General features: G+C 43.2%; 1 protein-coding gene across 2 annotated transcripts; it reads left to right on the top strand.

Moving 5' to 3' along the window:
* Positions 1-4,854: 4,854 nt before the first annotated feature.
* ITK (IL2 inducible T cell kinase) lies at positions 4,855-60,490 on the top strand. 2 transcript variants are annotated; one of them, XR_011471496.1, is made up of 19 exons: positions 4,855-5,092; positions 21,463-21,567; positions 23,243-23,324; positions 25,360-25,488; positions 29,141-29,181; positions 32,332-32,483; positions 35,104-35,169; positions 36,764-36,818; positions 42,499-42,581; positions 44,478-44,611; positions 45,031-45,105; positions 45,478-45,649; positions 46,032-46,248; positions 47,198-47,262; positions 47,353-47,471; positions 49,350-49,507; positions 52,309-54,446; positions 57,021-57,152; positions 60,389-60,490. XR_011471496.1 is itself a non-coding variant. In XM_070414520.1 (17 exons), exons 1-17 carry the CDS (start codon positions 4,946-4,948, stop codon positions 52,378-52,380), a joined length of 1,872 nt encoding a protein of 623 aa, XP_070270621.1. In that variant the 5' UTR covers positions 4,855-4,945; the 3' UTR covers positions 52,381-55,285. The 2 variants fall into 2 exon arrangements, 1 of the variants encoding a protein (XP_070270621.1); XM_070414520.1 differs by lacking the exons at positions 57,021-57,152; positions 60,389-60,490 and having other exon boundaries at positions 52,309-55,285.
* The last annotated feature ends 1,244 nt before the right edge of the window (positions 60,491-61,734 follow it).

Genomic DNA, 61,734 nt, shown 5'->3' with positions numbered 1-61,734 from the left:
GACAGTCGTATGGGTACTCCCTTGTAGGTAACTGATTTTCTTTCTCTTGCTGCTTTTAGGATTCTCTCTTTGTCTTTTGCTCTTGGCATTTTAATTATGATGTGTCTTGGTGTGGTCCTCTTTGGATTCCTTTTGTTTGGGGTTCTCTGCGCTTTCTGGACTTGGAAGTCTATTTCTTTCACCAGGTAGGGGAAGTTTTCTGTCATTATGTCTTCAAATAGGTTTTCAATATCTTGCTATTTCTCTTCTTTTGGCACCCCTATAATTCGGATGTTGGTACGCTTGAAGCTGTCCCAGAGGCTCCTTACACTATCTTCGTATTTTTGGATTCTTTTTTCATTTTGCTTTTCCGGTTGGGTGTTTTTTGCTTCTTCATATTTCAAATCTTTGACTTGAATCTTGCAATCCTCTGGTCTGCTGTTGGGAGTCTGTATAATATTCTTTATTTCAGTCAGTGTATGCTTAATTTCTAGTTGGTCCTTTATCACAACCTCGAGGGTCTCACTAGATTTCTTGAGTATCTCACTACATTTATCGGCTGTTTCTAGAAAATTCTTGAAAAACCTAAAAAGTGTGGTTTTGAACTCTATATCCAGTAGTTTGCTTTCCTCCATTTCTGTCATTTGTGTCCTGTTTCTTTGTCTCGGCATTTTTTATGCTTCACTGTGTCGATAGAGTGGCTTTCTGTGCTAAGTGTCCCAATTACCTGAAGTAGACACTCTTGGTGCACCCCCTTGTGGGCTTTGTGCACAGTCTTGTTGTAGTTAAGCCTTGATTGTTGTAGGTAACACTGGGAGGATTTGACCTCCAGGCCAATTGGCTGTGAGAATTAGCTGTGTCTACGGTGGGAGAACTTCTGTGCTGAAGACACCCTTATGGGGCAAGACTTGCTTCAGTGGGGTTTTGGTGCTCACTGAGTCTGCCCCATGAGTGTGTCCCTTATAGATCTGAGGAGTTGTAATTGGAAAGTCCCACTCTGACCACTGGGTACACTGGTTCTTGGATCTAAGGAGGTGCTAATCTAGCCTCTGCCTGCGGCTACCCAGCAGAAGCCAGCTGTAACGCAATGCAAGTTGCCCTAGGGTCTTGGGGCAGCTGCAGTTTGTTAAGTTATTTTCAGATTACAAAGGGCCGGGCCTTTCACATGCAAAAGCCTCTGTGCCAGGCTTGGGGGGGGGGGGGGGGGGTCCCAGGGAATCAACAGGGCGGGCAAAGCGAGCAGTATGGCTGCTCTCAGTCCTGCCTTCAGAGGTCCTGGCTATCGCTGTGAGTGCCTCCGAGAGAAAGCTGCCCTCGAGGTCTGACCAATGCCAGACAGTCCCATTTCTCCCGTCTGAGTCTGGGTCCCCAAAGACTCGCCCGGAACTGGAGCTCAGAGCCTGAGACTCCCTTCCGCTTGAAAAAGACAATCGTGTCCTCAGCCGCCAGCCCTCTCCGCATGCACCTCCTCACCTTTGTATTTTGCTTCCGCACCGCACCTCCTCTGAGTCTCGGTATGCTTTTCTCTTTCCTTCTAGTTGTAGAAATTCCACTCAGCCAGCCTTCCTGTGGTTCTGGATGATGTCCGTTATGTCTTTTAGTTGTATTTTTGAAGTGGTTGTGCGAGGCAGCAATCTCCGGTGTTTACCTATGCTGCCATCTTGGTTCGGTCCCAAGGACATTTCTTAAAAGTCATGCTCATCACTTAGGCTATGTCCCATTAGCTAGAAACCAGTTACATGACTGAAAAATGTAATCTTTTTTTTTAATAATCCTCACCCGAGGATATTTTCCATTGACTTTTAGAGAGAGAATATTGATGTGAGAGAAACACTTCAATTGGTTGCCTCCTGCATGTGCCCTGACTTGGGCCCAGGCCAGGGAGGAGCCTGCAACTTAGGTACATGCCCTTGATCAGAATCGAACCGGGGACCCTTAGGTTTGCAGACTGACACTCTATCCACTAAGCCAAACAGACTAGGTCTGAAAAATGTAATCTTTATTCTGGCTAGCCAGAGGTCCAGGTAACCTTTAGAGAATCAGTTACCTGGGAAGAAAGGGAGAGTAGATACTTGTAGAAAATAGAAATCACTGTCTCAAACATATTTCAAAAGATATATATATATATATATATATATATATATATATATATATATATTCATTTCTTCTTCTGAGAATATGTCTTAAAACCTCAGAATGGGGGAGGAGGGGTCATTTAAAGTGCCCCCTTCCCCACCATTCTGAGTGCCTTGATTATGCAGAGCAGCCAATGTATGAAACAACATTAAGCTGTAATCTTATAATTTACATTTTAAAATGAATTTAGATAATTGCATTTCTATACAGCAATAATAATCATCTTGTTTCATTATTTATCTCTGTACAGTATATGCCATCTCTGTCTACATTGAGATTTCTTGTCTATTCATGCTAGACAAGGGCTCACGTATTATACTTCAAATATGTACTAATTCTAAGGTAAGATACATAGAATCCACCATTCACAGATTCAGTTCTCAAAAGGCCCCTCACAAGGAAACTAAAGAGCAGACAAGTTAAGGGGCTCACTGAGATATAATCAGCTTAGTAAGTGACAGAACTGGGATTCCAACACACCTTTGTCTACCTTCAGAGCCAATGCAGGCCTTGTTTATTATGCCATATTGAGAGATTTACTTATTTTCTGTTTTTCCACTAACTTTTGGAACAGAAAAGTAATTATCTACCTGCAGTGTAGAAAGATTTCTACGGGTTTTTATTTAAATTATTTAAAATAAAAAATTTCAATATGTTTTTCTTAAGTGTTTTATGCTCCATGTCTCTTTTAATTGTCTGACCCAGTTTGGTGATTATTCACTCAACACATCCTTTTTTATGTGCTAAGCACTGTGATGGTTGCTGAGTATATAATGATGAGCAAAACTACACATAATCCTGACCATAATGGACCTTCTAGACTAGTGGAGAACACAGGCATTAACCCAAAAATCACCCTCCAAAATGTACAATTGCAACTGTCACAAAAAGGTAAAAGAGAAATGTATAAGGTGTCATCTGGGTATAATTGGTGGATTTGAGTTAGGAAAGCCAGGAAGACTTCTCTGAGGAGGTGACATGCAGGCTGAGACTTGAAGTATAATTTAGAGTTAACCAGGCAAAGTAGGGAGAGAAGATGTTTTCAGGTAAGATGAACAGATGTTCAGAGCAGCATAAGGAGCATGCATGAGGGCTGGAGTGAGAATGTGTGAGCGAGGTGTGAGATGAGACTGGCAAGGAAGCCGGAGGGGAGCCCTGCAGTACCTTATGTAGGGGCACTGTTATTCTCTTTTACAGATTAGAAAAAATGAGACTCAGAGCTCTTGAGTAATTTGTCTCATCTCACAGCTAGTTAAGTGGTGGAGCCAGATTGCAAGCTGTGGTAGGTAGAATAATGGCTCCCCTACAGATACTCAGGTCCCGGGAACCTGTGAATATGTAAGGTTACATGACAATGGGGAATTAAGATATGAAATGAAATTAAGATTACTAATATCTGACCTTAAAATAGGGGGGTTATTTTATTTTATTTTTTATTGATTTCAGAGAGGAAGGGAGAGGGAGAGACAGGAACATGAATGATGAAAGAGAATCATTGATCGCCTGCCTCCTGCACAACCCCTATTAGAGATCGAGCCCACAACCCAGGCATGTGCCCTGACCTGGAATCTAACTGGTAACCTCCTGGTTCATGGGTTGATGCAACCACTGAGCTACACCGGTCAGGCAGAAGGGTTATTTTAGATGATTCAGGCAGTACCAAGGCAATCTCAAGGGTACTTAAGTATGGAAGAGGGAGGCAGAAGAAGGGTTTTCAGTTGTGAAACAGGAGTTTTTAGGGGTGAAAAAAGACAGGTTTTAGGGAATTTTAGAAATTAAGGGGACCATGGAAGAAACACAGGGCTGCAGAGCAGCAGAAGGTATATTTCCATAGAATAGGGGAGCTGGGAACAGCAAAAGGTCTATATTTACAAAATAAAGAGAAGGAAGCCCTTCATCCAGAAGGAGAAGAAGAAAGCCCAAAGGGAATAGGAAAACAATAATGTGAGGTTCCACCTTTGAGCCCAGGAGTTACTCTAGTAACCAGTGAGGGACTAGTGACCAATCAGAGGGGATATCAAGGCGCAAGGATCTGCAGCCTTTATAAGCCATAGGGAAAAGGAACTCAGTGGGACCCTTTCCCCCTACCCAGGTGGGACTCCGTTCTGTGAGACTCTTCCCACTCCCTACATGGGAGTCTGTACTTATTCTTTAACAAATTTCCACCTTTGCTATACCATCTTCTGTCCGTGGATTCATTCTTCGACTCCAGCGGACAAAGAATCTGGGTTCCAGTCCAAAAATTCTGCATCACTAGAAGCTGGAAAGGGCAAAGAAACAGATTCTACCCTAGAGATCCTTCCTGGCTGAAATCTTGATTTTAGCCCAGTGAGACCCATTTTGGACTTCTGAAGAACAGAATGCTAAAACAATAAATTTGTGAGTCGCTGAGTTTGTGAAAATTTGTTACAGCAGCAATAGTAAACTAATACACAAACTATGTTCCTACCCTTTGTGCTACATGCCTTAACTGTTGGATAGGCTAAACCAAGAACTCTAAAGATTAAACTCTAATCTTTCATGTCATTGAGTCTAAAGTTTTTCAGATATCATTTTCAAACCATACAGCAAAGAGTGTGAGTATTTTATTTACATATGCCTCTTAGTTTTGTGAATTTCGAAAGGATGTGGTTATGGCCTTTGACATCAGAGGGGAAGCTCAGCGATGTTGACTGAACACTGATAGAAAGATAACGCTGGAGGCAAGTTGCCTCTGAACAACTCTCTCAAGATCAACTGCCTCCCCATTGCATTCCTTGCCCTGAAGCTGTTTCCTCTGGTTGTGCTGAGGGCTGATGCCCAAGGTGCATCACTTTTCAAGAACTGGATCATGAACAACTCAAACAACTCTATCCTCCTAGAAGAACAGCTCATCAAGAAATCCCAACAAAAGAGAAGAACTTCTCCCTCGAACTTTAAAGTCCGCTTCTTTGTTTTAACCAAAACCAGCTTGGCGTATTTTGAGGACCGTCATGGGGTATGTGAGAACTTTGTGTTTTTTGTCTTTTTTAAAACAGTATTTTCTATTTAGACTGGGCTGAATGAAGATATACATGGAATAAAATAAGGACACAGGGGACACGCTCGTTATAACAGCCTAAAAATGTACAATAAGAGTAATCAGAAGAAAATGTGGAAAAAAGTCAAGAGATGGGGTGGTTGTATTAGGTGATTTTAGTCCTAAAATCTATACAAGAGTAAATTTAACATTCATTAGCTTCCCCCCCCCCCTTCAAGTTAGAGTTCAGTGTTTAAATTCTAATATTTCATGTGGCAAATGTTATGATTGGGTAGAATTTAAACTTCATTTGAAATAATTACTTTTTATGGAATGTAGATTAATAAAGTATTAGCAGTCACTGTGACCTAAGTGATGATCTTGCTCAGTTTCCTCAACGTATACTGGATGAAATTAGTACTTGGAATGGCTAAGTGATGGGATCAGCGTCAACATTTTTATGAATTCAAATCAATTTTGTTTCAATGGTCATCGCTCATCTGATATCTTGGAAAAATATTCTCTGGGCATTTAATTGTCTCAAATTTGCAAGGCACAATGGTAAACCTTTTTATCCCTTATAAACTTTTAGGAGACTAGGATTACCATGCAGTGTTAAGTGTTAAGCAGTACAGACCAGCGATTCTTATCCAGAAGATTACAGCTGCTTAGCTAAGTTAGTCTTTTCATATCTAAAGACATTCTTATATTCCATAACAACAACAATAATAAGAGCAACATAAATTATCAAAACGATGTAGTTTGCCATCTTTAGCAAATTGCAGTATGTTATAAGCTTGGCACTAGAGTTATGACATCCTGTGAAAAATATTCCTGCTACCTCTTCAGGAACAAATTCTATAATTCTGCAAATTAAATATGTTTTTATAACTTTAAATATCCATTATCATTATAATGCTGGTTGAGCCTTTTATTTTAACATGCATTTAGCTCATGGATTCCTGTCTGTTTCCCTTATTGAGATGTGCAGATGTTTTCAGCAGAACTCTGTCTCCCTGCTGGAGCAGTAGGCCAGAAAGAAGCATAGAGTTGGCTCACGGGTAGACATGATTTCAGATGCTCCCCTGTGCTTGCCGAATTTCTTTGCTAAGTGGTCACTGATGCCTGACATTTACTGAGCACTTACCACATATCAGATGCTGTGCTTAACAGAAGACAATGAAAGATTAGGGGGCCTGGTGGTATGCTGGTAAATGTTTAACAGCCATTGTAGTGGTAGTGACAGTAGAGTATTGGGGAGCTCTGCTTCCGAGTGTTTGCTGCTTCCTCTGGTATAAATACTCCCATTGTGGCCAATTTCAAACTACTGATGTAATGTCTACTAGCTCACAAAATTCCTGAAAATCTAACAGTCAGGCCCTAGCCGGTTTGGCTCAGTGATTAGAGCATTAGCCAGTGGACTGAAGGGTTAAGGGTTCAATTCCAGTCAAGGGCATATAGCTCGGTTGCAGGCTCAATTCCTGGCCTCCTTTGGGGCACGTGTGGGAGGCAACCAATCGATGTGTTTCTCTTTCTGGCTCTCCCCCTCCCTTCTACTCTCTCTAAAAATCAATGGAAAAATATCTGGTGAGGATTAACAACAACAACAACAACAATAAATTTAACAGTCAGCTTTCATGGGCCAGTATAAGCCATTTCTAGCACACTGGCAGCTACATACAAATAATCTCTGGAGAGGTAGACATCCACTAAGCAAAATGCTTAGTTGCACGTGACTGACATCAGATCCTGTTCAGGAGTGAAAGAGAGGGCCTCGGGGACTGTGTATAAGCATGGGCTGGAAGGGGCAGCATAGACGGAACAAGCCTCACAGCTTGGGGAGGCCAGGGTAGCCAACTAGAGTTGAATTCATATCCTCCCTCTATCACTTTCTTGATGTGGGTGAAATATTTACCCACAATACTACCTACCTCAAGGGATATAGAGCCCCAATACTACCTACCTCAAGGGATATAGAATATTTCATGAGAAAAGTATGTTATAAGCTTGGCATGATAATAGTACCATCTCAATCTTCTGAAAGGCCCTCAGGGGAAATGGAAAGGTTTCCCTATTTTCATGACTCTGCACCTTAGGAATCAAGCTTACTGTGCTCACCATGGCATGGAAGCCATTACCATTTACGTGGGATGGGATGAGTCCTCAAGTTCATCATTCTAGTCACTTTCTGGAAAGGGTCACCACTCCTCATGGATGCTTCCCTTTAGCCTACAGCTGATCTAGCAACAGAGCCAGCTCTTGTAACATGCGTCCATCCTAAATGAAAAATGGCAGGTGGGGAGGTGGTCCCCTTTTCTTGCTTTTATGGCTTTGACCACTGCATAGTGGTCAAAACCACTTCTGGTGCTAGACAGATCTGTGTCAAAGACCAGCTCCCCACTCAAGAGCTGTGTTGTCTTTATGTAAATTGTTTAATGCTGTATGACCCTCTAGAAAGCTATTTATGTCTTTTAAAATGATTAAACAGTTCTTCTTGATCTTGTTCTCTTTTAATGAAATGGAGGTCACAATTCTTTTAATAATAGTAGTAACTAATATTTACTGAGCACTTACCACGTGTCAGTCACCGTGCTAAATGTGGGTTGTTTCACCTAATCCTTACAATCACCCTGTGAATTAGTACCTATTATTACCCCAGTTTACAGATCAGGAAACTGAGGCAAAGAGAGTTTAAGTAACCTGCCTGAGGTTTCCTATGTCTCCGGAGCCTACACAGACTCCCTGATTAATGGAGCTGATACTATTAGCAGTTGTTATCGTAGGTAGTTTGGGACTCCACTGGGTTATTACAAAGTGCAATGCCTTCTTGTTCTGAAGTCCTCCAAGTAAGGGCAGTCCTGGAAATCAGAAACCCATGCCAAATGGTTCTTCTGCAACGAAGTGTATTATGAGCGCTATCATTTCCACATAGACTGCAGAACAAGTCCTTGTCTTCACTTACTTCAAGGAGCCCTACTATGTGCCCATAAAGAAATGAGATCCTTGGTAAACGTTGCCTCCTAAGTGCCTCTAGAATCTGTTCACTTCTCTCCATTTCCTAAGGTCACCTTCCTCGTGAAAGCTGCCAGCATCTCTTACCTGGCACTGCTGCCACCTCCTAGCTGTGTCTTTGCACCCACTCTACCTCTCCTAACACACTCCATTCTCCACACAGAAGCCAGTGTGAGCATTTAACATGGTGACAGTGAGCATGTCCTAATGCCTCTCATCAGAAACTGACTTGTCTCTTCAGCGGTTCTCTCCTTTGCCCTGAATGTGGACACCAGAATCCACAACATGGGTTCACTTGTCTCAGCTCGTGTCCCTCTTTCTCCCATCTTTCAAGATTTTCTTCAGCTTTAAGGCCTCCGCTCTAAATGTCACTTATTTGGGACATCCTCCTTGATTTCCCTAGACTAAGTCATCTCCTTTTGTTAGGCTCTGCCACAGCAACACATATGCGTTATTCAGAGCACATGCCAAAGTTGTAGTTGCCCACTTATTAATCTGGTTATTGTACCAATGTCATCCCTCACCCCATCTTCTGTTAGATAATAAGCATCATGAGAGCTGGCACCCAGTTGGCTAAAGATGGCACCACCAATGTCTAGGACAGTGCCTGACACATATTATCTATCCATTAATTATTTGTGGAAGGAAGAAAAGGAAGGAGAGAAGGAGGAAAGGTGTGAGGTATAGATACAGTTGGAGAGGTTAGAGTTACACAGATGAACCCTAACAGAACCAGGCTCAAGGACAAAAGAGTAGAAAACAAAGCAAGTGATATAGGACTTTAAACAGGAAATTCCCGAGTGTCCGAGTAAGTAAACAAGACTCCCTGGGGATAGAGTTTATGGCTTAGCTTTGAACTGAGGAAGAGGAGGGTCAGGAGGTTGGACTTTTAAGAGTTGGGTCAGAGAGACACATGTAAGAACCAAGAGGTGGGCCAGCCTCCCCGACCACAACTCTTTCTAAGAGAACCAAGCAACTCTGCTCTCTTTTTTCCTCCATCTTGTCTCCCCCTTCCCTCCCTTGCTTCCTTCCAGGTAAACCCTTTGCGGATAATATTCTTAAAGCTACCTGAGCATGTTTGCTTGAGACCTTCATCAGTCAAGCTCTCTCTCCACCTCATTCTTCCATGATTGCGTTGCCTTCTAGCTGGGCTCTCGCTGATATTTGATGCTCCATATAATCTATTATCCACGAAAAACCTGGAATAAACGTTTCCAACAATGAAGCAGATATTCTTTCTTCTGTGGCTGTTTTCAACTCTTCATCTTGTAGTCCCTAACTGTCCCTCCGATTTCATTTCACAGCACACTTCCCTGTACCCATCATGCTCCTACCCCAACTGCCTTCTTTCTGAACCTTGAACACCCCAAGGTAACGCTCCCCCTGGGGCCTTTAGACAGGGTCAGAACTGGGGTGAGCAATGGAGAAGCACACTTAACCCCCCCTCCCTTCCCCACACACTCCTGCTCACTCTCAGGGTCCCACAAGTGCAGGGTCTTTGCATTCACTGTTCTCACTGTCAGGAACACCACAGCTTTTTTTTTTTTTTTTTTTTTTGTAAGGTTCTTCATTATTTTCCATCTCTTTAAATATTTCCCCAGGATTCTCTTTCTTTTTTTCTTCTGAAGCAATAGATACTTCAATGCATCAGTATCTGCACTTATGTATTGGGTCCATTGATGTGCCTCCTTGTTTATTTTCTGTCTGTACATCCATCAGAAGGTGTTCCATGAGACCAGAAATCTTGATTGCCTTGCTCATCACTGTAGCATCAACACAAGCTGCTGGGGTGTCAGTAAATAGTGAGTGAATGAAGGTCACATAACTCCAATTGAATTCAGAAGAACAACTGGGAGCTAAAACTGTGGGCCTTGTCTAATCAGGCAAAAAAATAAAATAAATAAAAAATAAATAAAGAATCCAAAGCAGAGTGCTTTGCAATTCAAGCCCCTCAAGCCCAAATATATGCAGTTTCTATGTCTGCCTTAATGGACTTTCTTCGTGAATTGATTTTTGCCTGTGTGTTGATGTTTTGTGAAGATAGCGTCTGGCTACAGCACTTTTGTTTTGGAAGCAAATACTCCCACATTAAAATTAGATGTGATTCCTGCTGCTCAGGGACTGGTGCATCCATTAATGAGTTTCTGCAGGAAAACTAGGTCACAGAGCAATACTACAAATGTGAGGGCTTAGTTACTGACTCAGTCTGGAAGAAAGGTGTAAGTAGAAAGCATAAGAGTCTCTTGTAGTATGAGGTCCATGGAATACAAGACATCTTCATAACTAACGTAGTAATGGACCCCACAGAAAATAATTCTAAAGTTCTTAATTTTTCATTGACCAAAAAGAAAATTCTCCCATTTCCTTAACAACCAGTAATAACCATGAGTTATTACTTCCACTTGTCCATGAGTTATTAGGCCTGCTGAAGAAGGGAGATCTTTCAAGATCTCATTTCCAGCGAGATGTCAGTCTGGGTTTGCCGTCATGACTGGGGACCTCCAGAGGAGGAAACAGAAGCTCTGAAATGGTACCATGCATATAAAATTCCCCTTATAGATCAAATGTCTGCTTGGCTCCTTGAAATTCAGTAAAAATTGTCAGTATGTTAATAGAATAAAAACCTTATCCCAAGTCTTATGTTGTCACATAATCCCCATTAACCTAAAGTATTTATAAGTAGGCTTCTTACTATATATTAATATTTGTAAATTTATAATTTAATATAAACTTATGTATACATTTTATATATTAAAAGTCACAGGAATTATACCTACTTTTTATAAAAAATTCAAATAGTATAGCACTTTTTCCCCTCCAAAATTACATATGTGGTACCAAAGCTGTTTTTTTCTTTATTTATGTATTTTCACTTAACACTGTATCAAGGAAGTTTTTCTGTTTTGGTGGGTTTAGATTTATTTATTTATTTGTTCAGCAAATCTTTCTTGGGCACCTACTATGTTCCAGGCTTTGTGGTAGATGCTAGGATTACAGTGGTTAATAATCAAGACAAGGTATCTGCCCATATAAGCTCACATGCTAGTGGAGGAGACAGACAACACGCAAGCATAAATACATGATATAGACTGTGGTAGGTTCTGTGGAAAAACTAAGCAATAGCTGGGGCTGCTTGGGAAGAGGGTAGTCAGAGAAGGAATTTATATCTGATGTCCGTGGGGATGACAGATTATACAAGGGGCAGGAGTAGAAGCCAGGAAGCCAGCTGACGCACGAAGTGGTCTAGATTGGTGAACTCTTCTGATGTATTGTGTAGTATGTGATGGGCAACTCCGTTTTAACTTTCTTATAGCATCCCTCTCCCTGAGGGTACTTGATACAGAATCATTCTACTCCACATTTTGGTGGAAATGTACCTGGTGTCTAACCTGCTTCATGACCAACACTGAGCTCAGACAGTCTCTAGAAGCAAGGACTGATGAAAAGTTAGAATCAGGTTAAACTCATTGATTAACCTCAAAAGACAGAGCAGCAAGCCTTCATATATTGTTTTTTAAAAATGAACAAAAAACAACGACACAAAATGTTCTCCATAATTCTTTTGTCTGAAGACATCAACTTTAATAATTGAATTGGTTCCTTTCAGAGATATACTTATCTATTTCATGTGTCTAAACAAATTGATGAATTTTTCTGTCATCTATTGTTTGACATTTATTTCAGGTTGTTTCCAGGTAGTCAGTGAAAACACTGAAAAATAATAATATACCTAAAACAGTGCTGTCTCCTTTTTAAAATCAGTCCCTTTAGATAGAGTACCACGTGTGAGATAATAGTGTCACAGGCTGAGAACACTTATGGCCTTCCAAAGAGACTGAAGCAATGCATGGGGCCACCAAATTTACCAGAACTAATAAAAAACAGAAGAATCCACCCTGGCTGTTGTGGCTAAGTGGTTGAGTGTCAACCTATGAACCCAGAGGTCACAGTTTGATTCCCAGTCAGGGCACATGCCCAGGGTTGTGAGCTTGATCCCCAGTGGGGTGTGCAGAAGGCAGCTGATCAGTATTCTCTCTCATCATTGATGTCTCTATCTCTCCCTCTCCCTTCCTCTCTGAAATCGATTAAAAAATATATATGTATATTTTTTAAAAATCCATTGTTGTGGTCATTTTCAAGTACACTGTTTTTATATGTTTTTAATGTTATGGTAAGAAAGCAGGAAAATATATTTAATACATGGGTAAGATGATTTGATTTAAAGTTAGTACATATGTGTATAGATGAACCCACCACCTATATAGTAGGATTTAAGGGATGCCAAAAGACCTCCTACTCTGCAAAATATCAGTCTCCCTACTTGATCACCTTAGAGGATCTGAAAGGTTTGCAGGAATGAGCTCTTTGGGTTAGATCCGTGGTCGGCAAACTGCGGCTCGCGAGCCACATGCGGCTCTTTGGCCCCTTGAGTGTGGCTCTTCCTAAGCCTTAGGAGTACCCTAATTAAGTTAATAACAATGTACCTACCTATATAGTTTAAGTTTAAAAAATTTGGCTCTCAAAAGAAATTTCAATCGTTGTACTGTTGATATTTGGCTCTGTTGACTAATGAGTTTGCCGAACACTGGGTTAGATCATCAAGTGTCTTTATTAAGAAGCAAATGAAGTACACATAAACCATTTTTGACTGCTCCATAGAGGTCAGCTCTAATTTTAGACAGGGCCTAAAGGACTGAAAGCCTCAGACGCACTGCAGTTCTGTAATTCCAGAAAAGGGAAAGGAGATGAGGAAGCAACAACCTGGCAGTTTAATAGGATGAAGATCTGGCACCAATTAGCCTGGGTGACCTTGGTAATTCCTTATTCTACCTGGGATTTCATTTTCTTGTCCATAATACCAAGGGATTGGATTAGATGAGTGGTTTTCAAACTTCTTAAGCATGGAACCCTCTCTCAGTACAAAATTATACATGGCACTCCCACCCCCACATATGAAACAGGTAAAAGTGGAGAGGCTCTGCTGGAACGCCAGGACCCTACTCTCTGGGCTGCCCTTTGACCTGCAATAATCACCAAGCTGCCTTCCAAGTCTATGTCCTCAGTCTGCTCAGAGTGTAAATTGAATAGTAGAAATGGAAAGATAAGAGCCAATTTAGAAAGTTGTTCCACTTTGAGGTTAAATATTTAACATAAACAGTTAGATACTGCCCTAGTTGGTTTGGCTCAGTGGATAGAGCATCGGCCTGCGAACTGAAGGGTCACGGGTTCAATTCCAGTTGGGCACATGCCCGTGTTGTGGGCTCGACCTCCGTGGGGGGGGAGGGGGCGTGCAGAAGGCAGCCAATCAATGATTCTCTCTCATCATTGATGTTTCTCTCTCTCTCTCTCCCTCTCTCTCTCCCCCACCCTCTCTCTCACTCTCTCTCTCCCTTCCTCTCTGAAATCAATAAAGAAATATATCTTAAAAAAGAGATACTGATGGAAAATTAGATATTGATTTCTAAAGACCCTTTAAGCTCAAAAAAGTGGAAACTATGTGATTATAGCTCTCTCCAATGATATCATGAGTTCACAAATAGAGATGGAGATTATCTAAACATGGATATCTTTCCATTTATATTAAGAGTGTTATCTTAGCCCTACAAAGAACATTTTCTGCTGCACACTTGGTCTTATCTGCTGCTCCCTCACTCAACCGATTGACAAATATTAATTGAACATCACCTCTGTGCAAGGAGTTATTTCCTGAAATGCAATGAAGTTGTTATTAATTTTCTATTCTCTGGTTATCAACTTTCCAGTGCTTCAAAAGTACATGTAAAAAATGTACTCTTTCAAACTAATTAAAAATCTCATATCACTATTCTGGAAAGAAGGAGGGAGGGCTTTGAAAGAACGTTCACAGACCAGAGACAACGAGATACAAAAGGTGCAGGACACCGTGATGATCTCCTTTGTACGGCTTATAGCACTTAGTTCTTAGTTTCTGCAGAAGCCCTTTTCTCTCTGCCCAATTTGTAAGCGCATTTAAACAAACACACTTTTTAAAGGCTAGGATCACTAATATCTTTACCAAATATGAATAAGGGTTGGAACTTATTCCTGAATTATTGCTTCGCTTCTAAGATAAATACACATAAAAGTACACAGAGTTGCTTCTTTTGAATCTCTGGAGAAAGTAGCTATCACTCAAGAAGAACATGAGAGGCCCCATCATGAACTTGAACCTACATGGATACAGAGGAGCAGGTGACAGGTGCTGCCTGGCTGCTGTTTACTGCTAATGAGGTCATGAGGTTACAAGGCAGAGCTGCATCACTTTGCTCACCCAGCATTTGATATGCAGCCCTGACCCTTCTCACCTCGTCATATGACAAACCCGTATTACAATATGGTGTTTTGAAATTTTCTGACTGCTTTAAAATATTATTTTAATTTTTCTGCTTAGTAAACTTACATGCTCACTGTAAAAAAAAAACCACACAAAACTTCAGATATTATAGAAGTACTAGAGGCCTGGTGCACAAAATTTGGGCATGGGTGGGGTCCCCTCAGTCCGGCCGCCTGCACCCTCTTGCAAACCGGGACCCCGCAGGGGATGTCCAACTGCCAATTTAGGCCTGATCCCGCAGGTTCGCCTGGCTGCCTGCCTGCCTCATCGCCTCTAACCACTCTGCCTGCCTACCTCATCACCCCTAACCACTCTGCCTGCCTTCTTGATCACCCCTAACTGCTCGCTTGTCTGTCTGATAGTTCCTAACTGCCTCTGCCTCGGGTCCCTGCCACCACGACTTCATCCGGAAGGACATCCAGAATGATGTCCGGAAGGTCGTTCAGCTGTCCAGTCTAATTAGCATATTATGCTTTTATTCTTACAGATATCACTTGCATTGCAAAAGTCTGCCAAACCCCACCCAGAAGGGAGAGCCAGTGTTAGCAGTGTTCCTTCTTATATTATCTCTTTGAATTTTGCATAAACTGATCTACAGGGTATCCCAAAATGAATGCACACTTTGAATAATTATGAATTCCAATGGGTTAAATCTGAAAAGAAAGAAACATCAATTGAGCTATCAGCTGTTAAGTGTGTACACATTTTTCTGTGTCATCCTGTATATTAGATTATTTTTTCCAAAAGTGAGATGAATGCTTCATCTTTTGCTCTAAACCTGCTTTTCACATGTAATATAAATACTTTTGTCCCTCCATATGCACCAATGTTATGGCTACAGAGCAGATACAGAATGAATGGATCATAACTAATTTAACCATTTGTCTTTGGTGGATATTTAAGTTCCTCCAGGTATTTCTTTAGTTTCTATGACTAAAAAGTCTTGTGGAAAAGATGAAAGAAAAGTCAGTGTGGGATGGATCATAGTCTCCAGGCTTTTAAGTCAGCCCAGGAGCCTCGGAACCAACTACCTTGATTCCAGATCTTCCCAGAACTTTACATTTTAGTGGAGGTGGGTTCAGATGAAGCTGGGTGGGAGGGAAGGAACCAGCAACAGCTAATTACAAATTGTACTTGTGGATGCTACTTTTTCTACAGAGACAATAATAATCACATCTGCACTGGGTATCAAGCAGCGTGTTAGGTGCCTTCTTTGAGTGCAGTCATAATAACGCCAAGCTGCAGCCGTCAGCATCCCCTACTCCTAAAAAACTAAAAGAAATAAGAAGTGCTAAGGAAACTAAGCTCAGAGAACCGAGACAACTTGGTCCATGTCACCTGTCATAGGGATTCAAACCTGTCCTTTCTCCCTTCTGAACCTCTGCTTTTCTCCCCTGCGTTACAAGGGTTCCCTTTGTCATAAAAGACAGAAGGCTGAGTGAGTTGGGAGACTGGCAGGGAATTTGTGGATTGCCTCTAGCATATTTTTGCAGAAGGGCTGAAACTAGAATCCGGAAAGACCCCTAAAACTAATTTTAGAACTGATATTGTGCATTCGGCTAGGAGCATGGCAAACAACCCCCACATCAATCACTTAGGTTTCATCTCACACATCAGTTTTTATTTCAATTGTGTCACTGTGGGATTCCAGATTGGTACCATGGCTATGCTACATCCCAGAAGAGGCTATGAGCAAAATATTTGACATGTCTGGTTAAAATCATCATCAGAGCCCGGCTGGGTAACTCAGTTGGTTGGAGCATCATCCTGTACACCAAAAGGTTGAGGGTTCAATTCCCAGTCAGGACACATGGGAGGCAACCAATCAATGTGTCTCTCTCACATCAATGTTTCTCTCTCTCCCTCCCTCTCTCTCTAAAATCAATAAACATATCCTCCGGTGAGAATTTTAAAAATCATCAGAAAGATTTTCTAATCTTAAAGAAACTGATAAAGGCAGTATGTGACTACATTTACCAGTACAGTGTGATCCAGGAAAGTCTTAAATGCATCACTCCCCTTTAAGAAATATTCTCAGCTGATGCCTGGAATTCCATTATCCAAGTTTCCTCTTGGCTTAAGTCCTCTAATACCTGTCCTAATCCAAACTCCTCCGAAACAAGTGAAGCATTAAGTTATAAGTAAGTCAAGCCTCTGGTGAATGTCTATTTGAGGAAGGTTTGGACCAGAGAATTGAGAGGAAATAGAAAGCTAAAGCCCTCACATTGTGACAAAGTTGGGAAGACCAGGAAGCAGGTCGCTTTCATTGTTTTGCTCTATGTTTACAAATAATTGACAAAGTAAAAAAAAATGACTCCAGTTAAAAATTAATGCTATCTTCCCAAATGGTGGTTCTTGGTTACATATTTGCTCAGAAAAAAACATTTTCCAAGGAAAATGTGGACACCTAAAGACGAGAGAAGAGTCTTGTTTTATGGGCAGCATTTGGAGAAGGGAAGGAAGGTAACATTTGAATGATTAGTATATCATTTGAATGATTTTATTTTGCTGGTAAGTTTATGTCATTCTTTTCAGTCCTCTAAATTCAAGGATCATTATTATTCCCACTTAAAAACAAACAAACATAAAGCAACTGAGAAGTTAAGACACTGTCTCAGGTTGCACAGCTGGTCAGGCAGATGTGGGTCTTCCTGACATGAGAGTTCTGTTTCTGTCCCATTCTGCCTCACCAGAGCAGAAAGCTCAAATTCTGCTGTTTTCAAGAAGCGTAGAGATGTCCTCTCGCATGGGTACCAGACATATAACTTCTCACTAATGTATCTACTGGGCTAGCTGAGCAGCCAAGGAGCAAATGTTATGGAGCAAAGAGGAGCTATTACGCTGAGGAGCCAGGGAAAACACTCCCCTTTGAAATCCACAGGAGCATTGCATGACCAAATGTGCAGAAACAAATCTCTATTGGCTCATGACTTGGAGAAATCGGTCATGCCATTGGCTGTTCAGTGTTGGGGTTGGGGAATAAAAGCCTTCTGTGGAAAGCCAGGGTAGTGCAAAGCCATGAAGCCTAGTCATGAAGGCTCTGGAGCAAGGGTCCTCAAACTTTTTAAACAGGGGGCCAGTTCACTGTCCCTCAGACCGTTGGAGGGCCAGACTACAGTAAAAAAAAACCTATGAACAAATTCCTATGCACACTGCATATATCTTATTTTGAAGTAAAAAAACAAAACGGGAACAAATACAATATTTGTATTTGCATGTGGCCCGCGGGCTGTAGTTTGAGGACCCCTGCTCTGGAGTATTCGAGTTGAGCTTGTGTGTTTCTCTTCCACTTACGAAGAGACTCGACCCCTCTGAACCTCAACTTCCTCGCCTGTAAAATGGAGATCGTGGTTAAATAAGATGGTGCATCAAATGCCTGAAGTATAGGAAATGCTCAAAAACATTATCATTTTTTTATTTTGCCCGCCCCCCGCCTCTCTCTTTGAAAGTCACAATCCAAAAATCTATTTTATACAAAAATTAACATAAAGAGAAAGGAGATATCAAAGCCACTCACACAAGCTTGCCTTTTCACATGTATATGGGCACCTGTTGGATTGTGTTAGACACATGTCAGATGTCCCGGATGAAGCTTTAGAAAGTGAGGACAGCTTTGAACATGGCCAAGCAGGGAGACAAGGCCAAGTGAAATTCTGTGCCTTTTAGCCTGAGCAACGCAGACAGAATAACAAGAACAATGTCATGTTTTACTTGGTGTCTCTCTTTCTGGTGGCTTTTGTGTGGTTTCCTTGGAAGGTTTTACCCTGGTATTTTTTCAGAAATAGCACCGTTATTTGGGATGATTACAGGCAATCACCATTTCCCAGAGAAGGAACTATGTTTAGCTCGCTGACTGGCGGCTCCCCGGTGCCCAGCTGGGGAAAGGTACAGCTGACCTGTTGTTTAACACGTATCAGGTCTTGTAAGATCCAGGAAGAATGGCCCGGGGGCCTTTTGGAGAGACTGACCAAGAAGGATGGCTTGTGAGGGGGGAACCCACGCTCCCATCTGAGAATCAGAGTGAGTTTTGACAGTGGAACATCAACCCATCCAACAGAAGAGCAAACCTGATAGCAGGCTCACCTGACAGATGGTGAAGGCGCAAATGTCTCTTAAAATCCATGTTTGAAATCAATGAGCATTAAGAAATCAAAGGAGATCATCTGAGTTCAGAGGAGAAGTCTTTCTTGGAAATCTTGAAGCCACACTGTCCAGTAAAGTAGCCACCAGCCATGCGTGACTACTGGGCACCGGAAATGTGGCAGGTCCGAGTTGACATGTGTTATAAAATACATGATTTCACAGACTTAGTATAAAAAAGTGATATAGCTCATTATTTTTTTGTGGTGATTCCAGATGGAAGTGGTAATATTTTAAGTATATGGGTTAAACAGAATATATTCTTAAAATTAATTGTACTTGGTTATTTGTTTTTTGCCTTTTTTAGTGTGGTTACTAGAAATTGTAAATACATATTTGGCTCACATTAAGTTCTTGTCCAACAATGGGACTTGGAATCTCATGTATAATTTTTATCCCTATTCATAACTCCAGTTACCATTTACCTCCGCTCATACCCTAGTTATGATGATCTCAGGCTACTGAGACCAATACTTATCCAGAACTTTTCCACCCCAGGGCTTTCTGCTCTTACCCCCTCCCTAGGCTGCTCACTCCCCAGACCTTCTCATGTCTGACTCCTTTCTCAGCTTTCTGATCTTTTCTCAAATGCCCTCCCTCTAGAAAGGCCTGCCCTGACCACACGTTGATCACATCAATCTGTTCTATTGTCTTTATAGCACTTGTTGGTATTGATTGCCTTCCCAACTAGACTGTGAGCTCCATGAGAAAGTCTACTGTGTTCATCTCTCTGTTACTGCCTTCAGAACAGTGCCCAGCTCATTGCTGGCCTGCAATAAATATTTCCTGAATGGCTAAATGCATTAGCCTTAAATCTGATGGAGACTGGCTTCTATTCTCAGAAAACACAGGACTAAGTGAGTTCCAAGGACAAAAAAATGTCTGCAAATGGAGCCATCATATTACTGCCATGAGCCCTTTGTTGCATTTCACTGTGTGTACTGCTAAGGAAATAACCCAACAGAAATAGAAAAAACAAGATAACCTCAAAGCTTAGAGACAATGTTTACTGGTAGCAAAATGGCTGTTGAAAGGACTGCTCCTTTGTACTCTTCTGTTTTTTTAAAAAAAACAATCCAAAGACTGTGATTATGGGTAGGATCAGGGCATATATTTCTAGCTGTGGAAGACCCTAAGTGAAAAGATAGTCTGAGTCCCGGGCACATGTTTACAAGGCTTTTATAGGGAGACTGACCTCTTCATACAATGCTAGATTACAACGTGGCTGTAGACCACTGCGTGGAGCAGATGCTCGTTTTTGTTTGTATATATCCTATAAATGTGTGTGGGAAAGACAAATGCATTCCAAATGGTTAACCTTGACTGCTTCAGGATTGTGGAGAGGGTAGGATAATAAGACACTATAAATAGTTTCTTCATAGACCTCCATGTTGTTTTATTTCTTGAAATGACCATGGAGAGATTTTTGTACTTTCAAAAATAAATAAAGTAGATTTTAGAAAGAAAATTTAAACAGAAATGCCAGAAAGCTTCCCTGTACTTGATAGGAGGCACTTCTCACATTTTGACTTTTTTTTAATTAGTTCTGTGCCTCAGCTACTAAATAAAGTACAGGCCAGCAAACAATCTGGGTATCAAAAAATGAGAGGTAAAGACTGATCTCACTTCTGGCCAATTTGATGATGCCATGGCTCTCTGAATACCACCAGCCGAGTGCACTCATATATCACAACTCTCTTGTCATAGGACTTCCTGAACCTCTTTAATTGAGAGGGTATCCTTTATTGAGGGCAACTATTATAAACAATGTAATTACACCTTTTTTTTTCCTAATCAACCCTTAAAAGGTAGGCGTTATTATTCTCACTTATCAGATATGGAGATTGAAGTTTAGGGAGGTTGGTAAATTGTCCAAGATCATGAAGCTAGTTAGAATCAGAGCTCAACTTTGAACCTAGTCCTTTCCAAGCTTTTTCCTAGTTCACCACCACTTGTTTCTTTGTAAGGGATGAGGTGTAATGAAGTGTTTGTCCACTGGTTCCACAGATGAATTAAACTTTAATTTCAACAGAAGCCTAATTCTAGGCTCCTGTGAAAGGTTTCTGATCTCAAAAAGCTTTTCCCTAACTGGCCTTCCATGAGCCTAATAGTCCATTAATAGAATCTGTCCTATTGGGTAACATCCCCTGGGATCCACTCTCCAAGGACAAGGACCCTCACAAACAGGTAACATGTAACATCATTATAAGTCATGAAGACCATCGTGTGAATTTGTTTTCAAAGAAATATATCTAACAAGTTTCTAAATGAAAGAGACAAATGGGCTGGTAAGATTTTCTGGGGGTGTGGTGAAGGGAGAGTTATAGAGCAGATTCAGGAACATGCTACAGGACTGTCATTGTGGGACTGTGGACAACTAAGGGACATGGAGAAGCCAGATGTAGAACAGAAAGATACCACTAAAGGTATACATCACCATCCAGATCAGGCCTGAGCTAATTACTGACTTAATAAGGCTATGGATAGACACAAAGCAGAGAAAACTGGCACATGTGTGGCTGGTTTCCCATAGACTGTGCTACGCATCCCAGGTTCAAGTTCAGCAAATGCTGCTGTTTGTCACAAGCTCACAGATATGTAAGACACCATGCTCCATGAGTGGAAATCAGTCACCTCATCAAGAAGACGATTCAAAGAGCATGTTCTCCTAGGACTCTGCTCAGTGTCCTTCTCAGACAATGAGGGCCAAGGAGTCGCTCCTGGGTATTTGGAGGGTTGGTTTACAAACCTATGGATCTTACCTAGTAATGGATTTCCGGAAGTAACCTGGATAAAAATATTGTCTCCTCTCTTTTTAAATGGGATGTGCTTTCCCCTCCCACAGAAAAAGCGCACCTTGAAGGGCTCTATTGAACTCTCCAGGATCAAATGTGTCGAGATTGTGAAAAGTGACATTAGCATCCCTTGCCACTACAAGTATCCTTTTCAGGTAAGTCATCATGCCTGAGGGCACCAGTTCCTCATACCTTATATATGGTGGTTGAAAGTCTCAGTCATTGTAACAGAAGATGAGACAGGAATGACTCTGGTCTAGCATTAGAACTTAGACAAACGGCAGGGAAAAAGCTGCTGTGTTCTGTCGATCAATTACGCAATCATTCATTCATTCATTCATTCAACAAAGATGACAAATGACAAAATCTTGAAAAAATTGTCATTCCTCATTCTCCTTTTCCTTATGTCTTTCCTACCTCAAGGAAATTCATGGGGGGAGGGGGGAAAAACTAGCAAGGGCCCCAAGCCTAATGTTCTTTAAGTGCAGTTTAGTCATGACTTGGGGTGACCAATTGCAACTCTTGGTTAGAAATTGCTTGGGGGTGCTGAGGTTAAAAGGGATCAGATTTTACCATCTGAGAACCAACTGGCATTATGCTGTCCAATACAGTAGCCACTAGCCACATCTGAATGTTTACATTTAAATGCGAATTTATTTAAACAGTATTAAAAATTCAGCTCTGAGTCACATTAGACACATTGAATGAATGAATATTTTACATGTTCAATAGCCACACATGGCTAGTAGCCACAGATGATAGAATATTGCAATCACTGCAGAAAGTTCTATTACAGTGGTTCTCAACCTTGGCTACACATTACAATCACCTGGGAATCTTTTTAAAATCCTGATTTCTGGGTCTCATCCTCCAGAAATTCTGTTTCTTTGTTATGGGGTGGGGCCACAACATTAGTAACAAAGAAACAGAATTTCCGGAAGATGAGGCCCAGAAATCAGGATTTTAAGAAAATTCCCAGGTGATTCTAATGTGCAGCCAAGGTTGAGAACCACTGCTTTAGGTCATGACATTGCCTACATCTTATTACCACTCTTGGCATTTGTAGCTCTCCAGGAGTGGATAACTCCTTGAACATCCTTGGGTATTATTCTTGTTCGACAATCTGGGTGGCATAGAAAAGGACTTCTGTCATGCTAGAAAGGTGACTTCCATGGGGTTGGAATTTTTAGGGCTAAAAGTAAAAGGGATGACGTGTATTTTCCTGTCATTAAAATTCCAATTACAAGTGAGTGCAAGACAAAAACCGGTAAAATTCAAAGAAGTTCTGTAGTTTACTTAATAGTTTTATACCAGGATCAATTTCCTGGTTTTGAAAATGTGCTGTGGTTACATAAAAGGTTGTCATTGGGGAAAGGTGGGTGCAAAGTACACAGGAACTCTGTACTATTTTTGGAACTTCTTGGGTGTCTTACATTGTTTCAAAATGAGAAGTTCTTAAAATCCCAATTAAACATTTGTCATCTACAAAGGTAATATCTTACTCTTTCATATGCCAGAAAGACTTTCTTTCCTGAAAAATTAACATGAGAAATAAAGGTGCTATGAAGAGGAGAACTCTTTCTTCAGCTGTTTTAATTTAGTGATGGCTTACCTGGTGACAAGCAGCTTAAGCTGAGGAGGTTCACACCGTGTCTGCACAGCACCCCAAAGTCTGAATGAAAAGGACACTGGTCCCCCGATCATCCAGAGTTTGCTTTTTTGACAACAAACACTGAGACCCCATTCTTAGCCCAGGAAGCCAGATGGGCCTGCTGTCAGTCATCCATCTCCAGGCACATCACTCACCTTGAACTCTGTGTGTGTCTCCAGGTTGTGCATGACAACTACCTCCTGTATGTGTTTGCTCCAGACCGTGAGAGCCGGCAGCGCTGGGTGTTGGCCCTTAAAGAAGGTAATTACCCTCCTGTGTGACCGGGTCCTGAGATCCCTTGATGCTCTAGCAGGCTTGGGTTCCACAGTAGAATAAAGGGCAGCTGAGGCTCAAACATTTCTTCCTTTTGGTGTTGCTGGAAGGTCCGAACCTTTCACTCTGGGCCCAAATGGTAACAACCAGTACAGTGCAGGGTCAGAAAATCCAGCCCACCACTGGTTTTTGGTTTAAGGTTCCAAGCTAAGGATGATTTTTTTTAATGGTTTCATTTTAAAGGGTTATATAAGTACCTACATAATATATCAAATCTGCCTGCTGGTGAGCAACCTAAAATATTTACTATCTGGCCCTTTAAGAAAAAAGTTTGCTGCCTCCTGGTTCAGGGTGAAGAATAAGAGCATGGACCCTCCAGTTAGATGACCTGGACTTGAGTCCTGGCTCTGCCACTTGCTAGCCATGTGTGCCTGAGCAACTTCCTCCACTGCTCTGTGCTTCAGTTTCCCCATCTATTTTTAAAAGGGAGTGTAGGAGGGAATAATAATAGTGCCTGCCTTCAGAACTGCTGTGAGTAAAGCCCTTGGAGCTAGCTGGCCCAGAGTGAGCGCCCAATAAATGTTAACTAGCTTTAAACGCTGTCAGACCAGCAGCGAGGGTATTTCTTAAGGCTCACCTTTCTGAAAGCATAGTTAGAACCAGCACAGCATTTGGGTCCATGCGATGTGGAGCCAGGCTGCTAAGGTGAAAATCCCAGCTCTGCCAATTATTAGTGTGTGACTTGGAGCAAGTTCCTTGACCTTTCATTGTCTCCATTTCTAAGCTGTGAATTCTGACTGGTAACACCCATAACGTTATTGTGAGAATTAAATGGCTTAGGACAGGGGTCCTCAAACTACAGCCTGCGGGCCACATGCAAATACAAATATTGTATTTGTTCCCATTTTGTTTTTTTACTTCAAAATAAGATATGTGCAGTGTGCATAGGAATTTTTTCATAGTTTTTTTTTACACTATAGTCTGGCCCTCCAACAGTCTGAGGCACAGTGAACTGGCCCCCTGTTTGAAAAGTTTGAGGACCCCTGGCTTAGGACATGTCAGATGCATAGGACAAAATCAAAAGGAAGCACACAATCGGTGTTTCTATTATTATTATTATTTAGCTTGAAGCCCTGGTTTTACAGGAGAATGGGGTTCAATTATTAATCTGTCTCTAAGTAGCTATGGGGACTCATGGTAAGCAAGCCATTGGAAATCTCAGGAGCCACAATGCCCCTATCTGAAAAATGAGAATAAAAATGTAGGTCTTGTCTTCTCCCAAGGTTAGTGTGAGTCTCAACTGGTATATGAACAGGCAAGTGCTGGGTAAATTGGAAAGTGCTCTCAAGTATAACAGCCACAGAACAAACATGAGAAGTAATCAAAAGGGCTCAAACTGTGATCATTGCCCTTCTCCCTCTGGGAGAGGCTTTTACTCATAGGATGCTAAAACTAGGAGAAGCATGAAAGACAGTCCATCTAGTTCTCCAGCTTTTATACTGTGGTTTTTTTTCAGCAATAGAGTCTTCCCCCCACCTCACCATAACCTTACTTTAAAGCCACAGATCTAGAAGGGATAAAAGCAAAGTTGCTGTGGTTGGAAGTGGGAGAGATAGAAAAGGGGAATCCCAACTACTCAGTCTTCCCATTGCCCTAAGGCAGTGGTCGGCAAACTGCGGCCCCTTGAGTGTGGCTCTTCCACAAAATACTCCGTGCGTACAGTGCGATTGAAACTTCGTGGCCACACTGAAGGGGCCAAAGAGCCGCATGTGGCTTGCCAGCCGTAGTTTGCCGACCACTGCCCTAAGGCACTTTGTGGGGCCCACTGAACCAGTCTAATAACCTCATTGTACACTGGGGAAACTGAGGCTCGGACAAGGGTTTTACCCAACTTAAGGACATATAAGTGAGTACTAGTCACTCAGTTCACACAGGTGGGTCCAATCTCAAGGCGTTATCAAGTTAGTAGTCCTCCATAGACTAATCTGGAAATAACTCTTCTGCTGGTGCCACCCCCTTTCAGAAACGAGGAATAATAACAGTTTGGTGTCCAAGTATCATCCTAATTTCTGGATGGATGGGAGGTGGAGGTGCTGTGCTCAGCTGGAGAAGCTTGCAGTGGGTTGCGCCCAGTACGATCCAACCAAAAATGGTAAGACACTGGGAATTCCCTTTCTTCTTTGTAAAATGCATGACCTCGCTATTGGTAGAAAGTAAGAGCTCTCAGCTTCTCCGACATCAGGGGTGTCGGAGACTGGATGCAAAATTCTACATTTTTAGAAATTTCAGAGGAAAATCACCTGCCTCTACTATCGGTCTGTTGATTTTTTTTCCATCTCTATACCTCCTCCTACTCAAAGGGTGGTCCTTGGATCACCTGAGAGCTAGTTAGAAATGCAAATTCTCTGGCCCCATCCCAGGTCTTCTGGATCAGAATTTGTATTTTAACAAAATCCCCAGGAGATTAATATGCACAGTAATGTTTGAGAAGCACTGCTATAACTTTCAAGTTAGCAAATTTGAATGGCATGGTCTACTTAAATCTTAAATTTTAGGAACACCTTAAGAGGTATATAATATTTTTTTATTCTTGTTTAAAGTATTACATATGTCTCCTTTTTCCCACATTGACCCCTCCCAGGCCACTCTCACCTCCCCCAGGACACGCCCCCACCGCCCCAGTGTCCGTGACCATTGGTTATGCTAATATGCATGCATACAAGTCCTTTGGTTGATCTCTTACCTCCCTCCATTATATTTATTTTTTTATAGAGTCATCACATCACACAAGTATTAATTACACAAGTTCAACTCTATACACTTGGAGAGGGAAGAAAGTAAAAACAAAACAACTGCTTATTTTGCTCTCTGGCTCCTCCCCACTTCCCCTTCAAACTTGCCCTGGCCCTCCACAATGTCAGAGAAAAGGAGGCCACAGCTTACATGCAAAGTGAAAACAAAAGAAACTGTTGTTTGGCCTGCGAGGTCAAGGGCTCAGATCCTGGGGATGGGGGTAAAAATGGACCCTGCTGTACCTAAAAAACTCGATTTTACTTTATATGATGACTTGGAGACCTGAACCCCCAATAAAGTGCGGCTCCACTCTGATGCACTTTTATATGCAATATGCTCCCGTTCCTGGGGTAGAGGATGTGATGTTAAAGAAAGAGGGGACTGAGGGGTTCAGGATGCTCAAGGTCACACAGCTAGGAAGTGTTCTGCAAAGCCATTGTTGAATAGGAATGATGGAATTTTTTGCTCCCATTCCCCTCACCTCTCAACCTCTTAGCCCAATTACCTTTTCTCATCTGTCAATTTTTTTTTTTTTTTTGCACTAAAACCTAATACCTCAGATTGACAACTCAAGGCGGATGTGTTAAATGTGACACATGGCTGGATTTTCCGTGGCTTCCTGAGTCATAGTCCATTTTAGTACCAGTTTAAAAAACACTGCTTCTCACCCTCCACCTTGGAAGAGAAAGTTCAAGGTTACCAGTCCCTTGGCCCAGAAGAATACTGTTTATCTAATTTTAGAAATCAATGATCCTCTGCATTAGCCCTGTTGACCATACTCATGAAGATGATGAGTATTTAATGAAAAGGAAGTGGAAAGTTTTATATGGGTGGAATTGACCACAATGACAGGCCTCAGGGAGTGAAAACCCTTCCCAAAACCAGAAATCTGGTGTCCAAATTCCTGCCAGCACCTTGCTGTGGGCCCCCAGGTGAGTCACTTGGCCATTGAAGGACCCTAACATCTTTATCTCTGAAATGGTCAGGGAAGCTTTAGGGGGCCTAAGATGAAGTATTCTCTAAGCCCCTTTCCATTTTTGAAATTCTTTGAATCTGTGTTTCCATTTGCTGTTTCCACCATGCATGTCACAGCTGTATCGCTTCAGGGTGAGCAGTGTTTCCCTCCACTGAGTGGTGGACACGTGACTGAGGTGTGAGAACCATCGGAATGACTCACCAAATGACACCTGGGGAGCTGGTCATGCTGAGCTTCTCCCCACTTGAACCCAGGGCAGTCACTTTGCCAATGGTCCTACTTCTGCATGGCTACCTAGACCATGTCCCCACCTGACCGTGCTTTCTTTATACTCTTTTAGACTTGTTTTAAATAGCTATGTACCACGGCTTTGACAGAGCTAATAGAAGAATCTGAGAACATACCACGCTGTGCACACAGCACATGATCATTAGCTTTGGGCGAAGTCTCATAGGATTCCTGTGTTGGGCACACATACAGGGAAGGGGCCAATTCCACAGACCTCTGGGGTGAAAAACAGTTGGGGGTGAGTCCCAGCCCCATCACTTCCTTGCTATGTGACTTCACATATGTTACTTAACCTATCTGCATCTCTCTGAGTCAGTTTTCTCATCTGTAAAATGGGGACAATGATTATAAGTAGCTACTTTGTGGGGTTGTTGGGAGACTTGGGTTATGCAAAGCTCTTAGCACAGCTTCTGGCACTTACTGAGCTCTCCATAAGTGGCTATTGTGTCTACTAGTCTTTCTTATCTGTGGACAGAAGAATGAAGCTGAGATATAGCAGTATGTGTATGTATGTCTGGGAAGCAGGAGAGGTGATTGAGTAAAAATGGACCCTGCTGTACCCAACCCACAGCAACACTTATTTTTGCAACCAGAACTGGCCTTGATCTCACCACATACCAACTTCACACAGAGGGCAAGGAAGGAAAGGGAAGAACAAGGCCAGAGGAAGAACGAGATCAGTCACAGAATGTTCAGGGCCAGAAGGGCCCAAGGCCGCGCAGCTGGTATGTGGTGGAGCTGGGGTGAGAATGCCAGTCTCCTGGCTCCAAGTTCAATGCTGAGTAAGAAGCATGCTTCCTATTATGTTAGTTTTCCCTCTTCTCTGTGAATTGCATACCCAATACCCAACCCTGCCCTTGCTCAAGGAGTTAGCACAAAAGGAGGTGAACCTCCTCTTACCACATCCCTGACACAGGCTGTCCAACATCAAGTCAGCCTCATGCAGAGATGAGGAACTCACCACCTACTTATGCAGCCCAGTCCCCTCTTATCTCTGATTGTTAGAGACATCTTTGAATTGAGCAGAAGCCTGTGAACGGCCTCTTATATGCCACCCACACACGCACACTTCGTCCATGGATTCCAGGCCTGACTTTCCAGGGTCTCAAAAGAGAAATACTGAGAGATGGGGAAAGAGATGAAAAGAAAGAGAGAGAAAGAAGAGAGAAGAAAGGAGGACAGAAGGAATGGAGAGAGGAGAGATCAAGAAAGGTGTTAGTGTGTGCTGTGTGGAGGAGGCAGCAAAAACACATACTCAGAGGCCCTAAGGTAACTAAAAGTGGATTTCAGCCTTGGTGGCCGCCCCCTCTCCCACCTCCTCCTCTAGCCCACAACAGCATCAGGAAGCCAGTGAGTCACTGTCCCCCTGAGTCAGCCATTCCCACTCCTGGGCTTAGCAGGTGCCATCGTGGAAGTCTCCAGGAAGGACACAAGCCTAATCCCTGTCACAACTTTGGGGTTAGGCTTTGCCTGGACCCACAGAAAAAGAGGCCTGGAATATTGGCTTCCAGAAGTTCCTGTTGTCTCCTAGAATGACACGGCGAACCAGCAGGCTGAGGGAGATACAACAGAGGTTCTACCAGGGTCGATCTTTGTATTTCTGTGTCTCACCGGCTCTTTCCGCCCCTTTCTCCTGCTGTTCTCCTCAAAGAGGGCCCCTTTTCTCTGAAAAGCCCCCGACGGCTCACCTCCGGTTGGGGATGTTCAGTTTTAGGCTCATTTTCTTTTTCTGTTTTTCTCGTTTCAGCTTCAAAGAAGCCTCTTCCTCCTACTCCTGAAGACAACAGGGTGAGTGAAACCTTTAGCGCCGAGTGAGGGTGGGCCCACTGCTGCGGGCTGCTTGACTGGCATGCTCCCACCTGCATTTTTCCTGCGTGCCCAGATTCCTCAGACCCTCTGTGAAGGCAATACCAGTAGAGTGTCGTACTTCAGCTGACCTCAGCACACTGGGTTTCTTGAGCCTGAACTGTCTCGTGGGTCTGTCCATGTAAATGGGCCACTGAGCTGCCAAAGCTTCACCTCACTTTGTCCACTCAACAAACACTTACTGTATTAAATGGTGTGTCCAGCCACCTGACCACTTTGGAGTATAATAGCCGCTCACATCTACGTAAACTTGCATATTTACTCTATGTAAAATTGCATATTCGTTCTACATAAAGGCACTTTGGAAGCATATACTTGATATTACTTTATATTTTTCAAAGCACTTCCGCACTTTTACTAGTTCAAAACTCACTAGGAGTTCTAGCTGCTCAAGAGAGGTAGCGCTTTATTCTCTTCCTAACGCTTGGGAAATCAAGTCCCAAGAGACATTTTGGGACTCTCCCAAGGCCATTCAGACACTTGGGAGTCAAACCAGTAGGCTGCAGAGTTTCTGGTGGGGTGGTCTCTAATTTGAGTGGTGGTTCTCAAAGTCTGGTCCATGGACCAGCGGCATCAACATCACTTGGGAGCTTGTTAGAAATTCAATGCGGACTCTCAGGCTCCACCCCAGACCTACTGCATCAAAACCCTGGGGAAGAGGCCCAGCAATCTGCATTTTAATAAAGCTCCAGGTGAGTCTGAGGCACACTGAAGTTTGAGAAACACTGGCCAAGATTTCAGTGATATTGAGTCAACTCTGGGGAAGCTATTTAGTCAAGAAGACACACACACACATAAAAGGAGAAAGATCAGCCTGCCCCTTATGATCATATCAATACCAAACACCACATTTTAGTACTTGCCCTTTAATTCCAGAACCTACTGATTCTGCTTCCTCACTGCTCTTCCCAAAGGATGAGCTCTGCTGCTTCCCTCCCCATGGTGACATTTCAGAAACTGGCAGCGTCCTCATAAGAGAAGTTTTAAATCGCTCAAAACCTCAGGCTGGTTTTTAGATCTGTGTCATCAGCCTCATCCCTCACAACAGGAAAGCAGTGTGTTAAGTTGTAGCAGAAAATGAGCTCTTCTCCCTCTTTTTTTCATTGATCTTCTAAAAATATTTCACCACATCTCTTGAAGACATGGTTCGGAATCTCACCACCCTGGCATGCAGATGGTTTCCCCCACAGTCTCATCTATACCACACACCTCTACGCCTTAAGCTAGTTTGCCCTTGTCTTATTTTCACTATCCATGAAGGTGAAGGCCAGAAAACACTGTCCACCGCTCTCTCCTTGGATTCTGCCACTTGGCTCTTGAAGACTTTTCAGAGCATATGGCCTTTGCAGTCGTTGTTCTACTTTCAACCACAGGTTTAAATCCATTCCAACATTTCTTACCTTGAACCACTTGAATTTATTTCTCCCTTCACTTATGTGCTCTGTCCCCTAATGGGTGACAGCATCTTGAATGGGCATCTAGAGGTGCTATATGTATTTTTAATCCAGTCTGAGCTAACAGGCCTGATGCTCTGTATGAGAGAGACCGTGGAACAGTCATATCCTGCCTTTACCTTCAAATGCCCTTGACACAATTCCTTTCTCTTAGGGCAAAAGCCTCAGGCCCATCAACTCTACTTCAAGGAAGCCAATGTACCACCTCACAAGCTTCATAAATAGCTAGGCTTCAAATTCCATTCTGGACACAGCTGGGATCACACACACAAAAAAAGTCTTTTTTTTTCCTTTCAAGCTCTAGTATTTTTATGCTATCAAATACTTCAAGGACTCGGAGAATTTTTGACTTTTATAACAACAAATCTCGTACTAGCCAATAATCGCAATCTCTTCCCGAATTTACTCTCTCACTAAATCTGCCAGCCCGCAGCATATGTGCCCATCTGGACTTGTCAGCCTTACAGTCTCTTCTTCATGTCCTCAATCTCTCATCCTAAGAAAGGTATTAAAAAGTAGAGACAGACCAAAACCGGTTTGGCTCAGTGGATAGAGCGTCGGCCTGCGGACTGAAAGGTCCCAGGTTCGATTCCGGTCAAGGGCATGTACCTGGGTTGCGGGCACATCCCCAGTGGGAGATGTGCAGGAGGCAGCTGGTCGATGTTTCTCTCTCATCGATGTTTCTAACTCTCTGTCCCTCTCCCTTCCTCTCTGTAAAAAATCAATAAAATATATTAAAAAAAAAAAAAAAAAAAGTAGAGACAGACTTGACTGGTTTGGCTCAGTGGATAGAGTGTCGGCCTGCAGACTGAAGGGTCCCAGGTTCGATTCCGGTCAAGGGCATGTTCCTTGGTTGTGGGCACATTCCCAGTAGTGGGTGTGCAGGAGGCAGCTGATCAATGCTTCTCTCTCATCGATGTTTCTAATTCTCCATCCCTCTCCCTTCCTCTCTGTAAAAAATCAACAAATATACATATTTTTTAAAAGTAGAGACATAGGCAACAGAGCCCACAAGAAGGGAGCCCATGTACTATAGTGGAAAGAGCATTAAGACTAATTCAAGTGCTAAACTGAGTACATCCATTACTCCATCTGGGCCTCAGTTTCCCCATTCTAAACAAAAAAGTGAATTGCATGACCTCTAAGAGGAATTCCAGCTTATGATTCTATGGATCTGGACAAACCCACAAATCAAATCAGAGAAGCATGGACTAAACGATTTAGTGTTGGCTGTATCACCTTCACCAAGAATGTCATGCTTCCAGCAGAGAGGCTGCAACATGTGACATGGTACAAATGGAGAAATCAGCAGGCTTTTGTGAAATGTGAGTGGCTACTTGGAATTCACTGTGGTCGGAATTCACCTCGTAGAATGGGAGGGGTGATGAATTCCAGGTATTGAATGTCCTTGTGTTATATTCAGTACCGTGATCCTAACACATAAAGAGAGACAACTAGAGAAAGGCAATTGTCTCAGAGAATACCCCAGTGGATTGTAGGAACTGGTGTTTGACCTGGCACCCTCCCAGGAGCAAGTTATAGCTCAGGGACTTACTGACCTCGCTCTGCAGTTTACCTCCTTCCTACATCTTTGTTTGATTTTGTCTTCTTCCTCCAGCGATCACTTCAGGAGCATGAGGAAACCCTGGTCATTGCCTTGTATGACTACCAAACGAACGATCCTCAGGAACTCACGCTACAGCGCAATGACGAGTACTACCTGCTGGACAGCTCTGAGATTCACTGGTGGAGAGTTCAAGACAAGAATGGGTAAGGCCTCTCTGTGGTTGCTGTCCAGTGTTTGAAGTGAGGTGGGAACAAATACTGGGTAGTTTGTCCTGCCCCTCAGCATGACCACTGCACTGAGTTAGGAGAGGAGAGCAGAAGCAGAGGAAGTGGAAGGAAGAAGTCATTGAGGGGTGTCTTTCCATTTCTCAGAAGTGGCTGGGAGGCAGTCACTTGCTATGCTTGCTCCCTGCACCCCATCAAGCACTCCGGGGCCCCCAAACTCATCTAACAATCTCCTGGGATTTTCTATTAACATCCACCATTTGGGAGACTGACAATTTATTCCACAAAGAAGCACTATTGTGCCCATATGGGAAGGCTGTACTAGACTCAGGTTCAAGACTGCCTGGCTCTCCAAATAGCAGTGGAACCTACTCAGAAATCCATCCCTTCAACCAACTGACATTTCTTTAGCACCTGAAGTGCCAGGAAATTTCTTCTCCTAGGTCTCACTTTCCCAAATGACAGTTTACCCTTTGTTCAGGGGCCTGTGGAAAGGCTCAACTCTGCACTTCAAAGGGATATGAAGAGGACACCCCAGAGGCCAATCGGCATATGGGAATTTCCCCGTTTGCTCTGTAATAGTGCGATATCATGGAAAGTACACAAGGTGGCAAGACAGAAGAGTTGCACTTTAGTGTCAGCTGCTCTTGTTGCACAGGACTTTGGAAAAAGTCCCTTAACCTCTGTGAATGCATTTCCTCATCTGCAAAATGCAGACTATAATATCAGCTTTATTTATTGATGGGAGGGAGGGAGGGAGAGAGAGAGAGAGAGAGAGAGAGAGAGAGAGAGAGAGAGAGAGGCTTGTTCTAGTTATTAATGCATTCTTTGGTTGATTTTCGTATGTGCTCTGATCAGGGGATTGAACCCACAACCTTGGCGTATCAGGACAATATTCTAACCAACTGAGCTACCCAGCCAGGCCTGATAATATCAGCTTTGACTATCTCAGAATTTTGAGAAAAATCAATGAGATGATGAAAGTGAAAGGTCTTTATAAATTCTATATCCACAGACGAATGAAGATAATTATCATCACTCGTGTAGATAACTCCACTTTGGTTGGCATGTTAAAACTCAATCATTCTACTTGAAAGCAAAAATAGTATTTGACCTATTATTATAATTGTAAACATATGGTGTGGCAGGAACAGATATTAAGAGAGATATAAAAGAAATAGCAAATTTCAGAACAAGCTGACTCCTATCACTTGGCACTGACTACCATGAGCACGGTGTTAAGGAGGCTTCTGTGGCTGGAAGTCCAATTCTCCAAAGAAAGCACGTCATGACTGACTAGCTCTGTCAGCCATGGGCACAGGACATGAGATCATCATCCCATGATGGACATCCCCATTCTTGCTTTCTTCAAACCTCAAAACAATTCTGTGAAATAGATTACACATTCCCCATAAACATCATCACTGGATTGAAAAATGGCAAAACACTTTACGAAGTAAAAAGCTAGCAACTGTCAGCCATCTTTTGATAGACTGGCAGAGTCTGGAGGGATTGTATGTGTAATCTAGTTTAGGTCCCTTATTGCAGGTACAGAGTCAGAGGCCGAGAGAGTGAAGGCGCACTGTTCTCACCTTGTGGTATTGAATGCATTCGTGAATGTGAATGTAAAAGTGCTTTGGAAAGCACAAAGCTACACACAAATGTGAAGTATTTTGATGCGCTTATTAGTCCCTTAATCTGTATGTCTTTGTTTATGCAAAATTATTTAGTCCTGCTCAAAAGGGACGCCCGCCCCCAAATCCAACATGACTTCTTCCTTTTTTCTCATGTTTTACCATTTATGTCTGAAGAAGCTCAATTAACAAAGAATATTAGGGAGGCTTTGAATTAAAACTTAGAATGCTGACTGGCAGTATTTTTTGACACCTGTGGTTGGATAATAATTTTTTTATATATATATATATTTTTTAATTTTTTTATATTTTAATTATTTTGGTTTCCTGACTGTAGCATAATAGCATTAAAGTGGAAAAAATACTGATTATCAAATGCAGAAAAAGTTTCCTTATAGAAAATAGAGACCACACATTGACCTTTTTTTTTTCCAGTAGAGGAACTTTCACACTGAGGAGAGAACAGCAAGCAGCACGTTTTAACTAAAATAGTGGTGTTTTATTTAGTATGGTTCATGTTTCAGTAGTGAATCTATCGCCTTTAACAGATAGATTGTTGTTATTTTTTAGCAATGCTTTTATTCTCAAACTTCAAAATCTCTTGTCAGGAATGCCAAATAATGTGAGACTCTCCCAACTCTAAGGGACTTTTAGCAAATTAAACTTATAAAATGGAGATGTGAAAATTAGTCCTCTATTAGTCGAAACCAGCAGTTCTCAACCTGTGGGTCGCGACCCCTTTGGGGGTCGAACGACCCTTTCACAGGGGTCACCTAAATACATCCTGCATATCAGATATTTACATTACGACTCATAACAGTAACAAAATTACAATTATGAAGTAGCAACGAAAATATGGTTTTTTATGGTTGGGGGTCACCACAACATGAGAAACTGTATTAAAGGGTCTCGGCATTAGGAAGGTTGAGAACCACTGGTCTAAACATTGATTTCCCCTTTTACAGACACGAAGGATACGTACCAAGCAGCTATCTGGTGGAAAAATCTGCAAATAACCTGGAAACCTACGAGTAAGATATTTTATTTATTTTACAAAAATACGGTGCTAAGGAGTCCTCCTTAGTTTAGAAACAAATTGTTGGTTGATGATAAAATCACCAGGCATTTTCTCTTCTTGACCTGCTTTCTTCTCCTCATACTCTGATCCCTAAATAGCAGCAGAAGGACACTTTATATAGGAGAAGGGGAGGGGGGTGTACTCACCTGCCCTTTTACCAAGAGGATACTTCAGATTGTAGGAAAGGAAAAGGTTCTGAGAGTCCGGGAATATTGGTCTTAATTGAGAATGAAAAAAATGCTATGAACACTGGTTCAAATACATACTGATTCAAAACATGGTTTAATACGTCCAATACCAAAATAGCAGACAAATAGGTATTAAATATCTGCTTAGCTTGTGTTGTTTGTTCCAAACTATCATTTAGAAGAGCCCACGTGGATATTATTTTAGTGGAACTACTTAGAGTTTAATACAATCAAATTGCAGCGTCCAGAGTACTCACCATATGTACATAGATTTCCTGGCTCAGCTGCTGAAAGGCCTCGAAGCAACAATACCAAAGTAGCAGTGTGCACACCGGATCTTGGTTTCTAAACCACACTTCCCCCTCTACAGACCAGGAGTTCTTGGAGGAACGAATTGTGGATTCAGAGGTGGGGCACTAGTAATCCTGGATTGGCTCTTGAATCATTAAAAAATTAGTTGTAATACACATTATTGGGACAACTGATGAACATTGAATAAGGTCTGATATTAAATAATAGTATTGTATCACTTAAATTTCCTGATTTGGATAATTACATTATGGTTATATAAATGTATACTCTATTTCTTCGAAATACATACCGAGTCATTAGGAATAAAAGTCTTTTTTCAAATGATTCAGAAAAAATATATATTTATCTATCCAGAGACACTGGTAAAGCAAATGTAAACAATTGGTTCCTCTGGGGGAAGTGTATATGGGAGTTCTTTTATAGTGTCTTACAACTTTTCTATACCCTTGAAATTATTTTTTTTTTAAAAATTTTTAAGTCCTCACCAAATATGCAATATCAAGGTTGAAGAATGCTAGCTGTGAAGACTTTTATTAACTTCTGTGGGTTCTTAGTAGTTCAAATGCGGTCAAGTTATTTGTTGCCGAAATTTGAATAAATTCTACAGGGAAGAGCTGTCATTTATTTTCTGAAGAGTCTCTCAATATGAGATTCATTTTGATGAAGTACACAGATAACCTCACCCCTCAGCTAAAAGAGCCATCAGTTCCAAGAATCCTTGAGCTACAATGAAACACATAAAGCATGCTTAAATAGAATTTTTTAAAAAAATAATCAATGCCTGTAGAAAGAAATATGCGTTTATTCCAAATTCTCACCAGGCTTGGAAGTTTTGTTTTTGCTTTTAATTCAAATCTCCTAATTTATGATGGAGGAGACACACCCAAAATTCCAACCGACTATACAGCAATATAGAATAGTGAAGCCTGGGTCAAATAAAAATGTATATTCCCCCTCCTGGAGGTATTTCTGGCATTAATTATCTTTCACAAGTAAATCATCAAAAATTTTAAATGTCGTTGATATATGGCTTTTTCCTGCTTTCAGGTGGTACAATAAGAGTATCAGCCGAGACAAAGCTGAAAAACTTCTTTTGGACACAGTAAGTCTCCTTAACCCGCCTTTTGACTTAAAATAAATTGTGCTGGCATTAGCCATTTAAAGAAAAATCTCTCCATCCGAGTCTAATATTCAGATGATGCTATGACTAGTGCCCAACCCTAGCCTTCTCAGTGAGACCAGTAGGCAGTAGGCATGAGATAATGAAGGCATTAGTCTCCTTATGCCAAATATCAACACTATTCCTGCCATGTCATCATATGCCATTTTCCAGCTGTGGTTTGAAAGTATTTCCTATCTTTAAGAATCAAATGCAAATCTTTCCTGAATGGAATGAAGCTGGAATGGCCAACTCATCTTGGCTTGCCTGGGATTGTTCTACTTGTAAAACGGAGACTCCTGTGTCCCAGGGGCACCCCTATCCCCCACCAGTCCCAGGCAAATGGATAATTGGCCACCCAAACCATCCATGATTTTGGACAGTGGTTAGGAGTTTAGACAAGGAACCTGGGAAGATGTCAGGAAAGGTGTGAAAGGCTGTGATGGGAAGGTAGAAGGATGATGAATATTTTCAAAGAATAATTTAAAGAGACAGAGTTTATTGTTAATGTCTGTTTACTTTTGCGCAAGAGAAACAGAATAGATTGATTCATTCTATCAGAGGAAACAAATATAATATCTGTAAGAGGAAAATGGGAGGGGAGAAGGAAAGTCCACGGTCATATGGGGGATAGGGAACTTGGTTTTTTCTTCTTTGGGTAAGTTGCTCTTAGCAGGCAGCTAACGAGAGGACAAGGTAAGATGTTCTGCCCTTGGGCAATTTGTCCTCACCAAAAAGGGAAGGTTTAGGCGCCTGTGGATTCTCCAAAAGACTCTGTGTGTTTACCAGTGATGAATGTGACACAGGCAGTCTATTACACCGGCTGTCTCAATGATCACCTGTCTCAGCTATGGTATGTTTGCACCATTTCCTTTATGAGGACTTCTTAATATAAACTCCAGGACCTCACCATTTTGCTGAGCACGGGACTAAATACTTAGGATTTTTGAGCTCAGTGAGCTTTGGGCTCTATTGTTTTATTTTCAAAACAAACTCTGAAAAAAGACTTCAAGGGCAATCTAAGGTAAGCTATGAGCATATGAGGCAGGCTTGCAGTGGTCTCTGAGTTCAGAGAAGATGCTAGCGGAGTTAGAAAGATTTCATGGAAGAAGAGGAATTGAGCTGAGTCATTATTGGACTCTGGTTTCTATTTGGTTCCACATTGACTGAGCATTTAATCTTTTCCTGGTGTTCCCAACAGAACCACTGGGGAAATTTTATTTATTTATTTATTTATTTTTAAATTGATTTCAGAGAGGAAGGAGAGGGAGAGAGAGACAAAAATATCAATGATGAGAAAGAACCATTAATTGGCTGCCTCTTATACACCCCTTACCGGGCATGTGCCCTTGACCAGAATCGAACCCGGGACCCTTCAGTCCACAGGCCAACGCTTTATCCACTGAGCCAAACCATCTAGGGCCCACTAGGAAACTTTTAAAAATTGAGATTCCCAGGGGCTATCCCAGACCTACAGGTCAGAATCTCTAGTCTGAGGTCCTGGGGATCTGTATTTTTCCAGTCAAATTTGGGATCCATATGTAGCCAGCCCGGCACCTGGTTTCCCCAACCTATGTTATTGGATAATATAGTGAAACTCAGCTAATTGAGAGGAGTGCAAAATTATTGAAAACCTGGATTATACTGAGTTTAAACAAGTGTGGTTTTGTTATTTTCCATCACACACATTGGTTGGTGAAGTATTGCCTATGGCCTCATGAATGACTAGCTAAAAATGACTCCTATTTTACAGCAGTTCTTTGAAGGAATTTAAATGCAGTCTGCTTGCCCTGGATGTTGAAACATTCCTCCTTACTAATACTCTGAGCTACTTTATCAAGTCCTTTTTGCCTCCTTAGGTAACACAAGTGTTATATGCTGTTTGAAACAACTGCTGAATTGTTTCATGGGTATATTAGTGCCTCCTTATCTAACAAGTATAGGACCATTATGACATGGATTGACTCATTTTCATTAACCAGTAATGGATTTCTTTCATTTTTAAACTAAGTCTCCTGATGTAATGCCCTATACATATTTCTCCACTAGATTAGAGATCCTTTACCATATCATGTACCTACTGTACCTAGGAACCCAGAACTGTACCAAGTAGTTGCTCAATAAATGAATGAAGGAATACATAAAATGTTTAACAAATGCTTTCAAATGAACAACTGTGCTTAAGGAAAATCTGGCTGATATGAGCATTATTGGGGGAGGTTTTTTAAAAAATACAGATTCTAAGACTGTAGCCCTCACCAATCAGAAACTCTGGAGGTGGCTCCAGGTGATTCTGGGACTTACCCAAGTTTGGGAACCACAGAAAAGCATCTCCTATGGTGTCCTATCAACTCTTCAGGTAACACATCCTTGGCATGATTTTTCGTCTATTGTTATCAGTTTAATTATTTTTTTAAAATGTATTTTTATTGATTTCAGAGAAGAAGGGAGAGGAATAGAGAGAGAGAAACATCAATGATAAGAATCATGGATTGGCTGCCTCCTGCATGCCACCCACTGTGGATTAAGCTGCAACCCGGGCATGTGCCCTGACCCAGAATCGAACTGGGACCTCCTGGTTCATATGCTCAACTTCTGAGCCACGCCAGCTGGGTATTTTTCCTTCTTTCTTTTGTTAAAACTATATTTTTATTGATTTCAAAGAGGAAAGGAGAAGGAGAGAGAGAAACATCAAGGATGAGAGAGATACTTTTTTTTTCTAGATAAAATATGAAAGGTAAATAGAGACCTTGACAATGTCCCATTGGAGTGAGGTTCCCCTGCCCCGGGCTGCATCGCTCAGGCCAGTGCCGCAGTGTATGGCAGTGATATGAGCAAGACCCTTCAGCCTCCCCTGTTCTTGGTGGTTGTGACTTCCTCTGAGCCCTTTTCAGGAAGTAGGTGGTGTGGCATGTGCTGGATGCCTCATTTTCCCCAGAACTCTAGGCCCCCTCAGCCCCAAACCAGAGTTTCCTGTCACCATCGCTGCCTGTCGCCCAGAGCAACTGCAGGGGAGGGGGAGCTCGGGGCCTCCTGCACCGCAGAGCTGACTGCAAACCTGGCCTGCCAGGCTCCTCATGTCTGCCATGACTCTTGTTAACAGCTCGGCCCGGCTCTGATTACAAATCTCTGTCCAAATAATAATAATAATAATAATAATAATAATAATAATAGCTTCTTAGAAGGAATAGCAACAACAAAATGCTCTTAATTCAATAGAAGAGATGTACCCACTCCCCTCTTCATAAGACAGTTGTTAAACTTCTGGGCTTTTGGTCTATGTTTCTTCCCCTTTAGAATAACTTACATATGCAGATAAAGTTGGCCTCTGTTGAAGTTTTGTTTCTTCCTGCCTTGCGTTTAACCCATCACATTTCAATGAGGCAAGAGCAAATGCTTCGCTATTTAGCAAAAGGGGAGACATTTGGAAGACAATCTATGCTACACATAATGGGTGGATGAATATCACAAACATGATGTTGAGAGAAAAAACTGACATACAACATTGCGTAAGTTCAGGGTGTACAACATAATGATTTCCTACCTGTGTATATTGCAAACTGATGGCCACAATTAGTTAACAGCCATCGCTACACAGTTACAAGGTTTTTTTTTCCTTTGGGTGGCTTTTAAGACCTACTCTCTCAGCAACTTTCAAATATACAATTCAGTATCGTTAACTACAGTTGCCATGCTGCATCCCTGAGACTTATTTATGTTATACCTGGAAGTTTGTACCTTTTGACCACCTTCATCCAATTCCCCCATTCTCCACCGCCCCCCCTCCCAAATGTCAAAATAGACTCTTGAAACTCCCAGCAGAGATAAGAAGAGTTTGGGGAGTTTCACAAAGTTTATGTGGTAAACTATATGTTTGGCAACAATGAACAGCATTTGTAAGAGCCAATTGTCACCCATCTCCTCCCCCGCCCCCCACCGCCACCCCCCCCACACACATCCTGCATGTTTAGGGCCAAGTGAGAGGAAGCAGATTATGTTTCTGTGCAAGGATAAGCCGTTAACTCTCAGTGCTTTGTGAGACAGAGACCGTTCATCAGGACTGTTATAAATAAGAGCTGCCTGTTTAGCTGGGTCCGTGGACATCAAACCTGAATGTCTATAAGGATCACATGGCAAGCTTTGGAAAAGTTCAGGTACCAGGGTCCCCATCTTGAAGATTCTAGTGTGTAGATTTGGGATAGAGCATGGTCAGTTGTTTGCTGTTGCTATTTTGTTTTGTCTCAGGGACTTGTGATAATCAACGAAGTTTGGGACTCGGGGGTTAGGGAGTTAGGCCAGATCAGCGGTTCTCAGCCAGAGGTGGTTTTGTCCACCAGGGGACACTTGCTAATGCCTGTCATCCAGTGGTTAGAGGCCAGGGATGCTGCTAACTATCCTATAAACAGGAAAGGCTCCTACCACATAGAATTACGGGGCCCAAGATGTCAATGGTGCTGAGGTTGGGATAACCTTGAACTAGATAGCCTTTACATGGTCCTTTCTAACCCTGAGGCTCTAGGATTCACACAATTAGCATGGCCATCTGTGGGTATTACTTTTATGTGTAGGCAGCCCACCGTTGGGGTTGGGGACTGGAGGGGCCTGTGTTATTCTAAACTGTGTATGCTTTGCTCCACATGCTACAAGTGTATGCCCACCGCACAAGGTTCCTGTCTCTTTCTGGCCTTCCCTTAAGGACCACACTATGTCTGCGTTAAGTAAATCATAATGATAGGTTTTGCGGATATTACCAGCAGAGATTTACAGGTGGGTGGGAACAGAACATTAGACATGAAGTACTCAAACAAAGCTAAGATTTTAAAGTTGCCACCAGGGAGAAATAAACTGGAATATCCATGTGCTTATACTGATTTTATCAGCGCTAGCAATATTGTCGGGGGAAGTGAAGGGCACATACTTGGGTCTTCCCCTTCTCTCCACTTCCCTCGTGTGCTCAGGAGCTTCACGTTTTTTCTCCTTTTGCCCGATAGCAAAATCAGCACTTTGGAAAGGGCCTAAAACATTTTTTTTTTTCCCATTAAGGGACTGATAAAGTTTCCAGGACAGAAAGCTTATGCCCTTGTGGGGGAATGCAGATGTGGCTTCTAACATTTGACGAATGGAGGCACCACGGAGTAGTAGAATGAGTACTGGCTTTGCTCACAGGCCATGTTCAAGGTTCAAACGCCAGGTCTGCCACTTACTGGTTGTAGGTCATGAGAAAGTCACTTAAACTCTCTGGCACTCGGCATCCTCATCAGGAAATCGAAGATGGTAACTTCTAGATTGTAGTGTTGTGGTGAGGGTTGGACAATATCTGCAAGGAATCTGGCACGTGGCCAGCTCCAAGAGGGCAGCACTTGTTTCTGTTTGTCTTCATTACTACTTAGATCCTCACTAGAACAGTCTCTGACCCATGGCCCATGGTAAGAGCCTGAGAGATATCTGTTGAATGAATATGTAAAATGGCAGCCATTGTTGCTGAAAGTCTGCTCTGTGCCTAGCTGGCCTACAGAATCGCCGCCCCCTCCCGCCCCCTCGTTCATAAGCAAGAAAGCGGAGCTGTGTGCATGAGCCTGGTTTTCTGGGATCACTAACCTTCCATTCTTTCTAACCATTCCAGGGCAAAGAAGGAGCCTTCATGGTACGGGATTCCAGGACTCCAGGCACATACACCCTGTCTGTCTTCACCAAGGCCATCGTAAGGTATGGCGCCACCTCACTTGGCAGAGTGGGGAGAGGCTGTCCTGAAGGGGATGAGGAGGGCAGCCCACAGCAATGTCAGAGCAAGAGGTCAAAGGGTCGCTAGGAATGATGTGTGTTCCCTGTCCCCCCCCACCACCACCCCCCCACCCCCCGCCAAGATGTCCAAGGCCGGAGAGATTAGGGACATAACTGCAGTCACTTAGCAGGAACATGGCAGAGCTGGGGCTGGGTGCCAGGTTCCTTTCCCGGTGAGCATCCCTGAGTGCAGAGCTCCAGAGAAAGAAAATACCTGGCCCTGTATTTGATGAGTTTGTAATTAATTACACGGAATAATAAAATAGATACTTCAGGCTGGCAGCGAGAAGATAGGAATGCTAGTTCTGGCTCTGCTAATGAAGCTGCCTGCCATTTCCCGAGTCCTTACTATGTGCCAGAACATCGCAGACCATGTCCAATCCTAACGAGCCCTGAAGGCAGGTGTTACTATGCTTCCTTCACAAAGGAGAAACTGAGACTCGGGGAGCTGCCTGCACTTTCCTGAGGCAACGGAGTGCAAGTGGCCAAGCCCCGTCATGACTCTGCTGACTGCCTGCAAGACCCTCACTACTTACTTGTCTGCCCCTCTCCGGGCCTCAGTTTCCATCTCTGTAAAATGATGTCAAATTCTCCTCTAATCAGAAAATCAGGAGGAGTAAGCAGTTTGGCAATTACCAAAAATAAAGATGAGAAGAGGGAAAATGAATTATGAAGGAGTCCTCGTGGAATACTTGTTGGAGGACAGAGGATGTGAGCAAGACTCAGAGCAAGAGCAGGGTTTAGACAGGTGACAGAGAGGAAGGGCGCTGTCCAGGGGTGGGAAAGATGAGGTGCACATCACAGAGGGGCCCGCCTCTGCCCTGCCTGGGGGACAGTGGCGAGAGTGACATGGAACTGCGAAGATAGAATGGAGGAGAGCCAACCAAAGCGGCGTGGAGGTCTCCGAGACCACCCCCAGGTTCAGTGACTCACTAGGAAGACTCCCCGGGCTCAGCACGTAGTGGTACTCGAGGCTGAGACTTATCACAGCCAAAGGATGCAAAGCAAAATCAGCAAAAGGCACCTGGGGCCAAATCCAGAGAAAACCAAACACAAGCGACCAGAGTCCTCTCCCAGTGGAGTCACACAGGGCATGCGGAACTTCTCCAGGAACAAGTTGGGACAACAGGGTGAGGGGCAGGGGGCACGGTGGTGGAGGGGTGGGGGTGGGGAGTGGCATCTACGAGGGAAGCTCAGGAGAGACTCAGTGCCCATGGTTTTCACTGGGGGCTGGCCACGTAGGCAGCCTCTGCCTAGCACATAGCAACATTCCAGGCTCCCAGAAGAAAAGCAGGCCTTGGGCATCACCACATTGTTTATACAAACTATCTAGGCCCAGGGAGCCACCCCTATTAGTTAGAGAATGGTGAGAACCCTCCCGAAATCCAAGGTCTCAGATGCCAGCCCAGGGCCAACCTTGCAAGGGGGTCTTTCTAAGGACATGAGTCAGGGCTGCTAGGTTAACTCTGCTGCACACGTCAAACCGGTGCGAAGGGGCCGGGCATGCTTCCCTAGCATATGCTGATAACCAGGTAAACCCTTAGAGCCGGGAAGGCCAACACATGGCATATATGAGGCCACTCCCATTTTGTGGTTGTGGGAGAAACATCACGGCACTGACTCTAACCGGGTCCAGGTGCAGACTCCAGTCCTTCAAACAGCACCCAGGGCCAACCTGTCCAGACGGACACAGGTTGACATATACCTGTCGTCTTTGTGAGCGAGGAAAAAACACACAAAAGCTAGTAGGAACCTGATACCAGCTGGCATTTTTGTGTCAAAGCATTGCTTCTTAATTATTGCATTTCTGTTTCATTTAAGTGAGAGCAACCCCTGCATAAAGCACTATCACATCAAAGAAACAAATGACAACCCCAAGCGATACTATGTGGCTGAAAAGTATGTTTTCGATTCCATCCCTCTGCTCATCAACTATCACCAGCACAACGGAGGAGGTGAGTCCTGCAGGACAAGGGTGGTGTGTGGCGGGGGGGGGACGGGGACGGGGGAGGGGGATCCCACAGGCACTTGGAGAAAAGTGACGAACGACGAGCCTGGTTTCTTCATGTCAAACACACTGACCTTAAATGCTAAGTAAATAGACAAATAGAAAAGGGTGCCAAGTACTGGATTATATTACATATTTTCCATTAGTCAATTCTGCTGCTGGGATCCTGGGATTTCGCCACCTGCCCACCTGTGTTTCTGACTCTTCTCAGAGAGGGTGGAATGTCAATGACTGGGCTTTGGGATCTGTTTTCCAGAATAAAAGTAGCGCTTGCACTGCGTTATATTTCTTCCTGGTGATTTAACTGGGATGGTTGTTGGTACAGCAAAGCTCTAACCACAGCCTTTTGCTTTTTAATCAACCCAGGCCTGGTCACGCGCCTTCGCTATCCTGTTTGTTCCTGGAGGCAGAAAGCCCCCGTCACAGCTGGGCTGAGATACGGTGAGCAGTGCATTTAGAAATGTTATACTTTTGCCTAAAACTCATGTCCCTAAAGGTCTGGGGGCAAATCTGAATGGATGTTCCATGAACCTAAGTCTTCCCCAGACTTAGAATGGCCATTAGAACAGGTACATCTGGAGATGTGTGTACAAATAGAGCATGTATGTGTGTGAGTAAGAGAGTTTTATATATGAGACCATTTATCTTGGCCAAATCAATGTCCATTGGTTTTAGCTGAGCGTTCATCGATGAAGTGCTTATTGAACCCCTACTTTGTACAGAGCACTCTACTAAATGCTATTAGAAAGGTATTAGCAAACAATGCCTTAGTACTGCCGGCCAACCCTGGAAAACCCTCTCTGTCGCCTCCAGGGAAATGGGTGATCCATCCCTCGGAGCTCACTTTCGTGCAGGAGATCGGCAGCGGGCAGTTCGGACTGGTGCATCTTGGCTACTGGCTCAACAAGGACAAGGTGGCCATCAAAACCATTCAGGAAGGAGCTATGTCAGAAGAGGACTTCCTAGAGGAGGCTGAAGTCATGATGTGAGTGGTCCGAACCAGGGTAGACAGAGGTGCCGTGGGGAGGGTGTTCTCAGCTGTGTTCTTTAAATAGCACTCTGATGCCGTGTTGTGCCAGCTCCCTGCTCAAATCCAGCGATGGCTTTCTATGGCACGGAGAATAAAGTCACACTCTCACCCTGGTCCCCAGGCCTGGCAGGGTCTGGCCCTGCCAGCTGGTGAATCTCACCTCCTACCCATCTCTCCTCCGGTTCACAACCTGCCAGCCACACAGGCCTCCACTCATCCTCATACACAGTTGCCATCCTTCAGGTCTAGGCTCAAGTGACACGCTTTTGTGTTTTGGGGGTGGTCTTTTTCAGGAAACTAAATGTGGACCATCTCACCCCTTGCCTTTTTCCTCCAGGAAACTCTCTCACCCCAAACTGGTCCAGCTGTACGGGGTGTGCCTGGAGCAGGCCCCCATCTGCCTCGTGTTCGAGTTCATGGAGCATGGCTGCCTGTCGGATTACCTGCGCAGCCAGCGGGGGCTCTTGGCTGCAGAGACCCTGCTGGGCATGTGCCTGGACGTGTGTGAGGGCATGGCCTACCTGGAAGAGGCGTGTGTCATCCACAGAGACCTGGTAAGACAGTGCAGGGCATCCGCCTTCAGGCCCAGGAGGAAGGGCCCCTGAAATGCAGAGCTACCAAGACCGGGATGCATTAATTAATCAATATCAAGTCACACACCCCCTCCCCTCCCATCTCCTCCCCTCCCAACCTTACTTCCTCTACCCACTTGGGGATGTCCCAGTGGCAAAGTGTTTCATGAGGACTTCCAGTGGGGCCCTAATCGCAGCCCCACCTCTAACTTTAACCCTCTGAGATTCAGTTTACATTCTTCCAAAATGCAACCAACAGACTCTTTTTCTTCACCTCTCTGTGTCCTCCTGGTAAAACAAGCGAAGTGGACAAGTCGTTTTTCTCAAAGTGTTATCCCAGAATCTATGAGAATCCCACCTAGAACTGTCCTCAGAACCTCTGGGGGTTGGGGCTCTGGAATCCTTATTTTAACACGCTCCGCCATGGGATTGTAGGCACATTAACATTTGAGGATCCCTGGAGTCTTTTATCGCTAAGGGCTCTTCCGATGCCACATTCTGGGATACTGATTGGGGAATAGGTACTCTTCCTACTGAGAAATAGTTTCAAGGGGATTAGCAACTTGAAAACATTCTCATTTTAGTCAAATGGGCGACAGACTCTTCCCAGCAGCCCTAATGTTAACATTTTTATCACATACGGTTGCATTAGAGCATATCATTGGTTAGACCACACATGGATTTCTCTTCTAATTAGGATCCCAAGATAAAAGGCCCAACTTCCTCATCCTGATAAAGGACCTCACACATTCCTCTTTCTAGCTACCTTTCATCAGGCGTTTGTGAAGCTCAATTAACGTTTGTTGAGCTCCTCAAGGCCTCGTACAGCAGCACCTAGAAAAGCAAAGGACCTGATTATAGGAGACGCCTTCATTATTGATTATCCACTAACAGTTTCTCTTCCCCTTCTATTGGCCTGCCCCCTGTCCAGGCTGCCAGGAATTGCCTAGTGGGAGAAAACCAAGTCATCAAGGTGTCGGACTTTGGGATGACAAGGTAACTCGGGGACATGGTGCCGGCACAGCCTCAGGAGGGGGACTCAGGCCCCCAGAACATGCCGACATGCTCTCTCTGCTCTCTTCCCAGGTTTGTCCTTGACGATCAGTACACCAGCTCCACGGGCACCAAGTTCCCGGTGAAGTGGGCGTCCCCGGAAGTCTTCTCCTTCAGCCGCTACAGCAGCAAGTCGGATGTGTGGTCATTTGGTGGGTGTCGCCTGGCCCAGAGCCACGTGATCTGAGTCTGCTTGCCCTTGTCCCACTGGTAGTCTGTGTGTAATAATGGCTCTAAAAAGCATGAATTGTATTTATTCTAAAGATCTTTGAAACTAGGGTAAAAATGAGAGTGGGAACAGGATTCTGGTGACAGCTGCTGTGAGATCCAAAGCTGGAGGAGTCAGGAGACTAAAATATGAGTTCCTTGAGGATCAGAACCAGATTTTGTCCAATATTATATTCCCTCATTTAATCCTCAATAACTACTTATTTATTCAGCAACAATTTATAGAGCATCTACTGTATGCCTGGGCCTAATGTAGGAGGTCACAGTACAGTAATGGATAGTACAGCTCACAGTACAGGGAAGACTGCTCTTGAAGCTGAAGTTGAGGAGGAGACAGATAACAATTATGTAAACAAGCTAATCCACAAAGTCAGGTAGTGATAAGTAAGTGCTATGAATAAGACAAAGTAAAGGGGTGGAGAGTGACTGGGATGGAGAGAGGGTCTGTTTTAAGTACATGATCTGGGAAGGCCTCTCTGAGGAGGTGGCTCTTGGGCACCTGAATGCTGAGAGGGAGCTGTCCCCACCCGCGGGGTTTTGTCCTAATTAGCTGTAGTGTTTTAAGCAATCCGGTGTGGGCCTTCCTGAAGTTTCTCATCAATGCCTTACAAGGTTTGCATGGAAGCAATTGTTTTCAAACCAGCATTGAGTCTCAGACCCCAATTTTCCAAAAAAATCTCACTAGAAATCCTGGCATCTTGGGATCCTGAGCAGTCTTATTTACAGATAGATTCTGAATTTCCAAAATGCCTGAGGCACTCCTGAGGATCCCTTAGAAATCCTGATCCAGAGGCCTGGGCGGGGGCCCAGGATCTAGCATTTGAGCAAACTTCTGGGGTGATATTTATTCAGATGTTTTGGAGATGATGCTTTGAAAAATTCTGCCCTAAGGTTCTCTCGAATATGCTCTGAAAACACCTGGGCCGCCAGCTGTCTTCCCACTCTGTCCTCGAGGAATGTATTAGCACATGATAAAGCTGGGTGTGACATTTATACTTTGGGCAGAAGAGGAAAAGGGATTAAATCAGGTGGTCGAAATGGACAACCTGAAGATATGTTTGGCTTGGTCTACACCAGTGGTTCTCAACCTTCTGGCCCTTTAAATACAGTTCCTCATGTTGTGACCCAACCATAAAATTATTTTCATTGCTACTTCATAACTGTAATGTTGCTACGGTTATGAATCATAATGTAAATATCTGATATGCAGGATGGTCTTAGGCAACCCCTGTGAAAGGGTTGTTCGACCGCCAAAGGGGTCGAGACCCACAGGTTGAGAATCGCTGGTCTACACAGTGTTCTTAAAAATTAAATGGAGTTTATATTTTAAAACTCTCAAAATATGACTTCTTTTGAAAAATCAGGAAATGTGATAATCCTGAGCCCTCATGTGCTCTGTCTTGCTGGAGCTAAATCACAGCTGTCTCGATAAGACAGAACTTTTGCTCCCCAGTTTTCCACAGTCCTCACTAGTCCCTATTACACACCTCACCCGCTTCACTCATTTATATCATGTGTAGACATTTGAGTGTATGTCCCCTGCAAGTCTTAGTAGTAGCATTTGAGTTAGATGTAACAGGGGACTGAGCCTGACAATTCTTCACCACTAAGAAGGTTGGGAAATCTCTGTTCTTTAGAAATAGTACAGGCCTAATAAGCCTCAGGTGGCTTGATATTTTACTTCTTGGAGGTAGGGACTTGAATCTTAATGTCAAGGAGTCTGTGATTTCTAGATATATGTTTGTTTGTTTGCTATTTGTGAGCTTTCTCATTAGTTGTGCTGCACTCGCCATTTCTTATAGGGGTGCTAATGTGGGAAGTCTTCAGCGAAGGCAAAATCCCATATGAAAACCGAAGCAACTCAGAAGTGGTGGAAGACATCAGTACCGGATTTCGGTTGTACAAGCCCCGGCTGGCCTCCTCTCATATCTACCAGATCATGAATCATTGCTGGAAAGAGGTCAGTAAAGGAAGTGGGTTCCGCTGCATTACAACCTACAGCTTCAGTGTCTGTCCCCTTCCCCAGAGAAAGGGACCCTTTTAGAGGATGAGTCAGCAGGGATGAATGAAATAGATGAGCAGGAAAGTGACTTTGGGTGTCTATTAACTAGAGAGATCTGGAAGTGACCTGAAATATCATTTGATTTGCTACATAATGTCACAAGCCATCAACACATTGTCAGAGAGAACAGGGAGTGAAGCGTATGTTGGTATTTCAGTTTCCTGAGGGGGGAAAATGCATTTGTGTAACATTGTAAAACCGTTGCATGTCCATAAAGTTAGTTCTATAAATTGGGGATCAGAAGTTCACGTTTGCTGTGAAAATATTAAGATGACTTAGAGTTCATTTTACTCATGCAACAATTCAGAAAGGTAATCCAATTACTCTGCACCCTCCCAGATATCTCAGTGATCCACGTTTGGGTTACAGGATGTGCCTTGAACCACCTCAGCATGAGTCTTAGATGGCTTTTGGTGAGCTAGGAAATTGTAAATTTCAACCAAAGTTGAAAGTTGCTGAAACAGGGAGTTAATACAAATTCAGATCATTGAAGGGGAACAAGGTAGAATTGAAAAACTATAGAATACTTGCGTTTTGTCTCAGCATTGCCCTGTCTTAGTCATTCATCTTAGACAATTCTCTAAACCTGTTCTTTCTTGCTGGTAGAGAATTACATAATGCTTGATTTGTAAATTCATAGAGCTAAGTTCATAGATCTTTTATAATCAGAAACAAAGAAACAAACAAGGGCACAAAACAAATCAAGTCCATTTCACAAAGGCTAAATGCTATAATAGTTATGATAGATGACATTTATTTAGCACTTTTTTCTCTTCTTTAACCTGATAAACATTATTGTTTAGAAGTTTTAGATTTACAGAAAAATTGAGCAAATAACAGAGTTCCCACATACCTTTTCCCCTGTGAATAACATTTTGCATTAGTGTAGTATATTTATTATAATTGATCAACCACTATTGGTACATTATTAACTGACATCCATCATTTACATTAAGGTTCACTCTGTGTGTTGTGCAGCCCTATAGGTTTTGAAAAATGTATAATATGTTTCTACCATTATAGTATCATACAGAATAGTTTCACTGCCCTGAAATCCACCATGCTTCACCTTTAGTTATTTATCTTTTCTCCCCTTCTCCCCAAATCCCTATCATCTATTGATCTTTTTATTATCCAAGTTTTGCCTTTTTTAGAAGGTCATCTAGTTGGAATCGTACAGTGGGTAGCCTTTCCATATTGAATTCTTTTACTTAACAATATGCATTTAAGGTTCTTCCATGTCTTTTTGTGGCTTGTTCACTCATTTATTTTCATCACTGAATACTATTCCATTGTATGGATATTCCACAGTTTGTTTACCCATTCACCTACTGAAGGACAACTCGATTGCTTCCCGTTTTTGGTAACCATGAATAAAGCTGTTATAAACATTTGTGGGTAGGTTTATGTATGGACATAAGTGTCAGCTCAATTGGGTAAATATCTAGAAGTGTGATTGCTGGATCTTTACGATAACAACGCCATGTGTAGCTTTGTGAGAAACTGCCAGACTGTCTTCCAACGTGGCTGTACCATTCTGCATTCTCACCAGCAGTGAGCACTCCTGTTGCTCCACATCCTCACCAGCATTTGTGATTGTCAGTGTTCATGTTGTGGATTTTAGCCATTCTAATAGGTGTACAGTGGTATCTCTAAAACAAGTGGTATCTTGTTTTAATTTGCAATTTCCTAATGACATATGATGTTGAGCATCTTTTCATACTCATTTGCTATTTGTATATCTTCTTCAACGAGGTGTCTGTTTAGATCTTTTGCCCATTTTAAAATCAGGTAATTTGCTTCTTGCGTTTAAGTTTTTGGTTTTTTTGAAGTTATTACTTTGTTATTTTTTTAATTCTTTATTGTTGAAAGAATTACATATGTCTCCTTTTCCCCCCATTGACTTCTCCCAGCCCACCTCCCAGCACAGGCCCTCACCCCGCTATTGTCTGTGTCCATTGGTTATGCTTATATGCACGCATACAAGGCTTTTAACTTTCAAGAGGTCTTTGTATATTTCGGATATAAGTCCTTTATCAGATGTGTGTTTTGAAAATATTGTCTCTCAGCCTATGGCTTGTCTTCTCATTCTCCTAACAGTGTCTTTTACAGAGTGGAAGTTTTTAAATTATAACAAAGTTCAACATCAATTTTTCCCCTTTATGAATCGCTTTTGGTGTTGTAGCTAAAAAGTCATTGCCAAACCCATGGTCACCCTATGTTATCTTCTAGAATTTTTATAAATTTTACATTTAGGTTTATGATCCTTTTGAGTTAATTTATTTTTTTAATATATTTTTATTGATTTCAGAGAGGAAGGGAGAGGGAGAGAAAGATAGAAACATCAATGATGAGAGAGAGTCATTGCTCAGCTGCCTCCTGCACAGCCCACACTGGGGATTAAGCCCACAACCCAGGCATGTGCCCTGACTAGGAATCGAACCTCGACCTCCTGATTCACAGGTTGATGCTCAACCACAGAGACACACCAGCTGAGCTTGAGTTAATTTTTGTTAAGGATATATGTATGTGTCTAAAATCATTGTATCGAATATGGATGTCTAATTGGTCCGGCACCATTTTAAAAGCATATTTTAAAATCAGCAGAGGGTATTGCTGGTGAAGTCTAGTTTGCTTTTGGAATTAGCTATGGCACACAAGTACAAGGAACTCACAGAGTTCTTTTCTTCCTTCTCTAGAAACCTGAAGACCGGCCACCTTTCTCCAGACTTTTCAGTCAACTGGGTGAAATTGCAGAATTGGGACTTTAGCAGAGACTCAGCTGCAGATCCTGAGCCAGAAGAAGTCCTCCCTCCACAGAGCATTAAACGCTGCCACCAGCCCAGGACTCCCCAGGGGCAGCTGGCCTCTGGTGCCAGTCCCTGAGCTGCCAGGGAGGCAGCACCTTGACAGAGGCTGGCACTCCGCCACCGGCAGGAGGCTCAGCCAATGAACTGGGAGCCAGGCCAGGCAGCGGCCATGTCTCCACCCTCCCTCCAGCCTCTTATCTCGGGTGGTGCACAAACCTCAATCTGACAGCTTTCAGGCAACCTTTCTTGCACTTTTTCTTAGAGAAAGAGAGTGGGTAGGACCCTGGATTGTTGTTTTATTATTATTATTATTTTAACCATGGATCTAAGGTTAGTGGTCAGGGACTTTTTATTTGACTTGACAACACAAAATCCCAGGGATGGGGCAAGAAGAAGAGCAGCCTGACTCCTGATCAAGGAGAACTGTGAGTTAATTCAGGTCAGAAAGAGTGAGCTCCTGGCACGATGCTGTCAGCCACAGCTTCCTGCCCACGTGGAGGGAGGAGCAGCTGCTCACATCAGAGGCCGGATATTCTGAGAAGCAGCTTTATGAGGTTTTACTCGGAGTACACCGCCACCTTTCTCCTTGAAGGCAGCCTTATGGATTTGGGTGGACAATTCTGACCCCACGGTTGGAGCGTTGGGTATCTGGTGTCTGCGCAGAAAGAGGGCATCTGATGGTAGGGAACCTGCTGAGAAAGACCTTAGATTGTTACCACACCAAATGTTCACCTTTAGTACCGAGCCAGGCAGGTGACTGTGCCTCCCTCCCCTCTGCACAGAACGCCCGCAGGCATCCTAGGAGGAAATGGCTGCTTCTGAACACAGACTCTGACTGAGGACTCTGTCACCTGCCACCCCCCCTCCAGGAGTCAGGCCCCTGTCTGCACTCTTCCATCAACAACAGAGGGCAGCCTTGTGTTGTGCAGCACGGCCTTGCAGAGAAATAGAAGCCTGTTTAAGCCCTAGAAATTCACAGCTTTACAGTTGAGACTTGAAGTATCCCAAAGTTCTGGGAGAGGAACAAGGGGTCTGTTCTTTCCCAAACCATATGGATGTAAACTGAGTCAGGCACTAAGTGGGGTGCTCCTGTAGCAGTGGCCACCGTGGACTGAGCACCTAAATATGCAAAGCGAAAATGTACTGAGCTATAAGCCTTCTCTGCAATTCACCCTGAGTTCACCCCAATCTCGTGCGATAGTATTATTATTCCCATTCTACAGACAGTAAAACTGAGGCTTTAAAAAGCCAGGACACCTGCCAGAAGCAACAGAGCTAGGAAATATAAAGGCCAGGATTCTAGCACACATCTGTCTGACTCCAGGGCACAGTTTCTTTCTTCCTGTTCAGCACTGTCTTTTACAGAGGATGAAAGGGATTGCAGAGGAGACAAATACAGCAGAGGGGAAAGGCAGAGAAAGCCAATGAAGACATAAACAAAGCACCACCAGAAAAAAAAGGTTGCTCCTGTGGTTGGCACTGTAGCCCTCCCACTTGGAATAGGATCTTCTCTTTCCTCATCTGTAGCCTCCCTTTCGTCAAAGTTAATGAGTTTGGACTTACTCAATTAACCCTTTGATTCACGCAACCCACCAGAGCCATGTTGCACACAGCCATTTATAGGTGAGCTTCAAAGCAGCTTGGAAAGACTCTCCTGCAGAAGTGTAGAGGCTCTTTAATTATTCCAGTGTTGAGCTGGCTGCGGTCTTCTGGGACACTTTGTGGGGAAAGGTACTCCCTGATGTAAGAGAGTGCAATTTTCCTACAGTGTTCAAAACTCTTGGCGTGATTGTTGGATGGTGTTGCAATCAGCTCTTTCTAACCCAGGTGACATTTTGACTGGCTCGAGATTCAGATGTTAACTATCATGATTGTGAAACTGGGAGCCCCAAGATAAACGCTGTCATTCAGAAGATGATCTTACTCAAGTCATCCAGAATCACCCCTGTGTACTTGTTTGTACGTTTTCTTTGGAAAACCTTCATTAGAGAGGATTTCTCATCCAGCCTAGAAGGAAAACGTCAGAGGTGACAGATTTCTGTGGTCTGGTTTAGAAAACTCCCCTTTGCATGGTATTATCTTGTCCAGGCTCAGAGTCATTGGGGCCTTAACCAAAGGTGTGCAGAGAGTTCACCTCCCACTGCTCTATCCTGCAAAATGGGCTTCCGGCCTGCTTTTATTTTTAGTTTTCTAACATTTTGAAAATGGTGCCATGTGTTCCCTGGAACGCCCTCATACAAGGTTTGGGTTCTGGGTGCATTTTACCGTTTTTGCCTTTTGTATCTTTGGAGACTATGTATTTATATATGCATAGGTTGGATATTTATTAGTGTACAGTCATTGCTAGTGTTCACAGTAAAAATATTACCAATATCTCTTACCCGTCATAAAGCACACAGAGTTAAAGGTGGAGTCCAGCAAATAAAGCTGTTGTTTTAATAACTAGAGTGTGTATGGCCTAGGTTTCATATTTGTCCAAATGTCAAACAGTCACAGATTCTCCTTAAATAAACATAGTTAAATGATTTCATGTTCCACAGACAAGTAAAAACTATATGTCAGTCAACATTTGTTCAACAGGTAAATATCAAATGCTTCCTATGTTCCTATGACATGCAGAAAAAGGCACAGTCTTTACCTTTAAGAAATGGTAGGTGGGTGGCGGGGGTAGGGGGTCCTAATATATGGTGACAGGAGAAGATTTGACTTTGAGTGGTGGTCACATCGTGCAATATACAGAGTTTGTAACATAGAAACCCACACCTGAAACCTATATGTTCATGTTGATCAATGTCACCCCAATAAATTTAATTTAAAAAAAGAAATGGCATGTATGTTTGGGGAGGCAGACATATAAACAAATAAGATTATGTATAATACTAGAGGCCCAGTGCACGAATTCGTGCATGGGTGGGGTCCTGCCAGCCAGGCCCCAATTGGGGAGGATCGGGGCCAGGCCTGTTGGGAGGAGGAGATGGCGAGAGGTCGGCCCACCCCATCAGGATGAAAAGGGGGAGGGGCCTCGAGTGATTGGCTGGCAGGCCCTGCCCCCAATTGGGGTGGGAGGGGCCGATCGGGTCAGTGGCCAGGGGAGGGGTCGTGGGAGGTTGGCCTGCCAGCCCCACCCTCAATTGGTGTCTGTGGAGGTGATGGGGGCAGAGCTGGTTGGGGGAGGGGCCATGGGCCAACCGAGGGTGGGGCTGGTCAGGGGGAGGGGCTGCAGGAGGTTGGCTGGCCAGCCTCGCCCCCAGATCGGGCCCATTCGCTGGCTGCAGTGGGCGTCATAGCAACCGGTCATTCTGGTCGTTACAGCGTTCTGGTGCCCGGTTTTTTTATATATATAGATAGCATTAGAGCAACAGCAAAAATATGGTCAAAGAAGAGAAAAGTTCAGAAAACTGGTGGAATCTAACACTTTTAATAGAGGAAGGTGATGTCACCTGCTGCTTTAAGTGTGGTCCCTGGACCAGAAAGAGCAGCATGACCAGCTTGTGAGAAATGCATATTCTCCGGCTTCACCCAGAGACCTGCTGAATGAGAATCATCATTTTAACAAGATCCACAGGAGATTCTATGCACATGAGTTTGGGAAGCACTGCCATAGGAGATATAATGTCTGACTCAGTTTTGAAGATGAATTATGTTTTTTTTTAAGACAAGCAACTGGGAAAAAAATAAATAAATAAAAACAAAAAAAAAGTTAAAAAAAAAAAAAAGAAGACAAGCAATTGGGCAGAAATAAGAGAAATACTTTCCAGAGAGAGGGGTAGAGAAAACAGAATGTATTGGGAAGCTATTATCAATTCACCATTGGTGTGTATGCGTGTGTGTGTGTGTGTGTGGTCTGGGCAAGGGTGAGGATGATAGAAAGGGTAGGCAAATTGAAACCGAGGCTATAAATCTAGGCAAGGACCATGTTACAAAAGACAAAAAAAAAAAAAAAAAAAATGGAACTCTACCTATTGATACAAAAGATATCACTGAGCAAGGAGAGAAAGCCAAAAAAATTTAAATGTGTTTTTATTGATTTTTTTAGAGATCAAGGAAGGGAGAGAGAGAGAAACATCAATTGGCTGCCTCCTGCATGCACACACCCTGTCAGGGGACTGAACCCACAACCTGGGCATGCGCCGTGACCTGGAAATGAACCGTCAACCTTTTGGTGCATGGGACAATATTCAGCCAACTAAGCCACATTCACCAGGACAAGAAGGCCAAATTTGTGTTTAAAAATGTATTCTGGAAGCAGCATATCAAGGGGATTTGAGAGAGGCAACCTGGTGGAAGAGAAACCAATTTGGAGATGATTTCTGTCTTGCTCCCAGTATCAGATTATTGTTCAGACTCATTCACTGTCGTCTGCTCTGTGGGCGACATGTGGAAATTATAATTCAGTCTGCAATCACAGTTGGACAGAAATAGATGATCTTCCCCTCCCTCTTAAAATCTCAGGGACATGAAAGCCAGGTTATTATATTTTGGGATATGAAAGCCAGGTTAATATATTTTGGGGTATGAAAGCCAAGTTATTATATTTTGGGTGAGTTGAGCTCTCCCTGTACCTTTCAGTTCACCAAATGCCCATGTCCATTTCCCTGCAGGAACCAGTGCAGGCTCCAGAGAACCTCTAGGCACAGAAGAGAAAGCCTGTGGCTTCACACCATCCTTCACGGGACTCCCCTCTGGTCTGGCTCCCGCTGGCAAGTGATCCAGACAGGAAACTTCTAAAGGGGGTAGGTGAACAGACTGCTTCTCAGAGCACTTATCCTGAAGACCCTGCTCTCTCTGGGATCTTCCAAAGCTCTGAGGTCCACAACTCTGAAGAGGCAGAATGCACTCCACCCAGCAAGATGGGCAGTGCACACTCACTGTGAGAGGGTATGCATGGGCAGAGGGAGCTGTGGATTCCCTTGTCAGGGGCTCAAGAAGGCGGTCTGATGATCAGGAAGACAGGGTTGTAGTTGAAGCTGCATTTGCACAGAAAGCACATATTTTCAATTAGAGTCTATGTTTATTTGCAGGGACTTTGAGGGAAGTGCACTGTAGCCTGCTCCCCAGAGCCACCCCTTGGTGGCAGCACTGTGTGTGTGCATGTGTGTGCGTGTGCATGTATGTGCGTGTGCGTGTGCGTGTGTGTGTCTTCAATGACTTTGAGGTTCTCTCCAAGTCGTGGTATGTAGTTGGCTTGGGAAATAACAGAAGCATACGCATACTGCTAGAAGAAGTTATAGAGATCCTTCATTTATTTCATAAGTAGTTACCACTCACTTGCTATTGCCTAGCACTGTGGTAGGTGCCTAAGATGAATAAGATGTCAGTTAGCGATCAAACACATCACACTCACATTAAGCTCATCCAAGCAGGGCTGATTTACAAAAGGACAATTTAAAGATAGTGTGGGTCAGGTTTGGGAGAACCACAGGAAGTGGTACAGAGGAAAATAACAGCCACGGAGCAGTTACCACACCGAGGCCTGAAGAGCAGGAGGGGAGTGGTCATGTGAATGTGGAAGCAGAGGGCCAGTGGGAGAAGGCTGCCTCCAGAGAAGAGGATTTTTAGTAGGGACAGAGGAAGCCCCAAGCAGCATCCCAAGGAGGAAGCCAGAAGAACAAATATGCTGACCCCGCTCCCCTCCCTTCACCCCATCAACTGCTGAGGCTTCTTGTTAACCAAACCAATGGAGGCCAGAGGGCAAGGAAACCCGAGTAGGGCAGTCCACAGAGGTCAGTCTCCAGGGTAGACAGCAGGTGAGGAGAGTGGAGTGGTCTGGAGGAGTGAGAGACACCAACCTGTATGCTCCCAACCATTCTGTGGGGTTGACTGTAGGGCCACCTATGCTGCCTGAGCACACAGCAGCACCGACCCCATTTTACCTCAGCTAGGTTTTTACATTCCAAACCCACTTGGAATATGCTCAGATCCTCCTTATCAGTTCTTATCCAAAATTGCTATAAACAGCATGTGTTTAAATAAAGATGAAATGGGGGGTGGGGGGGAAGATCAAATGTTCTTTGCTATAAGTTATGTGTAAAAGAGCTGACCTTCCAGGGAGGCCAATTCTCTGGAAATTGTGGGAAATGAACAAAGTGAAGGAAGACAGCAGAGAAGGAAGGGAATGCATTTCCAAATGGCCCAGGATAGAGCTGCAATGTCTCGACAGCTAAACATCCTCAATATCCTACATAATAAAGCCCTAATATGCAAATCAACGGAACAGCAGAACGACCACGGAACAACTATGACACACACTGACCACCAGGGGACAGGCACTCAGTGCAAAAGCTGCCCCCTGATGGTCAGTGCACAGGGGGAGTGCCGCTCAGCCAAAAGACGGGCTCACGGCTGGTGAGTGCAGAGGTGGTGGCAGGAGCCTCTCCCGCCTCCACTGTAGTCGGGTGGTAAGGAGCAAGGGGAGCCCCAGACTGCAAGAGGGATGTCTGACTGCCAGCTTAGGCCCGATTCCAACCCCCCTGCCCCCATCAGGTATATCCCCCTGGCCTGATCCCCCAGGCAGGCAGACATCCCCCAAGGGGTCCTGGACTGCGAGAGGGCACAGGCTGGGCTGAGAGACCTCTCCCCTCTCCCCCCCCCCCAGTGCATAAATTTTGTGCACCGGGCCTCTAGTCTCAGCTATAAAGAAACAGACTCACAGATGCAGAGAACAGACTGAGGTTGCCAGAGGGGAGGGAAGTTGGGGGCTGGGCAAAAAAGGTGAAGGGATTAAGAAGTACAAGTTGGTAGTTACAAAACAGTCATGGAGATGTAAAAGTACAGTATAGGGCAGTGATGGCGAATCTATGACACAAGTGCCAGAGGTGACACGCGAACTCATTTTTTTTTTGGTTGATTTTTCTTTGTTAAATGGCATTTAAATATATAAAATAAATATCAAAAATATAAGTCTTTGTTTTACTATGGTTGCAAATATCAAAAAATTTCTATATGTGACACGGCACCAGAGTTAAGTTAGGGTTTTTCAAAATGCTGACACGCCAAGCTCAAAAGGTTCACCATCACTGGTCTAGGGAATATAGTCAATAACTTGTATGGTGCCAGGGGGATCACTTTGCAAAGTACCTGATTGTCCAACCATGATGTCATATACCTGAAATTAAGACAAAATAATATTGAATATCAACTGTAATTAAAAAATAAAATTTTAAGAGTCAACTTAATGTGTAAAAACAATACCTTAAAATATTTCATCTATAAAATAATAGGGTGACTTTTAAAGATTTTTTGAGGATGAAATGAGCCCACCTATGTGCAATACTTATCAGAGAGGCTGGCCCCAAGTGAACATCCAATAAATTTTAGTTTTAAATATATTCTTTAACAACTTTTTTCAGATTCAATGAAGAAAATGGGCAATCCAGTTTCCTATGGAAAGACCAGGGTCTGGGTCCAGCTGGCCTTGAGCAACCCTGCCCCTCTTCGGGCCCAGTTCATTCATTTGTAAAATGAGGCAATTTTGAGCAAGTGGTCAGGTTTGATCTAATGGACGATGTAAATTGTGTAACTGACCATTAACTTTGTCTTTTCCTGATAATTACACGAATGTTAACTACATGTGAGCCAGTGGTGCAATATAGATATTTTTTTGGTATTATTTTCTCTCCATTGCAAACCTTTTTCTGTCTTCCTTTTAAAATGCATTACTCATTTAAAACACTTAAAGATAATGCATCTCTCTAATTTGAATTAAATATGGTTTTGGAATAAAGTGGCATATCAATAAATATATGGATTCCGTTGGGGAGGAACAATGAGGCTGTAGGTAATCTTGGTTAAAAGCAAGAATTTTGGTTTCACAACCTGGGGAAGTTATTTAATCTGCCTTAGTTTGTTCTACTATAAACTGGGGCTAATAATTCATAGGATAACTGTAAATATCAAATGAAGTCATGCACTTGGTAAATGTTAGCCACTACTATTAATATCAGTATTTTTTTTTTATTTCTCCTTCCAGAACCAACTCACATGCCCATTACATATACACCACTATTGGTTTCTATGAAGCAGAGTCCGCCAAAGGATTTTATTTATTTATTTTTAATATGTTTTTATTGACTTAAGAGAGAGGAAGTGAGAGGGAGAGAGAGAAACATCAATGATGAGAGAGAATCATTGATCAGCTGCCTCTGCACTTCCCCTACTAGAGACATGCGCTCTGACCGGCAATCGAATCGTGACCTCTTGGTTCATGGGTCAATGCTCAACCACTGAGCCACACCAGCCAGGCCGGCCAAAGGATTTTGAATGGAGACCTAGATGTCCTAAGTAATGAGGCTTTTCTAAAAACAAGGCAATATTGCCACACACAGAGACACAATGCGTGGGACATAGTTTTGCCAGCGGCGCAGCAATTCTCGCCTGATAGCCACGGTCCTCTCATTGCTGATGTTGCTGACCGGTTGGACATGGAGGAAATCTGATGGCAGTAGATAGACGGCTACACATTTCACTGGCGACACATAAACTAAGATTTCATTTTTGAGTATTCATTCAACCCACTTTTACTGACCTCCTATGAGTACTAGTCTCTGAGGATGCAGTGGGGAGCAAGATGGACACATCCCTTCTCTTAGGTTTTATGTTCTACTGGTGGGAGGCAGGCAGGTATGTCAATATTTACAATGCAGCATAACAAGGGGTATGATAGAGGAAGCCCAGGGAGCTATAGACAGCTGACCTTAGCCTACCCCAGACACGGAGGGAAACTGGAGGAAGTGACATCTAAGTGGATACCAGAAGGATGAGTAGAAGCTGGACAGCAAAGAGGGGTAAAGTGTAGAAAGGGGAGGGAAAGGAGGAGATTGTTCTCAGCAAAAAAAAAAAAAAAAAAAAAAAGCGCAGCTTGTACAAAGGCCATGAGAGAGCACAGCAAGTTTGGGGAACTAAGAGATTCCTTTCAGCTGAAGCAGAGCAAGCTTGTCCACAGGAGAGGTACATGCCAGGTCATGAAGACACCATAGGCCACAGTAAGGAGTGTGGGCCCCATCCTGAGAGTGTGGGGAGCTAGTGAAATGCTTTCAGCATGGCCAAGGCGTGTCCTTTGTTTTAACTCAAAAGACTTTCCACATTCAGAGGGACTTTGGAGTGTATCCAACCTACTTCACTCTATAGAAGGAGGCACAGGGAGGTGGAGTGAGTTGCCTAAGAACGCTCAATTGCAAAACTAGGACCAAAAGGCAAGGCTCTGAACTGCCTGCACAGTGGTGACAAGAAGACCATACTGCTTCCCTTCTAAGCGAATAGCATTCGGGAGTCAGAAAATTATTTTTGCGTCAGATCTCACCAAACATACATATAATA

The sequence above is a fragment of the Myotis yumanensis genome, unplaced genomic scaffold (genome assembly GCF_028538775.1).
Source record: "Myotis yumanensis isolate MYYU_CA2020_CCGP unplaced genomic scaffold, mMyoYum1.0.hap1 SCAF_5, whole genome shotgun sequence".
Lineage (NCBI taxonomy): Eukaryota > Metazoa > Chordata > Mammalia > Chiroptera > Vespertilionidae > Myotis > Myotis yumanensis.
Note: the sequence above shows the minus strand (reverse complement) of the source record. Positions and strands in the feature narration are given on the sequence as shown.

Coding starts and splice junctions, on each gene's coding strand:
- ITK (XM_070414520.1), top strand. CDS start 4,946: ATGAACAACTCAAACAACTCTATCCTCCTAGAAGAACAGCTCATCAAG. Junction 45,106..45,477: donor CACAGCTGGGCTGAGATACG/GTGAGCAGTGCA, acceptor TGTCGCCTCCAG/GGAAATGGGTGATCCATCCC. Junction 47,472..49,349: donor GTCGGATGTGTGGTCATTTG/GTGGGTGTCGCC, acceptor CATTTCTTATAG/GGGTGCTAATGTGGGAAGTC.